This window comes from Eubalaena glacialis, chromosome X, assembly GCF_028564815.1.
Source record: "Eubalaena glacialis isolate mEubGla1 chromosome X, mEubGla1.1.hap2.+ XY, whole genome shotgun sequence".
NCBI classification, from domain to species: Eukaryota; Metazoa; Chordata; class Mammalia; order Artiodactyla; family Balaenidae; genus Eubalaena; species Eubalaena glacialis.
In genome coordinates, this window is record NC_083736.1 from 65,701,760 (window position 1) to 65,773,848 (window position 72,089).

At 44.4% G+C, this 72,089-nt stretch overlaps 2 protein-coding genes and 1 pseudogene across 2 annotated transcripts; 1 reads left to right on the forward strand and 2 right to left on the reverse strand.

Moving 5' to 3' along the window:
* Positions 1 to 1,353: 1,353 nt before the first annotated feature.
* Positions 1,354 to 4,938, reverse strand: LOC133082591 (uncharacterized protein CXorf49 homolog; annotated as a pseudogene).
* Positions 4,939 to 17,229: 12,291 nt separating this feature from the next.
* Positions 17,230 to 20,830, forward strand: LOC133081809 (uncharacterized protein CXorf49 homolog). The gene is made up of 5 exons (XM_061178161.1): positions 17,230 to 18,477; positions 19,131 to 19,287; positions 19,817 to 19,888; positions 20,155 to 20,205; positions 20,790 to 20,830. The coding sequence occupies exons 1-5, from the start codon at positions 17,230 to 17,232 to the stop codon at positions 20,828 to 20,830; spliced, it is 1,569 nt and encodes a 522-aa protein (XP_061034144.1).
* Positions 20,831 to 66,722: 45,892 nt separating this feature from the next.
* LOC133082553 (uncharacterized protein CXorf49 homolog) lies at positions 66,723 to 70,310 on the reverse strand. The gene is made up of 5 exons (XM_061179170.1): positions 69,069 to 70,310; positions 68,264 to 68,420; positions 67,658 to 67,734; positions 67,347 to 67,392; positions 66,723 to 66,763 (listed from the first exon to the last, which is right to left on the reverse strand). Exons 1-5 carry the CDS (start codon positions 70,308 to 70,310, stop codon positions 66,723 to 66,725), a joined length of 1,563 nt encoding a protein of 520 aa, XP_061035153.1.
* Positions 70,311 to 72,089: the final 1,779 nt, after the last annotated feature.

Sequence of the window (72,089 nt, forward strand, 5' to 3'; positions counted from 1 at the left end):
GTAGGATCGAGAGCCTCCTCCAGTGAATCCAACATTTTGAGCATCCCGACACCCTGTCGTGGGGTTTGGTGACTTCTGCATCATCCCCCTCCTATGTTTTGGGAATTTAACGACAACCCTTGAACAAAACAGATCCGACCCTTGATTTTGCTCATTCAATGCCTTACAGAACCTGGACCAGCCTCTACTCCCTTTACTCCCTGAATCACATCTTTCTCCCTCAAAGGAGATTATCCCTGATTACTTTTATTCACACACAGGGACACACAGTCACCAACCTGGAATGTCCTATCTACCATCATACCCCCTTTTGTGTAGTAAAACACTGGTCTTTCGGGAAGGCTGTCAGGCAGAACCACCCTCGCCTCACTCAAACACAAATCTGTCCCTCTGAGTCTCAGGCTGGTACAGCCCTGGGTCCTGGCTGAGGGAAGGAAGTGCTCCCCAACCTCCAGGGAGGGGGAAATCGAACATGGAGTTCGGACTCAATCTCGTGTGCCCTAAAGAGGCAGTCTGGGAGATTGAGCTGGGACACGGAAATATCATTTCCAGGAAAATCTGTGTCATGGGGCTGGTGGAAGAGTATTTGACGGGGACCATGCAAGAACACAGACCTACTAACCACACTTGCCATAGAACCTGACGGACCAATTTCCACTCAAGGGTATAGAGACGACCAGGCTGGAGGAGGGTGGTCAGCTGGCTAGGGCAGGGAGGATGTGAAAGCTTCCAGATTGGAGCTCTGGAAGGGGGTCATGAGTTCCTGCTGATGGGGAGGGGGAATGGCAGAGATGAATGGGAACCGCCAGACCCCAAAGGAGGAGGGGGGTTTGGAGAGAACTAGAAGAGGGCCTTCGGGGGAAAGGGAGGACGTGCCAATGTGGCCAGGCAGAGCCCACACAGGACCCAGACCTGGGGCACTCCGCTGGCTTGACTGCAGGGATGGTAGCAGAGGCTGGCCCAGAGTCCCCACCACAGGATGCCAGAGATACTGTTCTGGAAAAGGCTCTGACGTGGAGCAGCGCCCTGCCCCGGCCCCCTACCCCTACCCCTCCAGAGAGAAGGCAGAACACAGAATATGAGAGGCACTTTAATTGGAAACTGCTGTGAAACTGGGGTGGGGCGGGGGCAAAACAAGGGGGAGAGGAAGCCCTAGCTGAGGCAGAACAGGAGGGAACGAGCTTGGCCACAGCTCCCGGGCCCCAAAGGTACCAGCTGCTCCTCTTGCAGGAAGACGCTGGGCTCAACCTGTGAAACAGTGGAGTCAGGGAAGAGCCTCAAGCCAGGGCCAGCCCCCAGCCCTGCTCAACAGCCAGGACTGTGGGAAGGGGTACGGTGTGTGTAACACTCACTTCAAAGGGTCTGGAACTTGTCAGCCAGGTACTGCATGGCGGCTGCAACAGGGACAGGCATTAGCAGGCGCTCCAGACAGAGGGATATAGAAGCCCGTCCCCCTATCCCCGAGAGGAACCGCCTAGCCCTGCAACCTGAAACCCTCTCCAGACCCGATGCAAAGAGCTCTGGGCCTGACCACTCCCCACCACCCGAACTGAATATGGAATCGGTTCCTAAAGGGAAACAAAATGTGCCAGCAGCTCTCATGCTGTGGGCCGTGCCACAACCAGTCAGAACTCGTCACACAAACAAACAAACAATCCAACAAGAACCTTAGAAGCCACACCAAGCAGCAGTTCAAGGGAAAAATCAACGAGGCATCTCTAAAAGTCCTATCAGAAGGAGATTCCCTAGGACTGGTCTGGTTGGCAAAGTGTGCATGCAGTCCAGACAGTACTTTGCTACTTGTACACACGCCCAGCTGTACATGCACAGCCGGCTCCAGGGCCAGGCCTGCTAGGTTCTCCTCCCCACAGGGATGTTGGTCCCTGCGAGCCGACTGCACCTGCAGCCCACCCCCACCCCAGGTGCCCACCCGGGTTCTGCACTAACACACCGCTCTCCGTCCCTGGTTCCTCATACCAAGTTTCTCCTTAAGGTCGTCTATTTCTCTCTGTAGCACGAGACACTAGGCCAGCAGACACAGGAGGAAGAGAAATGATTAGTATACTCTGGCCTCCTCTCTCTTCCACCTTCTCCTCTCCCCCAGGTCCTCCATCCCAGAGCCGGGTGGCTAGACTGGCAAGGGCTCCTCAGTGGAAAGGAGGTGGGTTCCCTCCGTGGGGTATGTGATGGGGGCAGGGGAGGGGGGCCCCACACATGTCAGTTGAACTTGGACCCAGATCCCACCCTCGAGTTTGGGCCTGCATTTCCAGGAGCCAGAGGAAGCATTACCCAAGGACAGCCCGGTGTTCCCAGTGGCTGCTGCTGTCTTTCTGGTCTTGGGGGATGGTCAAGTGGCTCCCGGTCACCTGAGAGGGAAAGGACACACAATCCAGCTTCCCAGGCTCCCAGTGAGGTGGAAAGGGCCAAGCGGGGTCTAACGTGAGGTGAGTCAGCACCACCCTCCGCTGGCAACAAGCCGCCCCTGCTCTGCCCAGCAGCCCGAACCTTCTCCCTGGGCCTGCCTCCCCTGTTCCCCAGGGGCATCCATTTCACCACTGTGGTCCTCAAAGACTGTGGCTCTGCATTCGACCCTCCCAGAGCTGCAGCCACAGCCAGCACGTGGGAGAGCAATGTGGGCAAACAGGACTTAACAGAAAAGGCTGTTCCCCTGCAAGTCTACACCCGGAGGAGCTGTTTGGGGCACTGCCACCGATCGCCCCGGGCGCACAAACCCCACACAGAGGATGATGTGGCTCAAGGCCAGCCCTGCCAGCACCCCGTCTCCTGTGGGAGAAGCTGCCTGGGAGCAAGGCTGTGCCCCCAGCAGAGACAGAGCCAGAGGTTTCTGTCCTCAACCCCTCTCCCCTCCCCTCATATCAAACCCACGACACTCACCTGAGGGGACAGGCACCCTGGGCACGACTTCTCCCTGGTTCAGGGCCAAGGGATCTGAGTTTCCTGGATCCTGCAGGCCTCTGGTGTTCAGGTCTTCACTGCAGGCTTTTCCAAAATGCATGCGTGGAAAAGATGTGCCTGGCCTGTGAGTTGGCAGCTGAAACAAGAATCTCTCACCAATTTGGACTAAGGATATGTGTGTGTGTGTGTGTGTGTGTGTGTGTGTGAGAGAGAGAGAGAGAGAGAGAGTTGTGTGATTCGGGGCCGGGGTGAGGCAGGGAATTGGGAAGGGAATTGAAAGGCTGATCTCATTAGCACTTTCTCCCTCAGTCAGCCCCAGGACAGCAGGCAGAACTGATCTAGGGACAACACTGGGGCACTGAGAAAGCCCAGGCCCCCTGCAAGGAAGGTCTGGGGAACAGCTAGGAAGTAGGATTCAGGAAGCTGGTGAGTGTAAATACTGAGGCTTTTCGGGGAAACTTTTAAGGGATCCCCCGACCCAATTCAGCTACAAGCCCTCCCTTCCATCCCAGCCCCCGTCTCGCAGAGGAGGTTGGAAACAGGCCAAGGGTGGAGAACCGGGCCCAGCACACCCGAAGTGCTACCTTAATGTTTGTCCCTAGTAAAAGGAGCCCGATCTGGCATCCTAATGACCCAGTGACCGAGGGGCACCCAATGACGACCCCTGAGGGATGGACAGAGACAGCATGGGTGAAGACGTGTGTCCTGGGGGCGGTTGGAGCTGGTGGGGGGGAAGAGTGGGCAGAGAGGAGGAGCATGGCCTACTCACTTGGCCCTTTGCGGCTGGGTCTCTATTTGGGTCCTTATCTTCTCCCGCCACCGCCTCAGACTCCCTTGCCCGCCTGGCCACGGATTTCTTCCCAGCGCCGGTGTGCTTGGACTGTTCGGTTCCCGAAGGGACCAAGGTATACCTCTTGGATCTCCCAAGCAGCGGAATACCAGAGATTGGGGGCAAGGTGGCCGGTTCCAGGGGAGTTGCCGAGATTCGTTCTCCCCCGGAAGGGAAGGTTGTCCCCAGGGCAAGTTTGGAGGCTCCCCCGAGGGATTTCTTCTCCTGGGCCCCCTTCTTCCTAGGAGTGACCCGCGGCAGGCCACCTGCAGCACAGCAGCAGCAGCAGCAGGTCCCGGGTAGCTGGGCCTGCTGCCCCCCTTCCCCCAGAGCACGCTCCGCATTTTCCTAGGGGAAGAGATGTCCTGCTCTCCCACGCCCTGCGTTTCCACAACCGAAGTGAGTCCTCGCGGAGCCGAGGACAGGGAAGAGCCTGGCACGTGAAGGAAATTCTCCCTGACTTGGAAATTCGAGTGTCTGGGAGTGTCCCCGGGATCCTCGGGTCTGCTGGGCTCGGCCTGGCCTCCTCCTCTGGGGTAAGTGCTCACCGTCATCAGCTGTGTCTCACTGAGCTCATCTGAGGACTCGGGGTCGGACAGCAGCCAGGCCAGGCCTTCCTCGGGGAGCCGCTGGCGATCCGCAGCCACGTTCAACCTACGCTTAGGGCCTCTCTTAGGGTTCCCCCAGGCCCGGCCCGCTTCGGGCCCACCGAGGTGGAGAGGGCCGGCTGGAGCCGGCGGCGCTTCCCCACAGCTCTGGGCGGGCGCTCCTCGACCGCCGGGACCCGCCTCGAGGCCGGCCCACACGGCGGACACTTCGAAGGCGGCGCAGCTCTCCGGGGACGGGTGTCTGCGGACGGCCAGCACGTCCCGGGCGGCCAGCTGCCGCAGGATGGCCGCCGCAGACTCCTCGGCCAGGTCCAGGAGGTCCCTCGTGTCGTCAGCCGGGGAGCCAGGTCGGCCTTCGCGGCCCCACAGCACCGGCCCTCCCGCTTCCAGCATCTCCCGCTCCGACTGGAAGCCCTCGGGGTCCGGGAAGCCGCCCCCGCCCTCGCCGCTCCGCGGCTCCCCGGGCTCGGGGCCTGGGTTGGGTCCCCGCGGGACTGCGGGGCCGGCCGGGCAGACGCCGGCCCGCTCCCCGCCCTCTGGGCCGAAACCTGTTCCCCACACAGACACCTCATCTGGGGAGCTCATGTCGCGACCCTGGCAGCGCCGGAACCGGGGCGACGGTCGATGGCCCGAGTCGCGGTCGCGGTCGCGGTCACGGCGGGCGAGGCGGGCGGCGCTCAGAGGGCAGCGGCAGCCACCTCAGGCGCCGCACGAGCTCGCCTCAAACGAAACGACGCGCGGTTTGCAGCGCGCCTCCCACGCCCGCGCCGCGGCCTCCTCATTGGTCCGGGCCCCGCCAACCAGCGGGCGCCTTGTTCGCCGGCCCCCTCGAGGCCTAACCAATGGGGTCGAGGGCCTCTGGTTTGCCCCCAAACCTGTGGACGATCCGGGCAGTGGGCTGGCGAAGGGGATGGTGGGAGTGCCTCCCTCTGTCAATCCTCTGGGCCCGCCTCCTCCTGTCCCACCTCCCCTTTCCGGTTACAGTCACAGCACTGAGCCTCCGTTTCCCATCTACACAGGGGGTCGGGGAGTGAGGGCGCCGGGCTCCAGGGGTGGTGAGGATGAAACGTCAAGATGGAGGCGCTGGACGCCTAGCACGCGCCGAAAGCATTTGCAAGCCTCCCTTCCACCGCAAGCCTTACGACCCAACAGGAGAATGGGCACAGGAGTCCCGCAGTCAGTGATCAGGGGTCAGCCAGAGAGCAAAGGGATCGTATTTTCGTTCTGTAAGGTCTCTGTGTCGACTGCTCCATCAAATGTGGCTCAGCAAACGTTATTGGCAGGCGGGTTTGGTGGACAGACTGGGGTTGGCGGACAGACTGTGGTTGGCAGACAGACTGGGGTTGGCCTCGTTCCATCAGCCCTTCGCCCGCTCTGAGGCAAATTCAAAGAAGAGGAAATCACAGTCGCCAGTTACACCCCAAAAGATGCTCCCCACCGCTGATCCTAGAGATGTGAACTAAAACCACGAATCGGGTTTCACACACTAGGTTGACAACCTTCAAAGAGCTTAACCATTCCGAGGGTGGGAGAGGTCAGGAGCAAACTCCTGTGGCGGTGGTGCAAGAGATCCATTTGGGAGGTAATCTGGCAGAATCCATTGAAAGCAATTTAGCGCCAGCAAGGACTGTGTGCCTGGTACTCTTCTAAGCGCTGGGCATAAATAGTAATGCATCCACGTGACACACCTAGAACTATAGTACCAACTATTACTGGCCTCTTACCGGTGAGGAAACAGGCACTGAGAGGTTCAGCCACTGACCCAAGGTCATTCAGCTCGTGGGGATCAGCGGTAGGATTGAATCCAATCAATCTGCCTCCAGTGTCCTTGTTTGAGCCCAAGATCTTAAAAGTGGAAGGAAAAATAAGAGCTATTTCCTCTATGTTCCAGCAAGTCCGCTGCCTGGTACTTCTTCCGGAGACATGCTGGTACCTGTATTGTACAAGAACACATGCACAAGGGTGTTGGTGATGGGAAAAACTGGGAACACTCCAAATTCCCATCAGTAAGGAAATGGATGAATGCAACGTGGCTTAGCATCCAGTAGCATAAAGCGTGGCAGTCCAAAGGAATGCATCAGGCCATTCTCACAGCTTTCGAAAGCATCCTCCTGACTTCAAACTGCAAGTTGCACAACGATGGCTTCGGATTCACATTTGTAAATTAAAGCACTTGCGTGCGTGAGCACACACACACACCAGTCAATCCTATGTAATATATGAGAATTCATTTAAGTATATGTACAAGTATGTTTTAAAGTTTTGAAGGACGCACAACCAAGGCCTACCAGTTGTGATGGCGGTGGGTGTGGATAGCCAGGTGTCTCTCAATTTTTCTTGGAGCTGTCAGTCCTCAGCTTCCCTGAGCTGAGCAGTACTGATGTCTGGGGAGTGGTCCCTCTCTTGGTTTCTATACGGCCCATGGGTGTTAGAATTTCCCTTGTCTGCCACCCAACTCCTACTCTGACACCCCTCCATTCCTCCCTCCCATACCTTCCTTCTGCTCTTTCCCGTTCATACTCCTCTGTCTTCAGTCACCTCTCTCTCCTGCATCCTGCTCTGGCTGACCTCCTGGAGAGTCCTGGGGTGTCTGAGCCCCTCCTGCCTGTGGAATTCAAAGGCCCAGTTTTCTGGGTCTGCACCTGAGAAGCTGGCCATGCTGGAGAAGTTACAGAGCAGGGGAGATTGGGTGCACTGTAAATCTGCAATCCTCCTCCTCGAGCCTGCCCCCGATGGTGCCTGCCTGTTTGTGGATACCGCCCCCTTCCACTTCTCCCAGTGACTTTTTAAGTCATGGTGTGCTATTTCAAATATGTTAAAATGGATAAGGAAGGATATAGCAAAATCTCCTGCATCCACCAGCATCCTGTGAAACATTACCAGTGGATCCAGTGGAAGCCTCCGTCTTCCCTCTCACCATTTCCACTCCCTTCCTCCCTCCCCCATAGAGAGACTCCCAGAACTTCTCACCTTCTCCACTCTCTTCGTCCCTGTGGCTCTCCTACCTGCTCTTCCCCTGCATCCCATACGTCTCCAATGTTGTCACTAATCTCTGCTTTAACCCCCTACGCTCACCAGGATCCAATACTGGTTTGTTTGTTTGTTTGTTTTTTAATTTTTTTTTTATTTTTTTAATGCTATTCTTGTCTGCTTACATTCTTTTTATGTATGTATGTATGTATGGCTGTGTTGGGCCTTCGTTTCTGTGTGAGGGCTTTCTCTAGTTGTGGCAAGCGGGGTCACTCTTCATCGCGGTGCGGGGGCCACTCTTCATCGCGGTGTGCGGGACTCTCACTATCGCGGCCTCTCTTTGCCGAGCACAGGCTCCAGACGCGCAGGCTCAGTAGTTGTGGCTCACGGGCCCAGTTGCTCCGCGGCATGTGGGATCTTCCCAGACCAGGGCTCGAATCCGCGTCCCCTGCATTGGCAGGCAGATTCTCAACCACTGCGCCACCAGGGAAGCCCCCAAAACTGGTTTTGACTTACTCTCTTGGCCTGGGGTGGGAGCCAGTGTCAGAGGTTCCTCTTGGCCTTCCCAAGGTGATAGCTCTTACTCCACAGACCAATGACCCAATGTGCAGGTCATTGCTCCAACTGCCAAGTGTATCACTTAGAATTATCAGCTTGGGGACTGGAGAAATGACCACTATGTTGGTCCAGGGACCCAGTCAGCTCACCGTGGACTGATATCTATCCCCAACTCCTTTTACTGCCAGAACCTCATAAGCCCCACTCTAACAGGGCCCCAACATGACACTTTGGGCTTCCGGGATCAATGTCAGCTCAGAACCTGTGTCCAGTAGTCGCAGACATGTCTGTGTCCAGTGCCAGTCTGCAGTCACTCAAGCATCTAAGAAAACTGCTATGAACATCTGCATACAGATTTTTTGCGAATGTAAGTTTTTATTTCTCTTGGGTAAATATCTAGGAGTTAACTTGCTGGATTGAATCGTTAGTGTATTTTTAACTGTTTCCAGAGCATCTATACCATTTTTTGCATTCTCACCAACAATGCAGGAGAGTTCCATCTGTTCCTCAGTCTCTCTAGCCCTTGGTATTGTCTGTATTTTGTTTTTATTTCAGCCATGCTTATAGCTATGTTGTGGTATTTCATTGTGGCTTTAGTTATTTCCCTAATGACTAATGAGGTCAAACATCTTCTCAATAGCTTACTGGCCATCTAGTAAGCACAATGTCAGTTCGGTTTTTTTTTTTTTGCTCATTATTTATTGCGTTGTTTGATTTCTCATTACTGAATATTGAATGTTCTTTATCATGTGTGCTTTGCAAATACTGTTGCCCAGTCTGTGGCTTATGCTTTCAAAAACAAAGAAACAGACAAAACCCAAATAACACAATTTAAAAATGGGCAAAGGAATTGATTAGATATTTCTCCAAAGAAGACACAGAAATGGCCTACAGGTATATGAAAAATGCTCAACATCACTAGTCATCAGGGAAATGCAATTCAAAACCACAATGAGTTATCACCTCACAACTGTTAAGATGGCCAGTATTAAAAAAAAAACAAACTTAAAATAGCAAGTGTTGGCAAGGAAGTGAAGAAAATTAATCCCTTGTGCATTGCTGGTGGGAGTGTAAAATGGTGCACCCACCATGGAAAACAGTATGGAAGTTCCTAAAAAAATAAAAATAGAACTCCCATATGATCCAGCATTCCCACTTCTGTATATTTACATTTACATTACAAAATTGAAATCAGGATCTTGCATAGATTATTGCACTTCCATGCTCATTGCACCATTATTCACAATAGCCAAGAGATGAAATCAACCTAAATATCTATCAACAGGTGAATGGATAAAAGGTAGTATATATAATGTATACATATAACAGAATATTATTCAGCCTTTAAAAAGAAGAAAATCTTGCTATATGCTGTAGCATGGATGAACTTTGCAGATATTATACTAAGTGAAGTAAGCCACACACAAAGGACAAATACTGCATGTTTCCACTTACATGGGTTATCTAAAGTAGTCAAACTCTTAGAAGCAGAAAGTAGAATCCTGGTTGCCAAGGGCTTGGAGGAGGGGGAAATGGGGAGTTGTTGTTCAATGAGTATAGATTTGCAGTCATGCAAGATGAAGAATTCCGGAGGTCGGATTACAACAATGTTCATATAGTTAACAACACTGTACACTAGACAATTTGTTAATAAGGTAGGTTTCATATTATGTGTTTTTGCAATAAAAATAAATTAAAAAATAAAATGCCTTATTCAATGGCTTTTCATATATTCACAGTTGTGCATCTATCACAATCAATTTTAGGATATTTTTGTTAGCCCAAGATGATGCCCTGTATCCCTTAGCCATCACCCCCAACCCCCCAACCCACCCCCAGCCCTATAGGCAAGTAATAAACTACTTTCTGTCTCTATGGTTTGCCTACTTAGGAAATTTTGTATAAATGGAATCACACAATATATAGTACTTTTTGTCTGGCTTCTTTCACTTAATATAATGTTTTCGAGGTTCACCCATGTTGTAGCATGTATCAGTACTTCAGTTATTTTTATTGCCAAATAATATTCCATGGTATGGATATACCACATTTTATTTATACATTCATCAGTTTATGGGCATTTGGGTTATGTTTAGTTTGGGAATATTATGGATAATATTCCCAAACTAAATGCTGTTGAGAATATTCATATACATTTTGAGTTCATGAGTTTTTGTGTGAACATATGTTTTCAGTTCTCTTAGGTAGATCCCTAGGAATGGACATTCTGGATCATATGGTAACTCTATGTTTAACTTTTTAAGAAAATACCAGAATATTTTCCAAAGAGATTCAACTATTTTACATTATCACCAGAAGTGTATGAAGATTCAAATTTCTCCAAATCCAAATATTTGTTATTATCTGTATTTTGGATTATAGCCATCCTATTGTTTTTGCAACATGGTATCTCATTATGGTTTTGATTTATATTTCCCTACTGACTAGTGGTTCTCAACGTCCTTTCATATGCTCATTAACCATTTCTATACCTTCTTTGGTGAAATGTCTATACAAATCTTTTACCCATTTTTTTAATGGGGTCATTTTCTTATTTATTTATTATTCTTATTCTTTAATCTGGATACAAGTTCTTTGTTAGATCTGTGACTTTCAAATATTTTCTCCCAGTCTGTACCTTGTCTTTTCATTTTCTGAATAGTGCCTTCTGAAGCATAAATGTTTTAAATTTTGATTAAGTCCAATTTATCAAGTTTTTCTTTTATGGATCATGCTTTTGGTGTTGTACCTAAGAAATCATTGCCTAACTCATGTTTACAAAGATTTTTCTCCTCGGGTTTCTTTTAACAGATTTATAGTTGTAGGTTTTACTTTTAAGTCTCTGATCCATTTTGCATTAAGTTTTGTGTGTGCTGTGAAGTAAGGTTCTAAGTTTGTATTTTTGCATGATATCCAGTTGTACCAGCACCACGTGTTGAAAAGACTACCCTTTCCCCATTGAATTGAAAATCATTGACCATAAATATAAGGAGAGTTCGTTATTTCTGAACTCTCAATTCTGTTCCATTGATCTATCTCTATGTCAGTACTACACTAACTTGATTATCTGTATTTTTATAGTAAGTTTTGAAATCAGAAAGTGGAAGTCTTCCAGGTTTGTTCTTTTTCAAAGTAGTTTTGGATATTCTGTTTTGTTTTGTTTTGTTTTGTTTTTCATTTCAATACGAATTTTTGGATCAGCCTGTGAATTTTTACAAAGAAAGCCTGCTGAAATTTCGATAGAGATTGAATTGAATCTATATATCAATTTGGGGAGAATTACCATATAAATATTGAGTCTTACAACCATGAACATGCAATGCCTTTCCATTTATTTAGATCATCTTTAATTTCTCTCAACAAACATCAATTTGTGTTTCTCAGTGCATAAGTATTACATTTGGTTTGTTAAATATATGCCTAAGCACTTTATTCTTTTTGATGCTATTGTAACTAGAATTAAGTGTTCCTTAGTTTCATTTTTGGATTATTTGCTACATGTATATAGCAATAAAATTTGTTTTATGTATTAATCTTGTATTCTGTGATATGTTGAACTTCTTTATTAGTTCTACCATTAGATCCATTTTTGTGGATTCCTTAGGATTTTCTGCATATGAAATCATGTCATCTGAGAATTAAAAAATTTCCTTTTTTATTTCCTATCTGGATGACTTTTAGTTCTTCTTCTTCCCTGTTTGAACTGGCTCAAACTTCCAGTGCAATAATGAATAAAAGTAGTGAGCATGTCTTTGTTGCTGACTTTAGGGGAAAAGTATGCAGTCTTTCACTACTAAATATGATGTTAGCTGTAGGTTTTTCATAGATATCCTTTATCATGCTGAAGAAATTTCTTTCTATTGCTAGTTTTTTATTGTTTTTATCATGAAAGGTGGTCGAATTTTGTCACATGCTCTTTCTGTGTCAGTTAATATGATAATGTTTCAGTGCTTTCTTCTTTTAAAATAGTGTATTACATACATTGATTTTTAGATGTTAAACCAACCTTGTATTTCTAGAATAAATCCCACTTGGTTATGGTATATAATCCTTTTTATATGTTTCTGAATTCAGTTTGTTAATATTTTCTTGAGGGTTATTTCATCTATATTCATGAGAAAGATTGGTATGCAATTTTCTTTATTTTGGATGTCTTTGTGTGTTTTGGGCATCAGGGTAATTGTGCTGGTCTCAGCCAATCGATAGTGATACTGTCAGCTAGAAATACCTGGAGGCACTCACCTGGACTCCAAGGCGAGCCCCCACAGATATTTCCCCTTTCAGAACCAATGTTGTGGTTGAACTAGCCCTTGTGGTTCTTATTATAATTGCAAGATGCACCTCAGCAATAACCTTTACGAAACTTTGAAAGGACGAAGTTTATTACTCACAAGTCCTGGAGGGTACATGGCATGCCTTGGACCACACAGAAAGGTTGTGGGTGGAGAAAGACAGCTGGGACCTGGGGTTATGTTTTTATCCGGGTCAAGAGTGAGGGGCCTAGGGTTTCTCAGATTCACTCTTTATTGATGAATTTAAAACAGAATGGGAATTAAAGCACAAGAAGGGAAAAACAAGCAGCCAAAGGGTCAGTTATCTAAGTCAATCAGAGATCTCCAAAACAAAGGAAACTTCAGGGGTGTGGTGGCCTGGCTCTTTACCTAGTCGTGTAGCTGGCAATTTGTTCTTTTTGATATAGCTGTCTTTGAAGTGGTGCCTCAGCAATCAGAAGCTTAATGTCAGGCACTTGCATTACAATTTAAAAAAAAACTGTCAGAGGCTCACACTACAGTAATATTGGCCTACTAGAGCTATTTTGAAAGTGTTCATTCCTCTTCTATTTTCTGGAAGAATTTCTGGAGTGTTGCTATTATTTCCATCTGAAATGTTTGATAGCATTCAGCAGTGATGCCATCTGGACAGGAGCATCATTGTGGGAGGATTTTTAATTATTAATTTAATTGACTGTCTATTATTGAGTCTGTTTTGAAGTTTGTGTCTCTCTACAAATTTTTTCATTGCATATATGTGTCTAATTTGTTGGTATAAATCTTTTCATACTATTTTCTTATAATTTTTAAAATTCAATAGGCTCAATGGTGATGTCTCCCTTTTCAGTCCTAATTTTAGTGATTCCTTAGGAATCTCTTTTTTTTTTCTTGGTCAGTCTGCCTAAGGTTTGTGATTTGTTATCTTTTTAAAAAACCATCTTTTGGTTTCATTGTGTTGTCCAAAAAAATTAATCAATAGTCAATCTAAGAAAAATGGAAATTTTTATTTGTGCCAAACTGAGGACTATAATATGGGAGACAATCTTCAGAAAACTCTGAGGACTGTTCCACCCATTGGAGGTAAAACCGTTATATAAGTTTTTTTTTTTTTCACACACACACTGTATTTTATTTTTACAAGAGATAAATAGACTGACACCAAGCCTTGTACATGGATGACCACAACAAAAGCAACAATGATTGCAATTACCAAATTACCTAGAAAAATGGTACAGATGAGCCGGTTTGCAGGGCAGAAGTTGAGACACAGATGTAGAGAACAGACATATGGACACCAAGGGGGGAAAACTGCGGTGGGGTGGGGATGGTGGTGTGCTGAATTGGGCGATTGGGATTGACATGTATACACTGATGTGTATAAAATTGATGACTAATAAGTACCTGCAGTATAAACAAACAAACAAAACAACTAATACTAAACTTTCATTGGGTTATTTGTATGGAAATATGTTAACATAAATGTTTCAGACATTACATGAAATTTCTAAAAATCTTATATGTTCTGGTATAATGTTGTAAGTCATAATCCTAGTTATTACTTTAAAATGTATATCTCAGAAATAACTAATTTTCTTGTCAACTGCATTATTATGAACTTTCATCAAATCTTTAACCGTGGTCATTTTTAAGTCTTTTGTCATTTACAGACAGTTCTGGGTGTACTCTGATGCTTTTGTAAATATGTTCCTATAAAAGGGTTTCATCTTCAGGAAATTCATGGAAAAGACTCTGACAAGTACAGGTTTCTGGCACCTGACTGTACTGCTGAACTGAATGAATAAGCATTTTCAGAACTCTAATGAAAAACTGATGAGCTCATAAAAGTGCTAACAAAAGATCAAGATGAAAAAAAAAATTAATTACATGGGACTGAGTGAACTGATGAGGATGAGTATAATTTTTGTGACTTTCTGTTTGAATTTAAAAAAAGAAAAAATCCCACAAGGACTCAGAGGCAAAGAATATACAAATCAATTTTCACTGCAAAGTAAAGGAGCTGTTACAGTGGAGGATTACTGGACTGAATGTCAATATTATGACATAGTATGAGTGTGTTTCATGTTTCGTTATATAAGTTTTTGAGACAAAGTAGCATATTAATAGTTTACATAGTCCAACAAGGCGAGTAGTGGGTATTAATGACCCATTACAGGATTGAGAAAGGAAAGTTATCTCTTAAGGAGTTACCTTGCTGGTTCCAGAAGGAAATTCCTTTTCTTTCTTTCTTTCTTCTTTTTTCTTTTTTTTTTTTTTTGGCATGTGGGCATTCCTGTATCTTTTAAGGGGATCTAGTTAATGTATAATGTGATAAAGAAATCACACTAAAGGGGAGGGGCTAGTGGCTCAAATGGGCAGAGAGAGAATTTTATGTTTACAATTTTTCTTGTCCTGCCTGAAAATAGTTTTATTTCATTAATTCCACTTTTGATCATTAATCTTTCAATAGAAAGCATTAGGTGATCAAGTATTTGGTCCCTAAATGCTAGAGTGGTTCTTTACCTGCCTTGGGTCCATCATGTCCCTCGATGCTGGGTCCTAATAGCCCGGTTCTTTCTTTCCTTTTAGGGGGTGGTACTAGTAAGATGTCTGGCAAGGAATAACGGTCAATTCCAAGTTGTCCAATAGGACTTGCACCAATTTTACCTTGCATGTGCATTGTGCATGTCCATTATTTTATAGAGAACTATAGATGTGATCAGTAGTTTCCAGTTGTTTAGATATCATTATCTTAGTAGGAGCAGGTGATACACAGTGCAAAAAACAAGAAACTAAAACTTTATAAGTTACACAAACTGTAATCAAAGTTGGCAATAGGAAGAACAATATCATTAGTAAAGATTTAAGCCAATATCCTCTTGAACCAAACCATTTTCCTAGCATTTCCCTTAAACTGGGAAGAGGATCATTCAGAGTGGAAATCTGATTTTTCAGACGCACCATAAGGGAGGGGGTTGCATTAGAAGACTCATCAGGTATAAAAACACAACATTCACTATGTATTATAGCATAAGCTCCCCCTTGGGAAGCTTTTAGAATATTGAGGGCTATGCAATTCTGTAGGACTGCTTTTCTCATCATGGAAATTTCTGAACTGAGCAAACAAATGGCTTGGTTACTATCATTTAAGGCTTGCTGGGTGAATTTTGTTAAAGCCTCTATATGAGTAATGATATCTTCTATTCCAAGTGAAGGAATAAATATTGCAGCCAAATAATCATACCATTGGAAAACTGATTGAACCCAACATGCCCACATTGAAAGCAGAATGACAGCAGCTGTTTTCAAGGCTACCTGTAGGTGACATTGAGCCTAAAGGAAACCAATTGTACACCTTCCTAACCAATCTGGGGAGATCCAAGGCCATAAATTTGTTCCATAAACCTATTGGGTCCTGTTAGGAGCTATCCCACCATTTTAACATCTAGTGAAAACCGTCTTTCAGACCTTGAAACATACACCCAAAGGTTATCAAACATTAGATAGGATTCATTTGGGATTTAAAAACATTGACTAATGTGGATCTGATGCCATCGTTCTGCAACTTGCAGTTTGAAGTCAGGAGGATGCTTTCGAAAGCTGTGAGAATGGCCTGATGCATTCCTTTGGACTGCCACGCTTTATGCTACTGGATGCTAAGCCACGTTGCATTCATCCATTTCCTTACTGACGGGAATTTGGAGTGTTCCCAGTTTTCCCCATCACCAACACCCTTATGCATGTGTTCTTGTACAATACAGGTACCAGCGTGTCTCCGGAAGAAGTACCAGGCAGAGGACTTGCCGGAACGTAGAGGAAATAGCTCTTATTTTTCCTTCCACTTTTAAGATCTTGGGCTCAAAGCAAGGACTCTGGAGTCATATTGATTGGTTTCAATCCTGCCGCTGATCCCCACGAGCCGAATGACCTTGGGCCAGTGGCTGAACCTCTCAGTGCCTGTTTCCTCACCGGTAAGAGGCCAGTAATAGTTGGTACTATAGTTCGAGGCGTGTCACGCGGATGCATTACTATTTATGCCCAGCGCTTAGAAGAGTGCCAGGCACAGAGTCCGTGCTGGCGCTAAGTTGCTTGCAATGGATTCTGCGAGATTACCTCACAAATGGGTCTCTTGCACCACCGCCACAGGGGTTTGCTCCTGACCTCTCCCACCCTCGGAATGGTTAAGATCTTTGAAGGTTGTCAACCTAGTGTGTGAAACCCGATTCGTGCTTTTAGTTCACATCTCCAGGATCAGCGGTGGAGAGCATCTTTTGGGGTGTAACTGCCCACTGCGATTTCCTCTTCTTTGAATTTGCCTCAGAGCGGACGAAGGGCTGATGGAGCGAGGCCAACCCCAGTCTGTCCGCCAACCCCAGTCTGTCCGCCAAACCCGCCTGCCAATAACGTTTGCTGAGCCACATTTGATGGAGCAGTTGAGACAGAGACCTTACAGAACGAAAATACGATCCCTTTGCTCCCTGGCTGACCCCTGATCACTGACGGCGGGACCCCTGTGCCCATTCTCCTGTTGGGTCGTAAGGCTTGCGGTGGAAGGGAGGCTGGCAAATGCTTTCAGCGCGTCCTACGCGTCCAGCGCCTCCATCTTGACGTTTCATCCTCACCACCCCTGGAGCCCGGCGCCCTCACTCCCCGACCCCCTGTGTAGATGGGAAACGGAGGCTCAGAGCTGTGACTCTAACCGGAAAGGGGAGGCGGGACAGGAGGAGGCGGGCCAAGAGGCTTGACAGAGGGAGGCACTCGCACCATCCCCTTCGCCAGCCCACTGCCCGGACCGCCCACAGGCTTGGCGGCAAATGAGAGGCCCTCGACCCCATTGGTTAGGCCTCGAGGGGGCCGGCGAACAAGGCGCCCGCTGGTTGGCGGGGCCCGGACCAATGAGGAGGCCGCGGTGAGGGTGTGGGAGGTGCGCTGAAAGCCGCGCGTCGTTTCGTTTGAGGCGAGCTCGTGCGGCGCCTGAGGTGGCTGCCGCTGCCCTCTGAGCGCCGCCCGCCTCGCCCGCCGTGACCGCGACTCGGGCCATCGACCATCGCCCCGGTTCTGGCGCCGCCAGGGTCGCGACATGAGCTCCCCCGATGAGGTGTCTGTGTGGGGAACGGGTTTAGGCCCAGAGGGCGGGGAGCGGGCCGGCGTCTGCCCGGCCGGCCCCGAAGTCCCGCGGGGACCCGACCCAGGCCCCGAGCCCGGGGAGCCGCGGAGCGCCGAGGTTGGGGGGGGCTTCCCGTACCCCGAGGGCTTCCAGTCGGAGCGGGAGATGCTGGAAGCGGGAGGGCCGGTGCTGTGGGGCAGCGAAGGCCGACCTGGCTCCCCGGCTGACGACACGAGGGACCTCCTGGACCTGGCCGAGGAGTCCGCGGCGGCCATCCTGCAGCAGCTGGCCGCCTGGGACGTGCTGGGCGTCCGCAGACACCCGTCCCCGGAGAGCTGCGCCGCCTTCGAAGTGTATGCCATGTGGGCCGGCCTCGAGGCGGGTCCCGGCGGTCGAGGAGCGCCCGCCCAGAGCTGTGGGGAAGCGCCGCCGGCTCCAGCCGGCCCTCTCCACCTCGGTGGGCCCGAAGCGGGCCGGGCCTGGGGGAACCCTAAGAGAGGCCCTAAGCGTAGGTTGAACGTGGCTGCGGATCGCCAGCGGCTCCCCGAGGAAGGCCTGGCCTGGCTGCTGTCCGACCCCGAGTCCTCAGATGAGCTCAGTGAGACACAGCTGATGACGGTGAGCACTTACCCCAGAGGAGGAGGCCAGGCCGAGCCCAGCAGACCCGAGGATCCCGGGGACACTCCCAGACACTCGAATTTCCAAGTCAGGGAGAATTTCCTTCACGTGCCAGGCTCTTCCCTGTCCTCGGCTCCGCGAGGACTCACTTCGGTTGTGGAAACGCAGGGCGTTGGAGAGCAGGGCATCTCTTCCCCTAAGAAAATGCAGAGCGTGCTCTGGGGGAAGGGGGGCAGCAGGCCCAGCTACCCGGGAGCTGCTGCTGCTGCTGCTGCAGGTGGCCTGCCGCGGGTCACTCCTAGGAAGAAGGGGGCCCAGGAGAAGAAATCCCTCGGGGGAGCCTCCAAACTTGCCCTGGGGACAACCTTCCCTTCCGGGGGAGAGCGAATCAAGGCAACTCCCCTGGAACCGGCCACCTTGCCCCCAATCTCTGGTATTCCGCTGCTTGGGAGATCCAAGAGGTATATCTTGGTCCCTGCGGGAACCGAACAGTCCAAGCACACCGGCGCTGGGAAGAAATCCGTGGCCAGGCGGGCAAGGGAGTCTGAGGCGGTGGCGGGAGAAGATAAGGACCCAAATAGAGACCCAGCCACAAAGGGCCAAGTGAGTAGGCCATGCTCCTCCTCTCTGCCCACTCTTCCCCCCCACCAGCTCCAACCGCCCCCAGGACACACGTCTTCACCCATGCTGCCTCTGTCCATCCCTCAGGGGTCGTCATTGGGTGCCCCTCGGTCACTGGGTCATTAGGATGCCAGATCGGGCTCCTTTTACTAGGGACAAACATTAAGGTAGCACTTCGGGTGTGCTGGGCCCAGTTCTCCACCCTTAGCCTGTTTCCAGCCTCCTCTGCGAGACTGGTGCTGGGATGGAAGGGAGGGCTGGTAGCTGAATTGGGTTGGGGGATCCCTTAAAAGTTTCCCCGAAAAGCCTCAGTATTTAGACTCACCAGCTTCCTGAATCCTACTTCCTAGCTGTTCCCCAGACCTTCCTTGCAGGGGGCCTGGGCTTTCTCTGTGCTCCAGTGTTGTCCCTAGATCAGCTCTGCCTGCTGGCCTGGGGCTGACTGAGGGAGAAAGTGCTAATGAGATCAGCCTTTCAATTCCCTTCCCAATTCCCTGCCTCACCCCGGCCCCACATCACACAACTCTCTCTCTCTCTCTCTCTCTCTCTCACACACACACACTCACACACACACACACACACACACACACACACACACATCCTTAGTCCAAATCGGTGAGAAATTCTTGTTTCAGCTGCCAACTCACAGGCCAGGCACATCTTTTCCACGCATGCATCGTGGAAAAGCCTGCAGTGAAGACCTCAACACCAGAGGCCCCCAAGATCCAGGAAACTCAGAGCCCTTGGCCCTGAACCAGGGAGAAGTCGTGCGCAGGGTGCCTGTCCCCTCAGGTGAGTGTCGTGGGTTTGATATGAGGGGAGGGGAGAGGGGTTGAGGACAGAAACCTCTGGCTCTGTCTCTGCTGGGGGCACAGCCTTGCTCCCAGGCAGCTTCTCCCACAGGAGACGGGGTGCTGGCAGGGCTGGCCTTGAGCCACATCATCCTCTGTGTGGGGTTTGTGCGCCCGGGGCGATCGGTGGCAGTGCCCCAAACAGCTCCTCCGGGTGTAGACTTGCAGGGGAACAGCCTTTTCTGTTAAGTCCTGTTTGCCCACATTGCTCTCCCACGTGCTGGCTGTGGCTGCAGCTCTGGGATGGTCGAATCCAGAGCCACAGTCTTTGGGGACCACAGTGGCGAAATGGCTGCCCCTGGGGAACAGGGGAGGCAGGCCCAGAGAGAAGGTTCGGGCTGCTGGGCAGAGCAAGGGTGGCTTGTTGCCAGCGGAGGTTGGTGCTGGCTCACCTCACGTTAGACCCCGCTTGGCCCTTTCCACCTCACTGGGAGCCTGAGAAGCTGGATTGTGTGTCCTTTCCCTCTCAGGTGACCGGGAGCCACTTGACCATCCCCCAAGTCCAGAAAGACATCAGCAGCCACTGGGAACACCGGGCTGTCCTTGGGTAATGCTTCCTCTGGCCCCTGGAAATGCAGGCCCAAACTCGAGGGTGCGATCTGGGTCCAAGTTCAACTGACATGTGTGGGTCCCCCCTCCCCTGCCCCCATCACGTACCCCACGGAGGGAACCCACCTCCTTTCCACTGAGGAGCCCTTGCCAGTCTAGCCACCCGGCTCTGGGATGGAGGACCCTGGGGAGAGGAGAAGGTGGAGGAGAGAGGAGGCCAGAGTATACTAATCATTTCTCTTCCTCCTGTGTTTGCTGGCCTATTGTCTCATGCTACAGAGAGAAAGAGACGACTTTAAGGAGCAACTTGGTATGAGGAACCAGGGAGGGAGAGCGGTGTCTTAGTGCAGAAACCGAGTGGGCACCTGGGGTGGGGGTGGGCTGCACTTGCAGTCGGCCTCGCAGGGATCAACATCCCTGTGGGGAGGAGAACCTAGCAGGCCTGGCCCTGGAGCCGGCTGTGCATGTACAGCTGGGCGTGTGTACAAGTAGCAAAGTACTGTCTGGACTGCATGCACACTTTGCCAACCAGACCAGTCCTAGGGAATCTCCTTCTGATAGGACTTTTAGAGATGCCTCGTTGATTTTCCCCTTGAACTGCTGCTTGGTGTGGCTTCTAAGGTTCTTGTTGGATTGTTTGTTTGTTTGTGTGACGAGTTCTGACTGGTTGTGGCACGGCCCACAGCATGAGAGCTGCTGGCACATTTTGTTTCCCTTTAGGAACCGGTTCCACATTCAATTCGGGTGGTGGGGAGTGATCAGGCCCAGAGCTCTTTGCATCGGGTCTGGAGGGGGTTTGAGGTTGCAGGGCTAGGCGGTTCCTCACGGGGATAGGGGGACGGGCTTCTATATCCCTCTGTCTGGAGCGCCTGCTAATGCCTGTCCCTGTTGCAGCCGCCATGCAGTACCTGGCTGACAAGTTCCAGACCCTTTGAAGTGAGTGTTACACACATCGTACCCCTTCCCACAGTCCTGGCTGTTGAGCAGGGCTGGGGGCTGGCCCTGGCTTGAGGCTCTTCCCTGACTCCGCTGTTTCACAGGTTGAGCACAGTGTCTTCCTGCAAGAGGAGCAGCTGGTACCTTTGGGGCCCGGGAGCTGTGGCCAAGCTCGTTCCCTCCTGTTCTGCCTCAGCTAGGGCTTCCTCTCCCCCTTGTTTTGCCCCCGCCCCACCCCAGTTTCACAGCAGTTTCCAATTAAAGTGCCTCTCATATTCTGTGTTCTGCCTTCTCTCTGGAGGGGTAGGGGTAGGGGGCCGGGGCAGGGCGCTGCTGCACGTCAGAGCCTTTTCCAGAATAGTATCTCTGGCATCCTGTGGTGGGGACTCTGGGCCAGCCTCTGCTACCATCCCTGCAGTCAAGCCAGCGGAGTGCCCCAGGTCTGGGTCCTGTGTGGGCTCTGCCTGGCCACATTGGCACGTCCTCCCTTTCCCCCGAAGGCCCTCTTCTAGTTCTCTCCAAACCCCCCTCCTCCTTTGGGGTCTGGCGGTTCCCATTCATCTCTGCCATTCCCCCTCCCCATCAGCAGGAACTCATGACCCCCTTCCAGAGCTCCAATCTGGAAGCTTTCACATCCTCCCTGCCCTAGCCAGCTGACCACCCTCCTCCAGCCTGGTCGTCTCTATACCCTTGAGTGGAAATTGGTCCGTCAGGTTCTATGGCAAGTGTGGTTAGTAGGTCTGTGTTCTTGCATGGTCCCTGTCAAATACTGTTCCACCAGCCCCATGACACAGATTTTCCTGGAAATGATATTTCTGTGTCCCAGCTCAATCTCCCAGACTGCCTCTTTAGGACACACAAGATTGAGTCCGAACTCCATGTTCGATTTCCCCCTCCCTGGAGGTTGGGGAGCACTTCCTTCCCTCAGCCAGGACCCAGGGCTGTACCAGCCTGAGACTCAGAGGGACAGATTTGTGTTTGAGTGAGGCGAGGGTGGTTCTGCCTGACAGCCTTCCCGAAAGACCAGTGTTTTACTACACAAAAGGGGATATGATGGTAGATAGGACATTCCAGGTTGGTGACTGTGTGTCCCTGTGTGTGAATAAAAGTAATCAGGGATAATCTCCTTTGAGGGAGAAAGATGTGATTCAGGGAGTAAAGGGAGTAGAGGCTGGTCCAGGTTCTGTAAGGCATTGAATGAGCAAAATCAAGGGTCGGATCTGTTTTGTTCAAGGGTTGTCGTTAAATTCCCAAAACATAGGAGGGGGATGATGCAGAAGTCACCAAACCCCACGACAGGGTGTCGGGATGCTCAAAATGTTGGATTCACTGGAGGAGGCTCTCGATCCTACTCTGTGATCCTATGATGTCTGACAAGTACTGTGGGTGTGGATGGAATGAGATTGGGAAGGGTGGCTCCTCAGAGTAGCTCATCTTAGAATCAGGGGACCCATATATGAGACCACCCAACATGAGCTACCCGGGACAGGGGAGGGATGGGCGCAGTGAGGATGGGAAGTAAGGAGTGACTGTACCTGGACAATGGGGAGCACTTGGGTCCACCCTTCCCCCATATTCTCACCCTGACTCGCTTCCAGAGTTCATGGCATCAGCTCAGGTGGACAGACCACATGTGGGATGGGACAGTCACAGACCTCAGTGTCAGAAAAGAATGCACGCGGGACTGAATCCTTCCACTCAAACCCCTCCCTGGAAAAGGTGGGCTTGATTGCTGCCCAGGCCTCTGGCTGGATTCCTAGGATGTACCCAGTGCCCCCCACCCCAGCCTGTACCAGGCTTATGTTCTAGGCCCTCTTGCTCTGGCACTGCTCCCCACTGAGCTGAGGCCATTACCAATGAGTGTGTGTGCACTTCGAGGAAACAGAGGTAGCTCAGACCTTGGACCTGCCTCTGACCAGTAGAGACAATCATTCCAGGTCATGTGTCCCTGCAGACACTCTGGAGAGATTGAAGAGACCGCCATCACAGGAACTCGCTTCCCAGTGCACAGTATGGAGGGTGTGGGACCAGCTCAGTGGTATGGCACCAACCCCTCCGGCCTGAACCCCTCTGGCTCAGAGCCCATTCCCTCCAGCCTCTAACCACAGTGTGCACACTGGGGAAAAAGTGAAACCAGCACAGAAATACTGCCCCAAGCCCTCAGGACCCGGCTATATCCCAGGCCAATGTGGAGACTGCCATCACACCCGGGAGAAACCCAACTTCCTCAGGGCTCTTACTCTAGCCCCTCAGGACCCAACCCCACACCTGAAAGGGCAGTGATGGCCATTGAGCATAGAAGAAGGCCAAGCTCACACATTGTTCTGGCTCTAGCCCCTTCAACTCCAGACCTGTTTCCCACCCGGGCAGTGAATGCCACCACACCCTAGGGGAAGATGCAGCCCATGCTCACTTCATATCTAGCTCTCCCTCCAGAGCCACTGGGCACATGCAGACTGAACAGGGATGGTCCCACACAAGAACACACCCTCAAGACTGGGATAGATAACTGTCTCACCTAATTTCATAGAGACAGAGAAAGTTTTTAAAAAATGAGTAGACAGGGGAACATGTTTCAAATTAAAGACAAGAAAAAATGCTGGAAAAAACCCTAAGGAAACTGATAAATAATTTAACTGATGAAGACTTCAAAGCAGTAGTAATATGAATGCTAACTGAACTGGGGAAAAGAATAGATGAACACAGTGAGAATTTTTAACAAAGAACTAGAAAATATAAAAAGGACCAGTCAGAGCCGAATATAATAACTGAAATTACAAATACACTAGAGGGAATTAACAGCAGATTAGGTGCCAGAGAAGGACACATAAGCAGTCTGGAAAGTAGAATAATGGAAATCACTCAATCATAAGAGCAAAAAAAAATTTTTTTTAATGAGAATAGTTTAAGGGACCTGTGGGACAACATCAAGCATACTCACATTTGCATTATAGGGGTCCCAGAGGAGAAGAGAGAGAGAAAGGGGTTGAAAATGTATTTGATGAAATTATGGCTGTAAACGTCCCTAATCTGAAGAAAGAAACACAGAGGAAGCACAGAGAGTCCCGAACAAAATGAACCCATACACACCCACATCAAGACGTATAATTAAAAGGGCAAAAGTTAAAGAGAGAATTCTAAAGGTAGCAAGAGAAAAACAAGAGTCACATACAAGGGAACTCCCATAAGCCTATCAGCTAATTTTTCTGCATAAGCTTTGCAGGTCAGAAGGGAGTGGCATGATAAGATTTAAAGTGCTGAGAGGGAAACCCCTACAACCTAGGATACTTTACCCAGCAAGGTTATCATTCAGAATTGAAGGAGAGATAAAGGCTTCTCAGACAAGCAAAAATTAAAAGAGTTCATCAATACTAGACCAACCTTACAAGAAGTGTTAAAAGGTCTTCTTGAAGTAAAAAAAAAAAAAAAAACACAATGCTACAACAGGAAATAAGAAATTAAAGGACGGGGAAAATATACTGGTGAAGCAATTATATCATAAAGGCTGGGTATTTACCAGTTAAATAAGCTAGTACAAAGGTTAAAACAGAAAAATTGTAAAATCTACTCTAACTACAACAAACAGTTAAATGATGGACATGAAGATGTGAAATATGACATCAGAAACACAAAATGTTGGGAGGTGAGTAAAAAATGTAGAGCTTTCAGAATGTGTTTGAACTTAAATGACTATCGGTTTAAATCAAATAGATATAGGTCAACATAAATGAACTCCATGGTAACCACAAATCAAAGACCTACTATAGATATACCAAAACTAGGGAGAAAGGAACACAAACATAACACTGAAGAAAATCATCAAACCACAAGAGAGACACTAAAAGAAGAAAGTAATGGAGAAGAACTACAAAAACAACCAGAAGACAAATAACAAAATAGCAATAAGTACATACCTACAAAAAAACACTTTAAATGTCAATGGAGGAGATTGGTTCAAGATGGCAGAGTAGAAGGACGTGTGCTCCTCCCTCCTGTGAGAACACTGGAATCACAACTAACTGCTGAACAATCATCGACAAAAAGACACTGGAACTCACCAAAAAAGATATCCCACATCCAAAGGAGGAGTCGCAATGAGACAGTGGGAGGGGCACAATCACGATAAAATCAAATCACATAACTGCTGGGTGGGCGACTCACAAACTGGAGAACAATTATACCACAGAAGTCTGCCCACTGCAGGGCTTCCCTGGTGGCGCAGTGGTTAAGAATCTGCCTGCCAATGCAGGGGACACAGGTTCGAGCCCTGGTCCGGGAAGATCCCACATGCTGTAGAGCAGCTGAGCCTGTGCACCACAACTACTGAGCCTGCACTCTAAGGCCTGCAAGCCACAACTACTGAAGCCCGTGCACCTAGAGCCCGTGCTCCGCAACAAGAGAAACTACCACAATGAGAAACCCGCGCACCGCAACGAAGAGTAGCCCCTGCTCACTGCAACTAGAGAAAGCCCGTGCGCAGCAACAAAGACCCAACACAGCCAAAAATAAATAAATAAATAAAATTATTTTTTAAAAAAGAAGTCTGCCCACTGTAGTGAAGGTTCTGAGCCCCACATCAGGCTTCCCAACCTGGGGGTCCAGCAACGGGAGGAGGAATCCCCAGAGAACCGGACTTTGAAGGCCAGCGGGAATTGATTGCAGGACTTCAACAGGACTGGGGGAAACAGAGACTCCACGCTTGGAGGGCACACACAAAGTAGTGTGTGCATCAGGACCCGGGGGGAAGGAGCAGTGACCCCATAGGAGACTGAACCAGTCCTACCTGCTAGTGTCCGAGGGTCTCCTGCAGAGCTGGGGGTGGCTGTGGCTCACAGTGGGGATAAGGACACTAGCAGCAGAAGTTCTGGGAAGTACTCATTGGCATAAGCCCTCCCAGAGTCCACCATTAGCCCCACCAAAGAGCCTGTACGCTCCAGTGCTGGGTCGCCTCAGGCCACACAACCAACAAGGAGGGAACACAGCACCACCCATCAGCAGACAACTGGATTAAAGTTTTACTGAGCTCTACCCACCAGAGAAACATGCAGCTCTACCCACCACCACTCCGTCCCATCAGGAAGCTTGCACAAGCCTCTTAGATAGCCTCATCCACCAGAGGGCAGACAGCAGAAGCGAGAACTACAATCCTGCAGCCCATGGAATAAAAACCACAATCACAGAAAGACAGACAAAATGAAAAGGCAGAGGACTATGTCCCAGATGAAGGAACAAAAGAAAACCCCAGAAAAACAACTAAATGAAGTGGAGATAGGCAACTTTCAGAAAAAGAATTCAGAAAAATGAGAGTGAAGATGATCCAGGACCTCGGAAAAAGGATGGAGTCAAGGACCGAGAAAATGCAAGAAATGTTTAACAAAGACCTAGAAGAATTAAAGAAGAAACAAACAGAGATGAACAATACAATAACTGAAATGAAAACTACACTAGAAGGAATCAATAGCAGAATAACTGAGGCAGAGGAACGAGTATATGACCTGGAAGACAGAATAGTGGAAATCACTGCTGCAGAACAGAATAAAGAAAAAAGAATGTAAAGAAATGAAGACAGCTTAAGAGACCTTGGGGACAATATTAAATGCACAACCATTCGCATTCTAAGGATCCCAGAAGGAAAAGAGAGAAAGGACCGAAGAAAATATTTGCAGAGATTATAGTCGAAAAATTCCCTAACGTGGGAAAGGAAATAGCCACCCAAGTCCAGGAAGCACACAGAGTCCCAGGCAGGATAAACCCAAGGAGAAACACGCCGAGACACATAGTAATCAAATTGACAAAAATTAAAGACAAAGAAAAATTATTAAAAGCAGCAAGGGAAAAACGACAAATAACATACAAGAGAACTCCCATAAGGTTTACAGCTGATTTCTCAGCAGAAAATCTGCAAGCCAGAAGAGAATGGTACAATGTATTTAAAGTGATGAAAAGGAAGAGCCTACAACAAAGAATACTCTACCCAGCAAGGATCTCATTCAGATTTGATGGAGAAATCAAAAGCTTTACAAACAAGCAAAAGCTAAGAGAACTCAGCACCACCAAACCAGTTCTACAACAAATGCTAAAGGAAATTCTCTAAGCGGGAAACACAAGAAAAAAAAAGACACACAAAAACAAACTCAGAACAATTAAGAAAATGGTAATAGGAACATACATATTGATAATTACCTTAACTGTGAATGGATTAAATGCTGCCGACAAAAGACACAGGCTCACTGAATGGATAAAAAAACAAGACTCATCTATATGCTGTCTATAAGAGACCCACTTCAGACACAGGGACACATACAGACTGAAAGTGAGGGGATGGAAAAAAGAATCCATGCAAATGAAAATCAAAAGAAAGCTGGAGTAGCAATACTCATATCAGATAAAATAGACTTTAAAATAAAGAATGTTAAAAGAGACGAAGAAGGGCAGTACATAATGATCAAGGGATCAATCCAAGAAGAAGATATGGCAATTATAAATATGGGGAAGGCACATATGCTAACCTGATAGTCGAGTCGTGGAATTGCCTCGGTCCACCTCTCCGTTCAACCAGCCATTATGTCCTCTCCATGACCTCCTCCAGCTGGATTTTAGCATGGACAAACCACTCTCCCTGCCCCACTGTTGGCCCACCACAGGAAAGAGTAATTACCGTGTGGCTGACAGGGTCTTGGTGCTCCGGCCGGGTATCAGGCCTGTGCCGCTGAGGTGGGAGAGCCGAGTTCAGGACATTGGTCCACCAGAGACTTCCCAGCTCCACGTACTATCAAATGGGGACACTCTCCCAGAGATCTCCATCTCAATGCTAAGACCCAGCTCCACTCAACAACGAGCAAGCTACAGTTCTGGACACCATATGCCAAACAACTAGTAAGACAGGAACACAACCCCACCCATTAGCAGAGCAGCTACCTAAAATCATAACAAGGTCACAGACACTGCCAAAACATACCACTGGACGCAGTCCTGCCCACCAGAAAGATAAGATCCAGCCTCATTCACCAGAACACAGGCACTAGTCCCCTCCACCAGGAAGCCTACACAACCCACTGAACCAAACTTAGCCACTGGGGACAGACACCAAAAACAATGGGAACTACGAACGTGCAGCCGGCGAAAAGGAGACCCCAAACACAGTAAGATAAGCAAAATGAGAAGACAGAGAAACAGACAACAGACGAAGGTGAAAGGAAAAACACAACAGACCAAACAAATGAAGGGTAAATAGGCAACGTACCTGAAAAAGAATTCAGAGTAATGATAGTAAAGATGATCAAAAATCTTGGAAATAGAATGGAGAAAACGCAGAAATGTTTAACACGGACCTAGAAGAACTAAAGATCAAACAAACGATGAACAAAAAAAAATGAAATTTAAAATACTCTAGAAGTAATTAATAGCAGAATAACTGAGGCAGAGGAACAGATAAGTGATCTGGAAGATAAAATAGTGGAAATAGCTACAGCAGAGCACAATAAAGGAAAAAGAATGAAAAGAACTGAGGACAGTCCTAGAGACCTCTGGGACAACATTAAACGCATCAACATTCGAATTACAGGGGTCCCAGAAGAAGAAGAGAAAAAGAAAGGGACTGAGATAATATTTGAAGAGATTATAGTTGAAAATTTCCCTAATATGGAAAAGGAAATAGTCAATCAAGTCCAGGAAGCGCAGAGAGTCCCATATAGGATAAATCCAAGGAGAAACACATCAAGACACATATTAATCAAACTATCAAAAATTGAAAACAAAGACAAAATATTAAAAGCAGCAAGGGAAAAACAACAAATAACATACAAGCAAATCCCCATAAGGTTAAGAGCTGATCTTTCAGCAGAAACTCTGCAAGCCAGAAGGGAGTGGCAAGACATATTTAAAGTGATGAAAGGGAAAAAACTACAACCAAAATTACTCTACCCAGCAAGGATCTCATTCAGATTCAACGGAGAAATTAAAACATTTACAGACAAGCAAAAGCTAAGAGAATTCAGCACCACCAAACCGGCTTTACAAGAAATGCTAAAGGAACTTCCCTAGGCAGGAAACACAAGAGAAGGAAAAGACCTACAATAACAAACCCAAAACAATTAAGAAAATGGTAATAGGAACACACATATCGATAATTACCTTAAATGTAAATGGATTAAATGCTCCAACCAAAAGACATAGACTGGCTGAATGGATACAAAAACAAGACCCGTATATATGCTGTCTACAAGAGACCACTTCAGACCTAGGAACACATACGGACTGAAAGTGAGGGGATGGAAAAAGATATTCCATGCAAATGGTAATCAAAAGAAAGCTGGAGTAGCAATTCTCATGTCAGACAAAATAAACCTTAAAATAAAAACTATTACAAGAGACAAAGACGGACACTACATAATGATCAAGGGATCAATCCAAGAAGAAGATATCACAATTGTAATTATTTATGCACCCAACATAGGAGCACCTCAATACATAAGGCAAATGCCAACGGCCATAAAAGGGGAAATCGACAGTAACATAATCATAGTAGGGGACTTGAGCACCCCACTTTCACCAATGTACAGATCATCCAAAATGAAAATAAATAAGGAAACACACGCTTTAAATGATACATTAAACAAGATGGATTTAATTGATATTTATAGGACATTCCATCCCAAAACAACAGAATACATTTTCTTCTCAAGTGCTCACAAAACATTCTCCAGGATAGATCATATCTTGCATCACAAATCAAGCCTTGGTAAATTTAAGAAAATTGCAATCGTATCAAGTGTCTTTTCAAAACACCACACTATGAGACTAGATATCAATTACAGGAAAATATCTGTAAAAACTACAAACACATGGAGGCTAAACAATACACTACTAAATAACCAGAGATCACTGAAGAGATCAAAGAGGAAATTAAAAAATACCTGTAACAACTGACAATGAGAACACGATGACCAAAACCTATGCGATACAGCAAAGGCAGTTCTAAGAGGGAAGTTTATAGCAATACAATCCTACCTGAAGACACAAGAAACATCTCAAATAAACAACCTAACCTTACTCCTAAAGCAATTAGAGAAAGAAGAACACAAAAACACCAAAGTTAGCAGAAGGAAAGAAATCATACACATCAGATCAGAAATAAATGAAAAAGAAATGAAGGAAACGATAGCAAAGATCAATAAAACTAAAAGCTGGTTCTTTGAGAAGATAAACAAAATTGATATACCATTAGCCAGACTCAACAAGCAGAAAAGGGAGAAGACCCAAATCAATAGGATTAGAAACGAAAAAGGGGAAGTAACAACTGACACTGCAGAAATACAAAGGATCATGAGAGATTACTACAAGCAACCCTATGCCAATAAAATGGACAACCTGGAAGAAATGGACAAATTCTTAGAAATCACAATGTTCTGAGACGGAACCAGGAAGAAATAGAAAATATGAACAGACCAATCACAAGCACTGAAATTGAAACTGTGATTAAAAATCTTCCAACAAACAAAAGCCCAGGACCAGAGGGCTTCACAGGCAAATTCTATCAAACATTTAGAGAAGAGCTAACACCTATTCTTCTCAAACTCTTCCAAAATATAGCAGAGGGAGGAACACTCCTAAACTCATTCTACGAGGCCAGCATCACCCTGATACCAAAACCAGACAAAGATGTCACAAAGAAAGAAAACTACAAGCCAATATCACTGATGAACATAGATGCAAAAATCCTCAACAAAATACTAATAAACAGAAAGCAGCAACACATTAAAAGGATCATACACCATGAACAAGTGGGGTTTATCCCAGGAATGCAAGGATTTTCAATATACACAAATCAGTCAATGTGGTACACCATAGTAACAAATTGAAGGAGAAAAACCATATGATTATCTCAATAGAGGCAGAAAAAGCTTCAAACAAAATTCAACACCCATTTATGACCAAAACTCTCCAGAGAGTAGGCATAGAGGGAACTTACCTCAATATAATAAAAGCCATATATGACAAACCCACAACCAACATTGTTCTCAATGGTGAAGAACTGAAACCATTTCCTCTAAGATCAAGGAAAAAAACAAGGTTGTCCACTCTCACCACTATTATTCAACATAGTTTTGGAAGTTATAGCCACAGCACTCAGAGAAGAAAAAGAATTAAAATGAATCTATACCAGAAAAGAAGAAGTAACGCTGTCATTGTTTGCAGATGACATGATACTATATATAGAGAATCCTAAAGATGCTACCAGAAAACTACTAGAGCTAATCAATGAATCTGGTAAAGCAGCAGGAATCAAAATTAATGCACAGAAATCTCTTGCATTCCTACACACTAAGGATGAAAAACCTGAAAGTGAAATTGAGGAAACACTCGCGTTTACCATTGCAACAAAAAGAATAAAATAAGTAGGACTAAACCTACCTGAGGAGACAAAAGACCTGTAAGCAGAAAAGTACAAGACACTGATGAAAGAAATTAAAGATGATACAAACAGATGGAGACATACACCATGTTCTTGGATTGGAGGAATCAACATTGTGAAAATGACTATGCTACCCAAAGCAATCTTCAGATTCAATGTAATCCCCATCAAACAACCAATGGCATTTTTCACAGAAGTAGAACAAAACATTTCACAATTTGTGTGGAAACACAAAAGACCCTGAATAGCCAAAGCAATCTTGAGAAAGAAAAACGCAGTTGGAGGAATCAGGCTCCCTGACTTCAGACTGTACTACAAAGCTACAGTAATCAAGACAGTATGGTACTGGAACAAAAACAGAAATATAGATCAACAGAACGGGATAGAAAGCCCAGAGATAAACCCACGCATATATGGTCACCTTATTTTTGATAAAGGAGGCAAGAATATACAATGGAGAAAAGACAGTCTCTTCAATAAGTGGTGCTGGGAAAACTGGACAGCTACATGTAAAAGAATGAAATTAGAACACTCCCTAACACCATACACAAAAAGAAGCTCAAAATGGATTAAAGACCTAAATGTAGGACTGGACACTATAAAACTCTTAGAGGAAAACATAGGCAGAACACTCTATGGCATAAATCACAGCAAGATCCTTTTTGAACCACCTCCTAGAGAAATGGAAATAAAAACAAAAGTAAACAAATGGGACCCAATGAAACTTAAAAGGTTTTGCACAGCAAAGGAAACCATAAACAAGACAAAAAGACAACCCTCAGAATGGGAGAAAATATTTGCAAATGAAGCAACTGACAAGGGATTAATCTCCAAAATGTACAAGCAGCTCATGCAGCTCAATATCAAGAAAACAAACAACCCAATCCAAAAATGGGCAGAAGACCTAAATACACATTTCTCCAAAGAAGATATACAGATTGCCAACAAACACGTGAAAGGATGCTCAACGTTACTAATCATTAGAGAAATGCAAATCAAAACTACAATGAGGGGGCTTCCCTGGTGGTGCAGTGGTTGAGAACCTGCCTGCCAATGCAGGGGACACGGGTTCAGGCCCTGGTCCAGGAAGATCCCACATGCCGTGGAGCAACTAGGCCCGTGAGCCACAACTACTGAGCCTGTGCGTCTGGAGGCTGTGCTCCGAAACAAGAGAGGCCGCGATAGTGAGAGGCTCGCACACCGCGATGAAGAGTGGCCCCCGCTTGCCGCAACTAGACAAAGCCCTCGCACAGGAACGAAGACCCAACACAGCCAAAAATAAACATAAAATAACAAAAAAACAAAAAAACAAAAAACTACAGTGAGGTATCACCTCACAGTAGTCAGATTGGCCACCATCAAAAAATCTACAAACAGTAAATGCTGGAGAGGCTGTGCAGAAAAGGGAACCCTCTTGCAGTGTTGGTGGGAATGTAAATTGATATAGCCACTATGGAGAACAGTAAGGAGGTTTCTTAAAAATCTAAAAATAGGAGACGCGGAGATCACCTTCCTCCCCACAGATACATCAGAAATACATCTACACGTGGAAGTGCTCCTATAGAACACCCACTGAACGCTGGCCAAAGACGTCAGACCTCCCAAAAGGCAAGAAACTCCCCCACGTACCTGGGTAGGGCAAAAGAAAAAAGAAAAAACAGAGACAAAAGAATAGGGATGGGACCTGCACCAGTGGGAGGGAGCTGTGAAGGAGGAAAAGTTTCCACACACTAGGAAGCCCCTTCGTGGGCAGACACTGCGGGTGGCGGAGCGGGGAAGCTCCGGAGCCACGGAGGAGAGTGCAACAACAGGGGTGTGGAGGGCAAAGCGGAGAGATTCCCGCACAGAGGATCGGTGCCGACCAGCACGCACCAGCCCGAGAGGCTTGTCTGCTCACCCGCTGGGGCGGGTGGGGGCTGGGAGCTGAGGCTCGGGCTTCGGTCGGAATGCAGGGAGAGGACTGGGGTTGGCGGCGTGAACACAGCCTGAAGGGGCTAGTGCACCACAGCTAGCCGGGAGGGAGTCCGGGAAAAGGTCTGGAGCTGCCGAACAGGCAAGAGACTTTTTCTTGCCTCTTTGTTTCCTGGTGCGCGAGGAGAGGGGATTCAGAGCGCCGCCTAAACGAGCTCCAGAGATGGGCGCGAGCTGTGGCTATCAGCGTGGACCACAGAGACGGGCATGAAACGCTAAGTCTGCTGCTGCCACCACCAAGAAGCCTGTGTGCAAGCACAGGTCACTATCCACACCGCCCCTCCCGGGAGCCTGTGCAGCCCGCCACTGCGAGGGTCCCGTGATCCAGGGACAACTTCCCCGGGAGAACGCACGGCGCTCCCCAGGCTGCTGCAACGTCACGCTGGCCTCTGCCGCCGCAGGCTCTCCCCACATCCGTACCCTTCCCTCCCCCTGGCCTGAGTGAGCCAGAGCCCCCGAAGCAGCTGCTCTTTAACCCCGTCCTGTGTGAGCGAAGAACAGATGCCCTCAGGTGACCCACACGCAGACGCGGGTAAAATCCAAAGCTGAACCCCGGGAGCTGTGCGAACAAAGAAGAGAAAGGGAAATTTCTCCCAGCAGCCTCAGAAGCAGCGGATTAAAGCTCCACAAACAACTTGATGTACCTGCATCTGTGGAATACCTGAATAGACAACGAATCATCCCAAATTGAGGAGGTGGATTTTGGGAGCAAGATATATTCGTTTTTCCCCTCCTCCTCTTTTTGTGAGTGTGTATGTGTATGCTTCTGTGTTAGATTTTATCTGTATAGCTTTGCTTTCACCATTTGCCCTAGGGTTCTGTCCGTCCTTTTGTTTGTTTGTTTGTTTTACTTAAAAAATATTTTTTCCTTAATAATTTTTTTATTTTTTATTTTAATAACTTTATTTTATTTTATTTTATTTTAACCTCTTTCTTTCTTTCTTTCTATTGTTTCTCCCTTTTATTCTGAGCCGTGTGGATGAAAGGCTCTTGGTGCTCCAGCCAGTCATCAGGGCTGTGCCTCTGAGGTGGGAAAACCAACTTCAGGCACTGGTCCACAAGAGACCTCCCAGCTCCACGTAATACCAAATGGCGAAAATCTCCCAGAGATCTCCATCTCAATACTAAGACCCAGCTTCACTCAACGACCAGCAAGCTACAGTGCTAGACACCCTATGCCAAACAACTAGCAAGAGAGGAACACAGCCCCATCCATTAGCAGAGAGGCTGCCTAAAATCATAATAAGGCCACAGACACCCCAAAACACACCACCAGACGTGGGCCTGCCCACCAGAAAGACAAGATCCAGCCTCATCCACCACAACACAGGCACTACTCCCCTCCACCAGGAAGCCTACACAACCCACTGAACCAACCTTAGCCACTGGGGACAGATACCAAAAACAACAGGTACTACGAACCTGCAGCCTGCGAAAAGGAGACCCCAAACACAGTAAGATAAGCAAAATGAGAAGACAGAAAAACACACAGCAGATGAAGGAGCAAGGTAAAAGCACACCAGACTTAACAGATAAAGAGGAAATAGGCAGTCTACCTGAAAAAGAATTCAGAAGAATGATAGTAACGATGATCCAAAATCTTGGAAATAGAATAGAAAAAATGCAAGAACCATTTAACGAGGACCTAGAAGAACTAAAGAGGAACCAAGCAACGATGAAAAACACAATAAATGAAATTAAAAATACTCTAGAAAGGATCAATAACAGAATAACTGAGGCAGAAGAACGGAGAAGTGACCTGGAAGATAAAATAGTGGAAATAACTACTGCAGAGCAGAATAAAGAAAAAAGAATGAAAAGAACTGAGGACAGTCTCAGAGACCTCTGGGACAACATTAAACACACCAACATTCGAATTATAGGGGTCCAAGAAGAAGAAGAAATAAAGAAAGGGACTGAGAAAATATTTGAAGAGATTATAGTTGAAAACTTCCCTAATATGGGAAAGGAAATAATTAATCAACTCCTGGAAGCACAGAGAGTCCCATACAGGATAAATCCAAGGAGAAACACACCAAGACACATATTAATCAAACTATCAAAAATTAAATAAAAAGAAAACATATTAAAAGCAGCAAGGGAAAAACAACAAATAACACACAAGGGAATCCCCATAAGGTTAACAGCCGATCTTTCAGCACAAACTCTGCAAGCCAGAAGGGAGTGGCAGGACATATTTAAAGTGATGAAGGAGAAAAACCTACAACCAAGATTACTCTACCCAGCAAGGATCTCATCCAGATTTGATGGAGAAATTAAAACCTTTACAGACAAGCAAAAGCTGAGAGAGTTCAGCACCACCAAACCAGCTTTACAACAAGTGCTAAAGGAATTTCTCTAGGCAAGAAACACAAATGAAGGAAAACACCTATAATAACAAACCCAAAACATTTAAGAAAATGGGAATAGGAACATACATATCAATAATTACCTTAAATGTAAATGGATTAAATGCTACCACCAAAAGACACAGACTGGCTGAACGGATACAAAAACAAGACCCGTATATATGCTGTCTACAAGAGACCCACTTCAGACCTAGGGACACATACAGACTAAAAGTGAGGGGATGGAAAAAGATATTCCATGCAAATGGAAATGAAAAGAAAGCTGGAGTAGCAATTCTCATATCAGACAAATAGATTTTAAAATAAAGACTATTACATGAGACAAAGAAGGACACTATATAATGATCAAGGGATCGATCCAAGAAGAAGATATCACAATTGTAAATATTTATGCACCCAACATAGAAGCACCTCAATACATAAGGCAAATGCTAACAGCCTTAAAAGGGGAAATCGACAGTAACACAATCATAGTAGGGGACGTTAGCACCCCACTTTCACCAATGGACAGATCATCCAAAATGAAAATAAATAAGGAAACACAAGCCTTAAATGGTACCTTAAACAAGATGGATTTAATTGATATTTATAGGACATTCCACCCAAAAACAACAGAATACACATTTTTCTCAAGTGCTCATGGAACATTCTCCAGGATAGATCATATCTTGGGTCACAAATCAAGCCTTGGTAAATTTAAGAAAATTGAAATTGTATCAAGTATCTTTTCTGACCACAACACTATGAGACTAGATATCAATTACAGGAAAAGATCTGTAAAAAATACAAACACATGGAGGCTAAACAATACACTACTTAATAACGAAGAGATCACTGGAGAAATCAAAGGGGAAATCAAAAAATACCTAGAAACAAATGACAATGGAGACACGACGCCCCAAAACCTATGAGATGCAGTAAAAGCAGTTCTAAGAGGGAAGTTTATAGCAATACAAGCCTACCTCAAGAAACAGGAAACATCTCAAATAAACAACCTAACCTTGCACCTAAAACAATTAGAGAAAGAAGAACAAAAACACCCCCAAAGTTAGCAGAAGGAAAGAAGTCATAAAGATCAGATCAGAAATAAATGAAAAAGAAATGAAGGAAACAATAGCAAAGATCAATAAAACTAAAAGCTGGTTCTTTGAGAAGATAAACAAAATTGATAAACCATTAGCCAGACTCATCAAGAAAAAAAGGGAGAAGACCCAAATCAATAGAATTAGAAATGAAAAAGGAGAAGTAACAACTGACACTGCAGAAATACAAACGATCATGAGAGATTACTACAAGCAACTCTATGCCAATAAAATGGACAACCTGGAAGAAATGGACAAATTCTTAGAAATGCACAACCTGCCGAGACTGAACCAGGAAGAAATAGAAAATATGAACAGACCAATCACAAGCACTGAAATTGAAACTGTGATTAAAAATCTTCCAACAAACAAAAGACGAGGACCAGATGGCTTCACAGGCGAATTCTATCAAACTTTTAGGGAAGAGCTAACACCTATCCTTCTCAAACTCTTCCAAAATATTGCAGAGGGAGGAACACTCCTCAACTCATTCTACGAGGCCACCATCACCCTGATACCAAAACCAGACAAAGATGTCACAAAGAAAGAAAACTACAGGCCAATATCACTGATGAACATAGATGCAAAAATCCTCAACAAAATACTAGCAAACAGAATCCAACAGCACATTAAAAGGATCATACACCATGATCAAGTGGGGTTTATTCCAGGAATGCAAGGATTCTTCAATATACGCAAATCAATCAACGTGATACACCATATTAACAAATTGACGGAGAAAAACCATATGATCATCTCAATAGATGCAGAGAAAGCTTTCGATAAAATTCAACACCCATTTACGATAAAAGCCCTGCAGGAAGTAGGCAAAGAGGGAACATTCCTGAACATAATAAAGGTCATACATGACAAACACACAGCCAACCTTGTCCTCAATGGTCAAAAACTTAAACCATTTCCACTAAGATCAGGAACAAGACAAGGTTGCCCACTCTCACCACTATTATTCAACGTAGTTTCAGAAGTTTTAGCCAGAACAAACAGAGAAGAAAAAGAAATTAAAGGAATCCAAATCGGAAAAGAAGTAAAGCTGTCACTGTTTGCAGATGACATGATACTATACATAGAGAATCCTAAAGATGCTACTGGAAAACTACTAGAGCTAATCAATGAATTTGGTAAAGTAGCAGGATACAAACTTAATGCACAGAAATCTCTTGCATTCCTATACACTAATGATGAAAAATCTGAAAGTGAAATTAAGAAAACACTCCCATTTACCATTGCAACAAAAAGAATAAAATATCTAGGAAGAAACCTACCTAAGGAGACAAAAGACCTGTATGCAGAAAATTATAAGACACTGATGAAAGAAATTAAAGATGCTACAAATAGATGGAGAGATATACCATGTTCTTGGATTGGAAGAATCAACATTGTGAAAATGACTCTACTACCCAAAGCAATCGACAGTTTCAATGCAATCCCTATCAAACTACCACTGGCATTTTTCACAGAACTAGAACAAAAAATTTCACAATTTGTATGAAAACACAAAAGACCCCGAATAGCCAAAGCAATCTTGAGAACGAAAAATGGAGCTGGAGGAATCAGACTCCCTGACTTCAGACTATACTACAAAGCTACAGTAATCAAGACAGTATGGTACTGGCACAAAAACAGAAACATAGATCAATGGAACAGGATAGAAAACCCAGAGATAATCCCATGCACATATGGTCACCTTAACTTTGATAAAGGAGGCAAGCATACAGTGGAGAAAAGACAGCCTCTTCAATAAGTGGTGCTGGGAAAACTGGACAGGTACATGTAAAAGTATGAAATTACAACACTCCCTAACACCATACACAAAAATAAACTCAAAATGGATTAAAGACCTAAATGTAAGGCCAGACACTATCAAACTCTTAGAGGAAAACATAGGCAGAACACTCTATGACATAAATCACAGCAAGATCCTTTTTGACCCAGCTCCTAGAGAAATGGAAATAAAAACACAAATAAACAAATGGGACCTAATGAAACTTAAAAGCTTTTGCACAGCAAAAGAAACCATAAACAAGACAAAAAGACAGCCCTCAGAATGGGAGAAAATATTTGCAAATGAAGCAACTGACAAAGGATTAATCTCCAAAATTTACAAGCAGCTCATGCAGCTCAATAACACAAAAACAAACAACCCAATCCAAACATGGGCGGAAGACCTAAATAGACATTTCTCCAAAGAACATATACAGATTGCCAACAAACATATGAAAGAATGCTCAACATCATTAATCATTAGAGAAATGCAAATCAAAACTACAATGAGATATCATCTCACACTGGTCAGAATGGCCATCATCAAAAAATCTAGAAACAATAAATGCTGGAGAGGGTGTGGAGAAAAGGGAACACTCTTGCACTGTTGCTGGGAATGTATATTGATACAGACACTATGGAGAACAGTATGGAGGTTCCTTAAAAAACTAAAAATAGAACTACCATACGACCCAGCAACCCCACTACTGGGCATAGACCCTGAGAAAACCATAATTCAAAAAGAGTCATGTACCGAAATGTTCATTGCAGCTCTATTTACAATAGCCAGGACATGGAAGCAACTGAAGTGTCCATCAACGGATGAAGGGATAAAGAAGATGTGGCACATATATACAATGGAATATTACTCAGCCATAAAAAGAAACGAAATTGAGTTATTTGTAGTGAGGTGGATGGACCTAGAGTCTGTCATAGAGAGTGAAGTAAGTCAGAAAGAGAAAAACAAATGCCATATGCTAACACATATATATGGAATCTAAAAAAAAAAAACAAAAACAATGGTCATGAAGAACCTGGGGACAAGACGGGAATAAAGACACAGACCTACTAGAGAATGGACTTGAGGATACGGGGAGGGGGAAGGGTAAGCTGGGACAAAGTGAGAGAGTGGCATGGACATATATACACTACCAAACGTAAAATAGATAGCCAGCGGGAAGCAACCGCATAGCACAGGGAGATCAGCTCTGTGCTTTGTGACCACCTAGGGTGGGGGATAGGGAGGGTGGGAGGGAGGGAGATGCAAGAGGGAAGAGCTATGGGAACATATGTATATGTATAACTGATTCACTTTGTTATAAAGCAGAAACTAACACACCATTGTAAAGCAATTATACTCCAATAAAGATGTTAAAAAAAAAACAACTAAAAATAGAACTACCACACGACCCAGCAATCCCACTACTAGGCATATACCCTGAGAAAACCATAATTCAAAAAGAGTCATGTGCCAAAATGTTCATTGCAGCTCTATTTACAATAGCCAGGACATGGAAGCAACCGAAGTGTCCATCATCGGATGAATGGATAAAGAAGATGTGGCACATATATACAATGGAATATTACCATAAAGAGAAACAAAATTGAGTTGTTTGTAGTGAGGTGGATGGACCTAGAGACTGTCATACATAGTGAAGTTTGTCAGAAAGAGATAAATACCGTGTGCTAAAACATGTATATGGAATCTAAAAAAAAAAAGGTTCTGAAGAACCTAGGGGCAGGAGAGGAATAAAGACGCAGATGTAGAGAATGGACTTGAGGACACGGGGAAGGAGAAGGGTAAGATGGGACGAAGTGAGAGAGTGGCATGGACTTATATATACTACGAAATGTAAAATAGACAGCTAGTGGGAAGCAGCTGCATAGCACAGGGACATCAGCTTAGTGCTTTGTGACCACCTAGAGGGGTGGGATAGGGAGGGTGGTTGGGAGACGCAAGAGGGAGGAGATATGGGGATACATGTATATGTATAGCTGATTCACTTTCTTATAAAGCAGAATCTAACACACCATTGTAAAGCAATTATACTCCAATAAAGATGTTAGGAAAAAATATATATATATATATATGCACTCCACATAGGAGAACCTCAATACATAAGGCAAATGCTAACAGCTATAAAAGAGGAAATCGACAGTAACACAATAATAGTGGGGGACTTTAACAACTCGCTTATACCAATGGACAGATCATCCAGACAGAAAATTAATAAGGAAACACAAGCTTTAAATGACACACTAGACCAGATTGATTTAATTGGTATTTCTAGGACATTCTATGTGAAAACAGCACAATACACGTTCTTCTCAAGTGCACACGGAATATTCTCTAGGATAGATCACATCTTGTGTCACAAATCAAGCCTTGGTAAATTTAGGAAAATTGAAATCATATCAATCATCTCTCTGACCAAAACGCTATGAGATTAGAAATAAATTACAGGGAATAAAACATAAAAAACACAAACACATGGAGGCTAAACAATACGTTACTAAATAGCCAAGAGATCACTGAAGAAATCAAAGAGGAAATCAAAAAATACCTAGAGACAAATGTCAATGAAAACACGATGACCCAAAACCTATGGGATGCAGCAAAAGCAGTTCTAAGGGGGAAGTTTATAGCAATACAATCCTACCTCAAGAAGCAAGAAAAATTTCAAACAAACAATCTAACCTTACACCTAAAGGAACTAGAGAAAGAAGAAGAACAACAAAAAAAACCCCAAAGTGAGTAGAAGGAAAAAAATCATAAAGATCAGAGCAGAAATAAATGAAATAGAAACAAAGAAAACAATAGCAAGGATCAATAAAACTAAAAGTGGTTCTTTGAGAAGATAAACAAAATTGATAAACCTTTAGCCAGACTCATCAAGAAAAATAGGGAGAGCAATCACATAAATAAAATCAGAAATGAAAAAGAAGTTACACCAGACACTGCAGAAATACAAGGGATCATAAGAGAGTACTACAAGCAACTGTATGCCAATAAAATGGACAACCTGGAAGAAATGGACAAATTCTTAGAAAGGTATAACCCTCCAAGACTGAATCAGGAAGAAATAGAAAATATGAACAGACCAATCACAAGTAATGAAATGGAAACAGTGTTTAAAAATCTTCCAGCAAACAAAAGTCCAGGACCAGATGGCTTCACAGGTGAATTCTATCACACATTTAGAGATGAGCTAACATCCAGCCTTCTCAAACTCTTCCAAAAAATTGCAGAGGAAGGAACACTCCCAAACTCATTCTACGAGGCCACCATCACCCTGATACCAAAAGCAGACAAAGATACTACAAAAAAAGAAAATTACAGACCAATATCACTGATGAATATAGATGCAAAACTCCTCAACAAAACACTAGCAAACAGAATCCAACAACACATTAAAAGGATCATACACCATGATCAAGTGGGATTTATCCCAGGGTTGCAAGGCTTCTTCAAAATACACAAATCAATGTGATACACCATATTAACAAATTGAAGAATAAAAGCCATATGATCATCTCAATAGATGCAGAAAAAGCTTTGAACAATTTCAACACCCATTTATGGTAAAAAAACTCTCCAGAAAGTGGGCATTGAGGGAACCTACCTCAACATAATAAAGGCCATATATGACAAACCCACAACAAACATCAATCTAAGTGGTGGGAAATAAAAGTGAAAGCATTTCCTCTAGGATCAGGGTGAAGACAAGGATGTCCACTCTCACCACTGTTATTCAACATAGTTTTGCAAGTCTTAGCCACAGGAATCAGAGAAGAAAAAGAAATAAAAGGAATCCAAATTGGAAACGAAGAGGTAAAAGTGTCACTGATTGCAGATGACATAATACTATACATAGGAAATCCTAAAGATGCCACCAGAAAACTGCTAGAGCTAATCAATGAATCTGGTAAAGTTGCAGGATATAAAGTTAATGCACAGAAATCTTTTGCATTCCTATACACTAACAATGATAGGTCAGAAAGAGAAATTAAGGAAACAATCCCATTCACCACTGCAACAAAAAGAATAAAATACCGAGGAATAAACCTACCTTAGGAAGTATAAGACATATACTCAGGGCATCCCTGGTGGCGCAGTGGTTAAGAATCCGCCCACTAATGCAGGGGACATGGGTTCGAGCCCTGGTCCGGGAAGATCCCACATGCCGCAGAGCAACTAAGCCCGTGCACCACAACTACTGAGCCTGCACTCTTGAGCCTACGTGCCACACTCCTGAAGCCCGCGCGCTAGAGCCCATGCTCTGCAACAAGAGAAGCCCTGCTCTCAGCAACTAGAGAAAACCCACGTGCAGCACCGAAGACCCAATGCAGCCAAAAATTAAATAAATGAATAAATAAATAAATTTATCCAAAAAAAACAAGACCTATACTCAGAAAACTATAAGAGACTGATGAAAGAAATCAAAGATGACACAAACAGATGGATAGATCTACCATGTTCTTGGATTGGAAGAATCAATATTGTGAAAATGACTATTCTACCCAAAGCAATCTACAAATTCAATGCAATCCGTGTCAAATTAGTAGTGACAATTTTTTACAGAACTAGAAGCAAAAATATTAAAATTTGTATGGAAACAAAAAAGACCCCAAATAGCCAAATCAATCTTGAGGGGGGGAAAAAAAAGGAGCCGGAGGAATCGGACTCCCTGACTTCAGGCTATACTGCAAAGCTACAGTAATCAAGACAATATGGTAGTGACACATAAAAAGAAATATAGATGAATGGAACAGGATAGAAAGCCCAGAGATAAACCCACACACCTATCGTCAACTAATCTATGACAAAGGAGGCAAGGAAATACAATGGAGAAAAGACATTCTCTTCAATAAGTGGTGCTGGGAAAACTGGACAGCCACATGTAAGAGAATGAAATTAGAATACTCCTTAACACCATACACAGAAATAAACTCAAAATGGATTAAAGACCTAAATGTAAGACCGGACACTATAAAACTCTTAGAGGAAAACATAGGAAGAACACTCTTTGACATAAATCACAGCAAGATCTTTTTTGACCCACTTCCTAGAGTAATGGAAATAAAAACAAAAATAAACAAATGGGACCTAATGAAACGTAAAGGCCTTTGTACAGCAAAGGAAACTATAAACAAGACCAAAAGACAACCCTCAGAATGGGAGAAAATATTTGCAAACGAATCAACAGACAAATGATTAATCTCCAAAATATATAAACAGCTCATGCAGCTGAATATCAAAAAAAAACCCCAACAAAATCCAGTCAAAAAATGGGCAGAAGACCTAGACATTTCAGCAAAGAAGACATACAGATGGCCAAGAAGCACATGAAAAGCTGCTCAACATCACTAATTATTAGAGAAATGCAAATCAAAACTACAATGAGGGGGCTTCCCTGGTGGCGCAGTGGTTGAGAGTCTGCCTGCCAATGCAGGGGACACGGGTTCGAGCCCTGGTCTGGGAAGATCCCACATGCCACGGAGCAGCTGGGCCCGTGAGCCGCAATTACTGAGCTTGCGCGTCTGGAGCCTGTGCTCCGCAACGAGAGAGGCCGCGATAGTGAGAGGCCTGCGCACCCGATGAAGAGTGGCCCCCGCTTGCCACAACTAGAGAAAGCCCTCGCACAGAAATGAAGACCTAACACAGCCATAAATAAATTAATTAATTAATTTTAAAAAAACGTAGATGAATATGTTTAAAGGGGAAAGTCCTTCTCAGAAACTATGCATGAAGAAATTGACAGCTTTCACATCCACAAAACTTTAAAAAAACAAAAACAAAAAAAAAACTACATTGAGGTATCACCTCACCGTGGTTAGAATGGGCATCATCAGAAAATCTAAAAACAATAAATTCTGGAGAGGGTGTGGGAAAAGAGAACCCTCTTGCACTGTTGGTGGGAATATAAATGATACAACCACTATGGAGAACAGTATGGAGGGTTCCTTAAAAAACGAAAAATAGAATTACCATATGACCCAGCAATCCCACTATGGGGCATATACCCAAAGAAAACCATAATTCCAAAAGACACATGCACCCCAATGTTCATTGCAGCACTATTTACAATAGCCAGGTCATGGAAGCAACCTAAATGTCCATCGACAGATGAATGGATAAATAAGTTGTGGTACATATATACAATGGAATATTACTCAACCAAAGAAAGGAATGAATTGGGTCATTTGTAGAGAGTTAGGTGGCCCTAGAGACTGTCATACAGAGTGGAGTAAGTCACAAAGAGAAAAAAAATATCGTATATTAACGCATATATGTGGAATCTAAAAAAATGGTATAGATGAACCAGTTTGCAAGGCAGAAATAGAGACAGAGATGTAGAGAACAAATGTATGGACAACAAGGGGGGAAAGCGGGGGTGGGGGGTGGGGGGTGGGATTAAGTGGGAGATTGGGATTGACATATATACACTAACATGTGTAAAATAGATACCTAACAAGAACTTGCTGTATAGCACAGGGAACTCCACTTCACTGTACAGTAGAAACTAACACAACATTGTAAAACAACTATACCCCAATAAAAAAAAATAAGAAAGAAAAAATAATGAAGCAGTGAAAACCACAAAGCAATGTCAGTGGACAAAATCCTCCAATCAAAAGACATCAGGTTGGATTGGATTTTAAAAATAAGTAAATAGAAACAAGACCCATCTTTATGCTGCCTATAAGAGACTCACTTCAGAGCGAGAGACACACACAGACTGAATGTGAGGGGATCAAAAAAAATTTTCCATGCAAATGGCAACAACAAGAAAGCTGGGGTAGCAATACACATATCAAAGTAGACTTTAAAACAATGTCTATAATAAAAGACAAAGAAAGGCATCATATAATGATAAAGGTGTCAATAGAAGAAGAGGATACAACGTTCATAAACACATATGCACCTAATATAGGAGCACATAAATATATAAAGCAAATATTAACAGAAATAAAGGGAGAAATTGACAATAATACAAGAACAACAGCGGACTTAAACAACACACTTACATCAATGGACAGATCGTCCACGCAGAAAATCATTAAGGAAACAGTGGCCTTAAATGACACATTTGATCAGTGAACTTAATAAATATCTATAGGACATCCCATCCAAAAGCAGCAGAATACACATTCCTTTCAAGTGCACATGGATTATTCTCCAGGATAGATCACATACTAGGCCACAAAACAAGTCTCAACAAATTTAAGAGGATAGAAATTATATCAAGCACTTTTTTCTGATCACGATGGTATAAAACTAGAAATCAATTACAGGAAGAAAAATGGGTAAAGCACAAACACATAGAGACTAAACAACATACTAATAGAAGACCAATGGGTCAATGAAAAAATCAAAGAGGAAATCAGAAAATACCTTGAGAAAAATGAAAATAAAAAAAACCTTTCCAAAATCCATGGGATGCAGCAAAAACAGTTCTAAGAGGAAAGTTTATAGAGATACATACATGCCTCAAGAAACAAGAAAAATCTCAAATAAACAAGCTAACTTCCAGCTAAAGGAATTAGAAAAAGAACAAACAAAGCCGAACATCAGCAGAAGGAAGGAAATAATAAATTTCAGAGCAGAAAAAAATAATATAGAAACCAAAAAAACCAAAAAAACAAAAAAAGAAAGAAACGATCAATGAAACCAGGAGCTTGGGTCTTTTTTTTTTTTTTTTTAGAGACGGGTCTCGCTATGTTGCCCAGGCTGGAGTGCAGTGGCTATTCACAGGCGCGATCCCACTACTGATCAGCACGGGAGTTTTGACCTGCTCCGTTTCCGACCTGGGCCGGTTCACCCCTCCTTAGGCAACCTGGTGGTCCCCCGCTCCCGGGAGATGACCATATTGATGCCGAACTTAGTGCGGACACCCGATCGGCATAGCGCACTACAGCCCAGAACTCCTGGGCTCAAGCGATCCTCCTGCCCCAGCCTCCCGAGTAGCTGGGACTACAGGAGCATGCCACCGCACCCGGCTGGGGTCTTTTTTTAAGATAAACAAATTGATAAACCTTTAGCCAGGCTCCTTAAGAAAAAAAAGAGAGAGGACCCAAATAGACAAAATAAGAAATGAAATAGGAGATATTACAACCAATATCACAGAAATACAAATGATCATAAGAGAACAGTATGAAAATTTATATGCCACAAAATTGGACAACCTAGAAGAAATGGATAAATTCCTAGAAACATACAATCTTCCAAGAATTAATCAGGAAAAAATAGATAATCTGAACAGACTGATTACTACTATTAAAATTGAATCAGTAATCAAAAAACACCCAACAAACAAAAATTTGAGGACCAGACAGCTGCACAGGGAAATTTTACCAAGCATACAAAAAGGGAACCCTCCTGCACTATTGGTGGGAATGTAAATTGATACAGCCACTATGGAGAACAGTATGGAGGTTCCTTAAGAAACTAAAAATAGAACTATCATATGACCCAGCAATCCCACTACTGGGCATATACCCTGAGAAAACCATAATTCAAAAAGAGACACATACCACAATGTTCATTGCAGCATTATTTACAATAGCCAGGACATAGAAGCAACCTAAATGTCCATTGACAGATGAATGGATAAAGAAGAAGTGGTACATATATACAATGGAATATTACTCAGCCATAAAAGGCAACGAAATTGAGTTATTGGTAGTGAGGTGGATAGACCTAGAGTCTGTCACACAGAGTGAAGTAAGTCAGAAAGAGAAACACAAATACCATATGCTAACACACGTATATGAAATCTAAAAAGAATATATATATATGTATGGTACTGATGAACCTAGTGGCAGGGCAGGAATAAAGACGTAGACATAGAGAATGGACTTGAGGACACAGGGGGAGGGGGAAGCTGGGGCAAAGTGAGAGTAGTATCAACATATATACACTACCAAATGTAAGATAGTTAGCTAGTGGGAAGCAGTAGCATAGCACAGGGAGATCAGCTCGGTGGTTTCTGACCACCTAGAGGGGTGGGGTAAGGAGGGTGGGAGGGATGCTTAAAAGGGAGGGGATATGGGGATGTATGTGCGCATGTGGCTGATTCACTTTGTTGTGTGACAGAGGCTACTGCAGTATTGTGAACTAGTTATACTCCAATAAAAATCTATTTAAAAAAAGTTAATAACTATCCTTCTCCAACTACTCCAAATAATTGAAGAGGAGGGAACACTCCCAAATTCATTCTACGAGGCCAAGATTACCCTGACACCAAAACTAGACAAAGACTCTGCAAGAAAAGAAAATTGTAGGCCAATCTGACGAAGACAGATGCCAAAATCCTCAACAAAATATTAGCAAACCGAATTCACAATATAGAAAAAGGATCATACACTATATCATACATGGAACATATCTCAGCACAATAAAGGTCATTTATGACAAGCCCACAGCTGACATTGTATACAAAGGAGAAAAACTGAAAGCTTTTCCTCTAAAGTCAGGAACAAGACAATGATGCCCACTCTCAAATTTCAATTTAACATAGTATTGTCCTAGACACAGCAATCAGACAAGAAAAAAAATTAATGGCATCAAATTTTGAAGGGAAGAAGTAAAACTGTCACTATTTGCAAGTGACATAATACTATATATGGAATATCCTAAAGTCTCCACCAAAGGAAAAAAAAAAACTATTAGAAGTAATAAACGAATTCAGTAAAGTTACAGGATACAAGATTAATGTACAGAAATCTGTTGCTTTTCTATACATAATAATGAACTATCAGAGAGAGAAAGCAAGAGAACAATCCCATTTACAATCACATAGAAAGCATATAATACCTGGAAATAAACTTAACCGTGCAAAAATAAACAAATGGAACCTAATTAAACTTAAAAGCATTTGCACAGAGAAGGAAACCGTCAACACAGTGAAAAGACAACCTACTGAATGGGAGAAGATATTTGCAAATGATATGTCTGATAAGGGGTTAATATCCAAAATAGATAAAAAACTCATACAACTGAACATCAAAAAATCAAACAGCCTGATTAAAAAATGGGCAGAAGACCTGAATAAACATGTTTCCAAGGAAGACATATGGGTGGCCAACAGGCACATGAAAAGATGTTCAAATTCACTAATCATCAGGGAAATGCAAATCAAAACTACAATGAGATATGACTTCACACTCTTGAATGGTAGAATGGCTATCACCACAAAGACAACAAATAATAAATGTTGGCGAAGATATGGAGAAAATGGAGCCCTATTTCGCTATTGGCGGGAATGTAAATTGGTACAGCTGCTATGGGAAACGACATGGAGGTTCCTCAAAAAACTAAAAATAGAACTACCATATGATCCAGCAATTCCCCTCCTGGGTATATATGCCAAAAAAAAAAAGAAGAAGAAGACATATTCACCCCCATGTTCATACCAGTATTATTTACAATAGGCACGATAGGGAAGCAAACTAAGTGTCCATCAACAGGTGAATGGATAAAGATGTAATACATATATATTCATATATATATATGAATATTACTCAGCCATAAAAAAGAAAACATTTGCTATTTGCAACAACTTGGAGAGGCCTGGAGGGTAATATCCTTAATGAAATAAGTCAGACGGAGAAAGACAAACAGTGTATGTTTTCACTCATAAGTGGAATATAAAAAAACAAACAAATGAATATAAGAAAACAGAAACAGACTCATAGGTACAGAGAATAAACTAGTGATTACCAGTAGGGAGAGCCTTGGGGAGAGGGACAAGGTAGGGGAAATGGATTAAGAGATACATACCACTAGGTATAAAATAAATAAGATACAGGATATAATGGACATCACAGAGAATGTAACAAATATTTTATAATAACTTTAATTGAAGCATAATCTATAAAATATAGAATCACTGTGTTGTACACCTGAAACTAATATAACATTGTAAAGCAACCATACTTCAATAAGAAAAAAAGAAATGAAGGCAAGATAAAGACTATCTCTAATAAACAAAAGCTGAGGGAATTCATCACCACAAAATGTGCCATACAAGACTGCTGAAAGGAGTTCTTGTGAAGCTGAAACAAATGGACACTAGTTAATATTATGAAAACATGCGAATATACACGGTAAAGGAAGGCACACACTCAGATCCAGAATAATCTAATAGTGTAATATGTTGGTGTGCCTACTTAACTCTAGTATAACGATTAAAGGATAAAAGTATTAAAAATTGCTATAGCATCAACAATTTGCTAATGGGTACACAATTAAAAATATGTAAATGGTGACATCAAAAACATAACATATATGATGTTTTATGCAAGCCACATGGTAACCACAAAGCAAAAGCATACATTAGATTCACAAAAGATGAAGAGAAGGGAATCAAAACTTACTACAATGAAAATCATCAATTTACAAAGGAAAGCAGCAAGAGTGGAAGAAAGGAACTAGGGAACTAAAAATCAGCCAGAAAGCAATTAATATGATGGCATTATTAAATCCTTACCTATTAATAATTACTCTAAATGTAATTGGATTTACTTCTCCAGTCAAAATGCATAGAGTGGATGGATGGATAAAAAAACAATACCAACTGTATTGCTGCCTACAAGAGACTCACTTCAGTTTTAAGGTCACACGTACGCTCAAAGTGAAGGGATGGTGAAAGATATTCCATGAAAGTGGAAAACAAAAGAGAGCAGGGGTAGCTATACTGATATCAGACAAAATAGACTTTCAGCCAAAAATGGTAATTTGAGACAAAGAAGGTCATTATATAATGATAAAAGGGGTCAATTCATCAAGATGATATAACAACTGTAAATATATACACACCCACCATTGGAACACCTAAACATATATAAATATATATATATAAATATAAATATAAATATATATATATATATTTAGAAATTATCACTGATATTTATTTATCTATTTTTAAACTTTTTATTTTATTTTGGAGTCTAGCCAATTAACAATGTTGTGATAGTTTCAGGTGCACAGCAAAGGGACTCAGCCTTATATATACATGTATCCATTCTCTCCCAAACTCCCCTCTCATCCAGTGGAACACTTAAATATATTGAGGAAATACTAACAGATCTGAAGGGGTAAATAGGTAACAATACAATAATAGTAGGGGACTTCAATACTCCACTTTCACAATGGATAGTTTATCCACACAAAATCAACAAAAGGAAATGGACTTGAACCATACTGTAGACCAAAGGACTTAACAGACTTCTATACAACATTCCATCTAACAGCAGCAGAACACATTCTTCTCAAGTGCAAATGGAACATCTTCCAGGATAAATCATATGATAGCTCATGAAACAACCCTAAGCAAATTTAAGAAGATTGAAACCATACCAAGTATCTTTTGCAACCACAATGGTATGAAACTAGAAATCAATAACAGGAACAAAGCTGGAAAACTCACAAACATATGGATATTAAACAATACACTCCTGAACAACCAACGGGTTAAAGAAGAAGTCAAAGGTATATTTTAAAATATCTTAAAACAAATGAAAATGGAACCACAAGGTACCAAAACTATTGGGATGCTGCAAAAGCAGTTCTAAGAGGGAAGTTTAGAGCGATAAATGAATACATTAAGAAACAAGAAAGATATCAAATAAACAACCTTATGGATTAAGAAAAAGAAGAAAAACCTAAGTGCAAAGTTAGCAGATGGAGGGAAATAACAAATATCAGGGAAGAAAAAATGAAATAGAGATCAGAAAGTCAATAGAAAAGATCAATGAAAATAAGAGCTGGCTTTTTGAAATGATAAACAAAATTGACAAACCTTCAGCTAGACTAACTCAGAAAAAAGAGAGAGTTCAAACTAAATCATAAATGAAAGAGGAGACATTACAGTGACACCACAGAAACACAAAGGATTGTGAGAGACAATTATGAACAACCATACACCATCAAATTGGAAATGGATAAATTCCTAGAAATATACAACTTACCAAGACTGAATCATGAAGAAATAGAAAATATGAACAGACCAATTATGAATACGGAGATTAAATCAGTGAAGAAGAAGAAGAAAAAAATCCCAGCAAAGAAAAGCCCAAGACCAGATGGTTTCAATGGTGAATTCTACCAATCATTTAAAGAAGAATTAATGCCAGTCCTTCTTAAACTCTTCCAAAAAATTTAAAAGGATGGAATACTTCCAACCTCATTTCACAAGGACAGCATTATCTGACACCAAGGTCAGATAAAGACACTATAAGAAAACTATAGACCAATGTCACTGATGATTATAGATGCAAAAATTCTCAACTAAATAGCAAGCCAAACTCAACAGGACATTAAAAGAATTATATATCACGACCAAGTGGGAATTATCCCTGGGATGCAAGGATGGTTCAACATATTTAAATCAATAAATGTAATATACCACATTAATAAATGAAAGATGAAAATCATATGATCATCTCAATATATGCAGAAAAGCATTTGACAAAATTCAACATCATTTTAGGATAAAAACACTCAGCAAATTGGGTATAGAAAAAACATACTTCAACATAATAAAGGTCATATATGTCAAGCCCACCATCATCATCATACTCAACGGTGAATGGTTGAAAGCTTTTTCTCTAACATCAGGAAGAAAACAAGGATGCCCAATCTCACCAGTCATCTTCCACATAGTACTGGAAGTCCTAGCCAGAGCAATCATCAATACAAAAAAAAAAAAAAAGGCATCCAAATAGGAAAGAAAGAAGTAAAATTGTCTTTATTTGCAGCTGATATGATCTTATATGTAGAAAATCCTAAAGACACCAACACCAATAGTACCAATCAACAAATAGAGTAGAGAGGAACCAAGATGGCGGAGTAGAAGGACGTGCTCTCACTCCCTCTTGCGAGAACACCAGAATCACAACTCGCTGCTGGACAATCACCGACAGGAAGACACTGGAACTCACCAGAAAAGATACCCCACATCCAAAGACAAAAGAGAAGCCACAATGAGACGGTAGGAGGGGCACAATCACAGTAAAATCAAATCCCATAACTGCTGGGTGGGTGACTGAGAGACTGGATAACACTTATACCACAGAAGTCCACCCACTGGAGTGAAGGTCCTGAGTCCCACGTCATGCTTCCCAACCTGGGGGTCCGGCAACGGGAGGAGGAATTCCTAGAGAATCAGACTTTGAAGCCTAGTGGGAATTGATTGCAGGACGTCGACAGGACTGGGGGAAACAGAGATTCCACTCTTGGAGGGCACACACAAAGTAGTGTGTGCACCGGGACCCAGGGGAAGGAGCAGTGACCCCAGGGGAGACTGAACCAGACCTACCTGCTAGTGTTAGAGGGTCTCCTGCAGAGGCGGAGGGGGTGCTGTGGCTCACGGTGGGGACAATGACACTGGCAGCAGAAGTTCTGGGAAGTACTCCTTGGCATGAACCCTCCCGGAGTCTGTCATTAGCCCCACCAAAGAGCCCAGGTAGGCTCCAGTGTTGGGTTGCCTCAAGCCAAACAACCAACAGGGAGGGAACCCAGCCCCACCCATCAACAGTCAAGTGGATTAAAGTTTTACAGAGCTCAGTTTACTGAGCTCTGCAGCAACAGTCAGCTCTACCCACCACCAGTCCCTCCTATCAAGCCTCTTAGATAGCCTCATCCACCAGAGGGCAGACAGCAGAAGCAAGAAGAACTACAATCCTGCAGCCTGTGGAACAAAAACCACATTCACAGAAAGATAGACAAAATGAAAAGGCAGAGGGCTATGTACCAGATGAAGGAACAAGATAAAACCCCAGAAAAACAACTAAATGAAGTGAAGATAGGCAACCTTCCAGAAAAAGAATTCAGAATAATGATAGTGAAGATGATCCAGGACCTCGGAAAAAGAATGGAGGCAAAGATCGAGAAGACACAAGAAATGTTTAATAAAGACCTAGAAGAACTAAAGAACAAACAAACAGAGATGAACAATACAATAACTGAAATGAAAACTACACTAGAAGGAATCAATAGCAGAATAACTGAGGCAGAAGAACGGATAAGTGACCTGGAAGACAGAATGGTGGAATTCAATGCTGCAGAATAGACTAAAGAAAAAAGAATGAAAAGAAACGAAGACAGCCTAAGAGACCTCTGGGACAAAATTAAACACAACAACATTCGCATTATAGGGGTCCCAGAAGGAGAAGAGAGAGACAAAGGACCAGAGAAAATATTTGAAGAGATTATAGTCGAAAACTTCCCTAACATGGAAAAAAATAGCCTACCCAAGTCCAGGAAGTGCAGCGAGTCCCATACAGGATAAACCCAAGGAGAAACTCGCCGAGACACATAGTAACCAAATTGACAAAAATTAAAGACAAAGAAAAATTATTGAAAGCAGCAAGGGAAAAATGATAAATAACATAGAAGGGAACTCCCATAAGGTTAACAGCTGATTTCTCAGCAGAAACTCTACAAGCCAGGAGGGAGTGGCATGATATGCTTTAAGTGATGAAAGGGAAGAACCTATAACCAAGATTACTCTACCCAGCAAGGATCTCATTCAGATTCGATGGAGAAATCAAAAGCTTTACAGACAAGCAAAAGCTAAGAGAATTCAGCACCACCAAACCAGCTCTACAACAAATGCTAAAGGAACTTCTCTAAGTGGGAAACACAAGAGAAGAAAAGGACCTACAAAAACAAACCCAAACAATGGTCACAGGAACATACATATCGATAATTGCCTTAAACGTGAATGGATTAAATGCTCCAACCAAAAGACACAGGTTTGCTGAATGGATACAAAACCAACACCCATATATATGCTGTCTACAAGAGACCCACTTCAGACCTAGGGACACATACAGACTGCAAGTGAGGGGATGGAAAAAGATATTCCATGCAAATGGAAATCAAAAGAAAGCTGGAGTAGCTATACTCATATCAGATAAAATAGACTTTAAAATAAAGAATGTTAAAAAAGACAATGAAGGACACTACATAATGATCAAGGGATCAATCCAAGAAGAAGATATAACACTTATAAATATATATGCACCCAACATAGGAGCACCTCAATACATAAGGCAACTGCTAACAGCTATACAAGAGGAAATCGACAGTAACACAATCATAGTAGGGGACTTTAACACCTCACTTACACCAATGGACAGATCATCCAAAATGAAAATAAATAAGGAAAGAGAAGCTTTAAATGACACAATAGACCAGATAGATTTAATTGATATTTATAGGACATTCCCTCCAAAAACAGCAGATTACACTTTCTTCTCAACTGCGCATGGAACATTCTCCAGGATAGATCACATCTTGGGTCACCAATCAAGCCTCAATAAATTTAAGAAAATTGGAATCATATCAAGCATCTTTTCTGACCACAACGCTATGAGATTAGAAATGAATTACAGGAAAGAAAACATAAAAAACACAAACACATGGAGGCTAAACAATACGTTACTAAATAACCAAGAGATCACTGAAGAAATCAAAGAGGAAATCAAAAAATACCTAGAGACAAATGACAATGAAAACACAATGATCCAAAACCTATGGGATGCAGCAAAAGCAGTTCTAAGAGGGAAGTTTATAGCTATACAAGCCTACCTCAGGAAACAAGAAAAATCTCAAGTAAACAATCTAACCTTACACCAAAAGGAACTAGAGAAAGAAGAACAAACAAAACCAAAGTTAGCAGAAGGAAAGAAATCATAAAGACCAGAGCAGAAATAAATGAAATAGAAACAAAGAAAACAATAGGAAAGATCAATAACACTAAAAGCTGGTTCCTTCAGAAGATAAACAAAATTGATAAACCATTAGCCAGACTCATCAAGAAAAAGAGGGAGAGGACTCAAATCAATAAACTTAGAAATGAAAAAGGAGAAGTTACAACAGACACTGCAGAAATACAAAGCATCCTAAGAGACTACTACAAGCAACTCTATGCCAATAAAATGGACAACCTGGAAGAAATGGGCAAATTCTTAGAAAGGTGGAACTTTCCAAGACTGAACCAGGAAGAAACAGAAAATATGAACAGACCAATCACAAGTAATGAAATTGAAACTGTGATTAAAAATCTTGCAACAAACAAAAGCCCAGGACCAGATGGCTTCACAGGTGAATTCTATCGAACATTTAGAGAAGAGCTAACACCCATCCTTCTCAAATTCTTCCAAAAAATTGCAGAGGAAGGAAATCTCCCAAACACATTCTATGAGGCCACCATCACCCTGATACCAAAACCAGACAATGATACTACAGAAAAAGAAAATTACAGGCCAATATCACTGATGAATATAGATGCAAAAATCCTCAACAAAATACTAGCAAACAGAATCCAACAACACATTAAAAGGATCATACACCATGATCAAGCGGGATATATCCCAGGGATGCAAGGATTCTTCAATATACGCAAATCAATCAATGTGATACACCATATTAACAAATTGAAGAATAAAAACCATATGATCATCTCAATAGATGCAGAAAAAGCTTTTGACAAAATCAACATCCATTTATGATAAAAACTCTCCAGAAAGTGGGCATAGAGGGAACCTACCTCAACATAATAAAGGCCATATACGACAAACCCACAGCAAACATCATTCTCAATGGTGAAAAACTGAAAGTATTTCTTCTAAGATTAGGAACGAGACAAGGATGTCCATTCTCACCACTATTATTCAACATAGTTTTGGAAGTACTAGCCATGGCAATCAGAGAAGAAAAAGAAATAAAAGGAATACACATTGGAAAAGAAGAAGTAAAACTGTCACTGTTTGCAGATGACATGATACTATACACAGAGAATCCTAAAGATGCCACCAGAAAACTCCTGGAGCTAATCAATGAATTTGGTAAAGTTGCAGGATATAAAATTAATGCACAGAAATCTCTTGCATTCCTATACACTAATGATGAAAAAAATCTGAAAGAGAAATTATAGAAACACTCCCATTTACCATTGCAACAGAAAGAATAAAATACCTAGGAATAAACCTACCTAGGGAGACAAAAGACCTGTATGCAGAAAACTATAAGACACTGATGAAAAAAATTAAAGGTGATACCAACAGATGGAGAGGTATACCATGTTCTTGGATTGGAAGAATCAATATTGTGAAAATGACTATACTACCCAAAGCAATTTACAGTTTCAATACAATCCCTATCAAATTACCAATGGCATTTTTTGCAGAACTAGAAAAAATCATCTTAAAATTTGTATGGATACACAAAAGACACCGAATAGCCAAAGCAGTCTTGAAGGAAAAAAGAAAAGCTAGAGGAATCAGACTCCCTGTCTTCAGACTATACTACAAAGCTACAGTAATCAAGAAAATATGGTACTGGCACAAAAACAGAAACATAGATCAATGGAACAAGATAGAAACCTCAGAGATAAACCCACGCACCTATGGCCAACTAATCTATGACAAAGGAGGCAAAGATATACAATGGAGAAAAGACAGTCTCTTCAATAAGTGGTGCTGGGAAAACTGGACAGCTACATGTAAAAGAATGAAATTAGAACACTCCCTAACACCATACACAAAAATAAACTCAAAATGGATTTGAGACCTAAATGTAATGCGGGACACTATAAAACTCTTTGAGGAAAACATAGGAAGAACACTCTGACATAAATCACAGCAAGACCTTTTTTGATCCACCTCCTAGAGGAATGGAAATAAAAACAAAAAATAAACAAATGGGACCTAATGAAACTTCAAAGCTTTTGCACAGCAAAGGAAACCATAAACAAGGCGAAAAGACAACCCTCAGAATGGGAGAAAATATTTGCAAATGAATCAACGGACTAAGGATTAATCTCCAAAATATATAAACAGCTCATGCAGCTCAATATTAAAGAAACAAACAACCCAATCCCAAAATGGGCAGAAGACCTAAATAGACATTTCTCCAAAGAAGACATACAGATGTCCAAGAAGCACATGAAAAACTCCTCAACATCACTAATTATTAGAGAAATGCAAATCAAAACTACAATGAGGTATCACCTCACACCAGTTAGAATGGGCATCATCAGAAAATCTACAAACAACAAATGCTGGAGAGGGTGTGGAGAAAAGGGAACCCTCTTGCACTGTTGGTGGGAGTGTAAATTGATACAGCCACAATGGAGAACAGTATGGAGGTTCCTTAAAGAAACGAAAAATAGAATTACCATATGATCCAGCAATCCCACTACTGGGCATATACCCAGACAAAACCATAATACAAAAAGACACATGCACCCCAATGTTCATTGCAGCACTATTTACAATAGCCAGGTCATGGAAACAACCTAAATGCCCATCGACAGACGAATGGATAAAGAAGTTGTGGTACATATATACAATGGAATATTACTCAGTCATAAGATGGAACGAAATTGAGTCATTTGTTGAGACGTGGATGGAGCTAAAGACTGTCATACAGAGTGAAGTAAGTCAGAAAGAGAAAAACAAATATCGTATATCAATGCATATATGTGGAACCTAGAAAAATGGTACAGATGAACCGGTTTTCAGGGCAGAAGTTGATACACAGATGTAGAGAACAAACCTATGGACACCAAGGGGGGAAAACTGCGGTGGGGAGGGGATGGCGGTGTGCTGAATTGGGTGATTGGGATTGACATGTATACACTCATGTGTATAAAATTGATGACTAATAAGAACCTGCAGTATAAATAAATAAATAAATAAATAAAATAAAATAAAATAAAATTCATATGGAAAAAAACCCAAATACAGTAAAGTTGCAGGATACAAAATCAATATACAAGAATCACTTACGTTTCTATACATTTACAGCAAAATATCTGAAAAAGAAATAAAGGAAACAGTCCTATTCACAATACATCAAAACCAATAAGATACTTAGGAATAACTTTTATCAGGGAGGTGAAAGATCTATACACAGAAAACTACAAGACTTTGACGAGACAAACAAATGAAAGACACCCAGCGTTCATGGATCGGAAGAATTAATGTGGTTAAAATGGTCATAGTATCCAAGCCATGTATAGATTCAATGTAATCTCTATCAAACTTCAATGGTATTTTTCTCAGAAATAGAAAACGACAACCCTAAAGTTTGTTTGGAGCCACAAAAGATCCCAAATTGCCAAAACAATACCGAGAAGGAAGAATAAAGCTGGAGGCATCACAGTTTCTATTTTCAAACTATATTACAAAGCTAAAATAATCAAAACAGTATGGTACTGTCATAAAAATAGACACATAGACCAATGGAACAGAATTGAGAGCCTAGAAATAAACCCTCGCATATAGAGTCCAAAAGAAAAAACAACAAAACATGTGACAAGGAAGTCAAGAATAATTGAGGAAAGAATGTTCTCTTTAATAAATATGGTTGGGAAAACTGGATTATCACATGCAGAGAAGTATTTCCCTTAACTTTTAATCTTCCAGTTGCAGAAATTGGACACATACTACAGCACTTACAAAAATTAACTTGAAATGGATTAAAGACTTAAACATAAGAACTGAAAACGTAAATCTTCTAGAAGAAAACGTAGGGGAAAAGAAGGAGGAAGCAATCAGAAAATCCAAACCAATCAAAACTTTCTAAAGGAGAGCGTGGCATGGACATATATACACTACCAAATGTAAAATAGATAGATAGTGGGAAGCAGCCACATAGCACAGGGAGATCAGCGTGGTGCTTTGTGACCACCTAGAGGGGTGGGATAGGGAGGGAGGGAGGGAGATGCAAGAGGGAGGAGATATGGGGATATATGTATATATACAGCTGATTCACTTTGTTATAAAGCAGAAACTAACACACTATTGTAAAGCAATTATACTCCAATAAAGATGTTTAAAAAAATAAAGTAAAATGAAAGCCCCCCCCCCAAAATGGATTAAAACTTCAAAAATGTCAATGTCACGAATGACCCAAAAACAATCTGGAAAATTGTTCTAGTTTAAAGGACAGTAAAGAGACATGACAACTGAATGCAATGCATGTTCTTTGATTGGAAGCAGGATTTTTTTTAAGAAATATGTACAAATAACAATTCTGAGACACATGAATTTTGAATGAGTGCATATGGTAGGTAATTGTATTGTCTCAAAGTTAAATTTCTGAGTGTGATAATTGCATTAAGATGTTGTAGCAAACTGGGACTTCCTTGGTGAAGCAGTGGTTAAGAATCCGCTTGCCAATGCAGGGGACACGGGGTCGAGCCCTGGTCCAGGAAGATCTCACATGCTGTGGAGCAACTAAGTCCATGTGCCACAACTACTGAGCCTGTGCTCTAGAGCCCATGAGCCACAACTACTGAGCCCTCGTGCCACAACTACTGAAGCCCACATGCCTAGAGCCCATGCTCCGCAACAAGAGAAGCCACCACTGTGAGAAGCACGCACACTGCAACGAAGAGTACCCCCTGCTTGCCACAACTAGAGAAAGCCCGTGTGCAGCAACAAAGACCCAATGCAGCCAAAAATAAATTAAAAAAAAAAAGATGTTGTAGCAAACAATTATTTTTCCCAAGTGAAACATGTCAAGGTATTTAGGGACAATGTACTATAATCTCTTCAAATAACTCAAATGATTCAACAAAACAATTTAAAACACACACACATACAGTTAGACAGAGGGAAAGGAAATATGACAAAAGCTACAAAATATTTACAATGGGTGAGTCCAGTTGAAGGATGAATGGGTGTTGCTTGCAATTTTCTTGCATAAGTATCTGTAGGACAGATTTTTTTGTAAATAGGGGGAAAAGAGGATATTATGGACCATTTTATTCCAATTAATTTGAAAACTTAAATAAAGGTCACCAATTTCTACAAAAACATAACTTGCCAAAAATGACTCAGAAAGGAAGAGCCAACCGGAATCGTTCCATACTAATTGTAAAGAAATACACTAATAGTCAAAATGCTTTTCCAAAAAAAATCCTCTAGGCTTCACCACTGAATTTTGAAAAGCATCTTAGGCATAAATATTTTCAATTTGACACAAAATCTTAGAAAAAATTGAAAAGGCAGGACACTCCTCAGCTCATTTTCTGAGGATGGAATAACCTTGACACTAAATCCTGTTGACAGTTTGAGAAAGGAAAATCACAGGTCAACCGCAGGCTCATGGCATAGAAGCAAGAATCAGAAACAGAATATTAGCAAACTGAATCCTACAGGATATAAAAAGGAAAATACAAAACATACCATGACTGGATTCATCCCAGGAATACAAATTTGATTTAGTTTCAGAAAATAAGGTGATATAGCATTCCATGTTAACAGATTACAAGAGAAAATTATGATCCTCGTGTTTAAAAATAAATACTAAGTAACAATATCCATTTGTAATGTATTTTTTTTGGCCGATCAATTTGTAATTATTTTTCTCTGCCGCACCACGTGGCACGCAGTATCCTATTTCCCCAAGGAGGGATCAAACCCGTGCCCCCTGCAGTGGAAGCACAGAATCTTAACCACTGGACCACCAGGGAATTTCCCTGTAATGTAACGTACTTCTTAAAATTGAAGTAGAGATGACTTAGAATGTTGTGTTAGTTTCAGGTGTACAGCAAAGTGATTCAGATATATGTATATGTATTTTATATAAATAAATATATGAATATATATGTATTTTATATACATATATTCTTTTCAGATTCGTTTCCATTATAGATTATTACAAGATATTGAATATAGTTCTCTGTGCTATAAGTAGGTCCTTGATATTTATTTATTTTACATATAGTAGTGTGTATCTGTTAATCCCAAACTCCTAATTTACCCCTCCCCCCCTTTGCCCTTTGGCAACCATAAGTTTGTTTTTGATATCTGTAAGTCTGTTTGTTTTATAAATAAGTTCATTCGTGTCATTTTTAATAAGTTCATTCGTGTCTGTTTGTTTTATAAATAAGTTCATTCGTGTCATTCCATGTATGAGTGATATCATATGATATTTGTCTTTCTCTGCCTGACTTACCTCACTTAGTATGATCACCCCAAGTCCATCCATGTTGATGCAAATGGCATTATTTCATTCTTTTTTTATGGCTGAGTAATATTCCAGTGTATATATATATACCACATCTTTTTTAACCATTCCATTCCATGTGTGTATGTATATGTATGTATGTGTATATATACATATATATACACATATATCTGTGTGTGTGTGTGTATATATATATATATACATACACATATATGTGTGTATATGTATATCACATCTTCTTTATCCATTCCTCTGTTGATGGACATTTAGGTTGCTTCCATGTCTTGGCTATGGTAAATAGAGCTGCTATGAATATAGGGGTGCATGTATCTTTTCGAATTATGGTTTTCTCTGGATATATGCCCAGGAGTGTGATTGCTGGATCATATGGTAATTCTATTTTTCGTTTTTTAAGGAACATCCATACTGTTCTCCATAGAGGCTGCACCAATCTACATTCCCACCAACACTGTACAAGGGTTCCCTTTTCTCCACACCTTCTCCAGCATTTATTATTTGTAGACTTTTTAATGATGGCCATTTTGACTGGTGTGAGGTGATACCTCATTGTAGTTTTGATTTGCATTTCTCTAATAATTAGCAATGTACAGCATCTTTTCATGTGCCTATTGGCCATCTGTATGTCTTCATTGGAGAAGTGTCTATTTAGGTCTTCTGCCCGCTGTTTGATTGGGTTGTTTCTTTGTTTGTTTGTTTTTGATATTGAGCCTTATGAGCTGTTTGTATGTTTTGGAAATTAATCCCTTGTCGGTCACATTGTTTACAAATGCTTTCTCCCAGTCCATAGGTTGTCTTCGTTTTCTTTATGGTTGCCTTTGCTGTGCAAAAGCTTTTAAGTTTCATTGGGTCCCTTTCGTTTATTTTTGCTTTTGTTTCCATTACTCTAGGAGATGGATCCAAAAACATATTGCTGCGATTTATGTCAAAGAGTGTTCTGCCTGTGTTTTCCTCTAGGACTTTTATACCATCTGATCTTACATTTAGGTCTTTAATCCATTTTGAGTTTATTTTTGTAGGCGGTGTTAGAGAATGTTCTAATTTTATTCTTTTCAATGTAGCTGTCCAGTTTTCCCAGCACCACTTGCTGAAGAGACTGTCTTTTCTCCATTGTATATTCTTGCCTCCTTTGTCATAGAGTAATTGACCATAAGTGTGTGGGTTTATTTCTGGGCTTTCTATCTTGTAGCATTGATCTATGAGCCTGTTTTTGTGCTGGTACCATACTGTTTTGATCACTGTATCTTTGTAGTATAGTCTAAGGTCAGGGAGCATAATTCCTACAACTACATTCTTCTTTCTCCAGATCGTTTCGGCAATTCGGGGTTGTTTGTGTTTCCATACAAATTTTAAAATTATTTGTTCCAGTCGTGTGAAAAATGCCATTGGTAATTTGACAGGAATCACATTGAATTTGTAGATTGCCTTTTGTAGCATGGTCATTTTAACAATATTGATTCTTACAGTCCAAGAACATGGTATATCTTTGATCTGTTTGTATCATCTTCAACATCTTTCCACAGTGTCTTATAGCTTTCAGAGTACAGGTCTTTTGCCTCCTTAGGTAGATTTATTCCTAGCGATTTTATTTTTTTTTGATGTGATACTAAATGAGATTGTTTCCCTAATTTCTCTTTCTGATATTTCATTGTTAGTGTATAGAAATGTAACAGACTTCTGTATATTAATTTTGTATACTGCAACTTCACTGAAATATTTTATGAACTCCAGTAGTTTTCTGGTGGCATCTTTAGGATTTCCTATGTATATTATCATGTCACTTGCAAACAGTGATAGTTTTACTTTTTCCTTTCCAATTTGGATTCTATTTATTTTTCTTCCCTAATTGCTGTGTCATAATGCACTTTTTACATTTTTTTAATAATATGGGTTTATTAAAATTAATTTACATACAAGGTCTAAGCTAAGAGTCTCTATGAACACATTCTGTTATGGGACCACCAATACAATCAAAATTAAAAACATTTTCATCAGCCTCAGAATTGCTTCATGCTCTTTGGTAGTTTAACCTCTTGTCTCAACCCCCAGACCCAGGCAACCACCAATCTGTTTTCTATCCCTACAGTTTGGCCTTCTCAAGAATGTGAAGTAAATGGGATCAGGCAGTATGTAGACTTATCCATTTGGATTCCTACACAGAAAAGGACATATAGGGGACTTCTGGATGTGCAATGTACTTTTCTGTCACCTGGGTATAATTACATGGGTTGTTCCGTTCATAATTATTTGTTAAATTGAGAGCTTATGCTCTCTACGATGTGTATATGTATAGTGTCTTTTATCTTTGGAAGGGTTATTTTATTAAATAACAATTGTAAATCCTTTAAAAGAAAGTGAATGATCGTTGTAAAAGTCAGGCTGGCAGATACCTCAAGAGGACTAGGGGTGGGGAAGTGATTGGCTTGGAACAAAAGGGAGGTCCAAAACTACTGGTCTGTCCTCCATCTGCATCTGAGCGGTACTTACCAGGACTTCAACAGTGCACAAGCACAGGGGGCACCAAGCACACTGCAGTCATTTGAATGCTGTGCCCTGGAATCATGCAGGGACGGTCCCCATGGCAACCCTGGCAGCCCCAATGTGCCTGGCCAAACCTGGCCAATGCAGGTGAGAGTTTCCCCACCTTCATTCAGCTGAGTAGCAGCGTTTATTGCACCTGCAAGCTTAACCCCCTGTTGCCATGCAAGGTAACATATAAGCCAACAGCAGGAATTAGGATTTGGACACCTTGGGGCATGATTACTCTGCCCACCACACCCAGCTCCCTCTCCAGGGCTCACCTACACCTACTTTCTTTGTTTGTGTCAGTTCCCCCCAAGAGTCCAGAGAGAGCAGTTGGCCTGTGGTTGGGCTGGTGCTGGTGCAGAGTGGGTTGGGTGGGGAGGGTGCATCTTCCCAGTAATTGGGCAGGGAGCAGAAGCAGGCAGGATGGGGCCTAGGGCTCTCCAGGCCAGCCGCCACTGTCTCCCAGGCTGGAGAAGGGGCTTGAGGGGAAAGGCAAATGGGGTGAGCTGAATGAGTGCAGGGTCATGAACTCCTCCTACCCCATGGGGGCCCAGATGTATGACCTGCCACTATTTCCCTCTGGAACTGGAAAGCTCAGGGCCAAGCCACAGCCTGTGATATACATGTTTCCAGCAACATTTTTCTGCGGTAGTTGGTCAGAACACGGAACAGAGAGATGGTGTGCTCAGTGGAGGGAAGGGAGGCAGGGAAAATGCATCACCAAGGGTTGAGGTCACGCCCTCCCATGTCACCTCCCTTTCAACAAGCTTCTCTATTTCCTCACCCTGGTGACCACAGCCCCGTGACCCCCTCTGCCGACAGGCGGTGCTGGTGCTGGTGCTGGACTTCTCCCCAGGCACAAGTTGCCTGCACGTCTCGGTGAGCAGAAACCTCAGCTGGAAGGTCTCTGCCAAACTTAGTCACTCAGACAGCAGCGAGATGTGCTACATCGCCAAGCAATAACCACTGGATCAGGTTCAGGGTCAAAGCTGTAAACTAAGCAGTCAAGCCCACGTTCTCCAGGGAGGGGTTTGAGTGGAAGGATTAGGTCCCACGAACGTTCTTTTCTGACCCTGAGGTCTGTGACTGTCCCATCCCACATGTGGTCTGTCCACCTGAGCTCATGCCATGAACTCCGGAAGCGAGTCAGGGTGAGAATATGGGGGAAGGGTGGACCCAAGTGCTCCCCATTGTCCAGGTACAGTCACTCCTTACTTCCCATCCTCACTGCGCCCATCCCGCCCCTGTCCCGGGTAGCTCATGTTGGGTGGTCTCATATATGGGTCCCCTGATTCTAAGATGAGCTACTCTGAGGAGCCACCCTTCCCAATCTCATTCCATCCACACCCACAGTACTTGTCAGACATCATAGGATCACAGAGTAGGATCGAGAGCCTCCTCCAGCAAATCCAACATTTTGAGCATCCCGACACCCTGTCGTGGGGTTTGGTGACTTCTGCATCATCCCCCTCCTATGTTTTGGGAATTTAACGACAACCCTTGAACAAAACAGATCCGACCCTTGATTTTGCTCATTCAATGCCTTACAGAACCTGGACCAGCCTCTACTCCCTTTACTCCCTGAATCACATCTTTCTCCCTCAAGGGGATTATCCCTGATTACTTTTATTCATACACAGGGACACACAGTCACCAACCTGGAATGTCCTATCTACCATCGTACCCCCTTTTGGGTAGTAAAACACCGGTCTTTCGGGAAGGCTGTCAGGCAGAACCACCCTCGCCTCACTCAAACACAAATCTGTCCCTGTGAGTCTCAGGCTGGTACAGCCTTGGGTCCTGGCTGAGGGAAGGAAGTGCTCCCCAACCTCCAGGGAGGGGGAAATCGAACATGGAGTTCGGACTCAATCTCGTGTGTCCTAAAGAGGCAGTCTGGGAGATTGAGCTGGGACACGGAAATATCATTTCCAGGAAAATCTGTGTCATGGGGCTGGTGGAAGAGTATTTGACGGGGACCATGCAAGAACACAGACCTACTAACCACACTTGCCATAGAACCTGACGGGCCAATTTCCACTCAAGGGTATAGAGACGACCAGGCTGGAGGAGGGTGGTCAGCTGGCTAGGGCAGGGAGGATGTGAAAGCTTCCAGATTGGAGCTCTGGAAGGGGGTCATGAGTTCCTGCTGATGGGGAGGGGGAATGGCAGAGATGAATGGGAACCGCCAGACCCCAAAGGAGGAGGGGGGTTTGGAGAGAACTAGAAGAGGGCCTTCGGGGGAAAGGGAGGACGTGCCAATGTGGCCAGGCAGAGCCCACACAGGACCCAGACCTGGGGCACTCCGCTGGCTTGACTGCAGGGATGGTAGCAGAGGCTGGCCCAGAGTCCCCAACACAGGATGCTAGAGATACGGTTCTGGAAAAGGCTCTGACGTGGAGCAGCGCCCTGCCTCGGCCCCCTACCCCTACCCCTCCAGAGAGAAGGCAGAACACAGAATATGAGAGGCACTTTAATTGGAAACTGCTGTGAAACTGGGGTGGGGCGGGGGCAAAACAAGGGGGAGAGGAAGCCCTAGCTGAGGCAGAACAGGAGGGAACGAGCTTGGCCACAGCTCCCGGGCCCCAAAGGTACCAGCTGCTCCTCTTGCAGGAAGACGCTGGGCTCAACCTGTGAAACAGCGGAGTCAGGGAAGAGCCTCAAGCCAGGGCCAGCCCCCGCCCCCAGCCCTGCTCAACAGCCAGGACTGTGGGAAGGGGTACGGTATGTGTAACACTCACTTCAAAGGGTCTGGAACTTGTCAGCCAGGTACTGCATGGCGGCTGCAACAGGGACAGGCATTAGCAGGCGCTCCAGACAGAGGGATATAGAAGCCCGTCCCCCTATCCCCGTGAGGAACCGCCTAGCCCTGCAACCTGAAACCCTCTCCAGACCCGATGCAAAGAGCTCTGGGCCTGACCACTCCCCACCACCCGAACTGAATGTGGAACCGGTTTCTAAAGGGAAACAAAATGTGCCAGCAGCTCTTATGCTGTGGGCTGTGCCACAACCAGTCAGGACTCATCACACAAACAAACAAACAATCCAACAAGAACCTTAGAAGCCACACCAAGCAGCAGTTCAAGGGGAAAATCAACAAGGCATCTCTAAAAGTACTATCAGAAGGAGGTTCCCTAGGACTGGTCTGGTTGGCAAAGTGTGCATGCAGTCCAGACAGTACTTTGCTACTTGTACACACGCCCAGCTGTACATGCACAGCCGGCTCCAGGGCCAGGCCTGCTAGGTTCTCCTCCCCACAGGGATGTTGGTCCCTGCGAGCCGACTGCACCTGCGGCCCACCCCCACCACAGGTGCCCACGCCGGTTCTGCACTAACACACCGCTCTCCGTCCCTGGTTCTTCATACCAAGTTTCTCCTTAAGGTCGTCTATTTCTCTCTGTAGTACGAGACACTACGCCAGCAGACACAGGAGGAAGAGAAATGATTAGTATACTCTGGCCTCCTCTCTCCTCCACCTTCTCCTCTCCCCGGGCCCTCCATCCCAGAGCCGGGTGGCTAGACTGGCAAGGGCTCCTCAGTGGAAAGGAGGTGGGTTCCCTCCATGGGGTACGCGATGGGGGCAGGGGAGGGGGGCCCCACACATGTCAGTTGAACTTGGACCTAGATCCCACCCTCGAGTTTGGGCCTGCATTTCCAGGAGCCAGAGGAAGCATTACCCGAGGACAGCCCTGTGTTCCCAGTGGCTGCTGCTGCCTTTCCAGTCTTGAGGGATGGTCAAGTGGCTCCCGGTCACCTGAGAGGGAAAGGACACACAATCCAGCTTCCCAGGCTCCCAGTGACGTGGAAAGGGCCAAGCGGGGTCTAACGTGAGGTGAGGCAGCACCACCCTCCGCTGGCAACAAGCCGCCCCTACTCTGCCCAACAGCCCGAACCTTCTCTCTAGGCCTGCCTCCCCTGTTCCCCAGGGGCAGCCATTTCACCACTGTGGTCCCCAAAGACTGTGGCTCTGCATTCGACCCTCCCAGAGCTGCAGCCACAGCCAGCACGTGGGAGAGCAATGTGGGCAAACAGGACTTAACAGAAAAGGCTGTTCCCCTGCAAGTCTACACCCGGAGGAGCTGTTTGGGGCACTGCCACCGATCACCCCGGCCGCACAAACCCCACACAGAGGATGATGTGGCTCAAGGCCAGCCCTGCCAGCACCCCGTCTCCTGTGGGAGAAGCTGCCTGGGAGCAAGGCTGTGCCCCCAGCAGAGACAGAGCCAGAGGTTTCTGTCCTCAACCCCTCTTCCCTCCCCTCATATCAAACCCACGACACTCACCTGAGGGGACAGGCCCCCTGGGCATGACTTCTCCCTGGTTCAGGGCCAAGGGCTCTGAGTTTCCTGGATCTTGGGGGCCTCTGGTGTTGAGGTCGCCACTGCTGGCTTTTCCACGATGCATGCGTGGAAAAGATGTTCCTGGCCTGTGAGTTGGCAGCTGAAACAAAAATTTCTCACCGATTTGGACTAAGGATGTGTGTGTGTGTGTGTGTGTGTGTGTGAGTGTGTGTGTGTGTGAGAGAGAGAGAGAGAGAGAGAGAGAGTTGTGTGATGTGGGGCCGGGGTGAGGCAGGGAATTGGGAAGGGAATTGAAAGGCTGATCTCATTAGCACTTTCTCCCTCAGTCAGCCCCAGGCCAGCAGGCAGAGCTGATCTAGGGACAACACTGGGGCACTGAGAAAGCCCAGGCCCCCTGCAGGGAAGGTGTGGGGAACAGCTGGGAAGTAGGATTCAGGAAGTTGGTGAGTCTAAATACTGAAGCTTTTCGGGGAAACTTTTAAGGGATCCCCTGACCCAATTCAGCTACCAGCCCTCCCTTCCATTCCAGCCCCCGTCTCGCAGAGGAGGCTGGAAACAGGCCAAGGGTGGAGAACCGGGCCCAGCACACCCGAAGTGCTACCTTAATGTTTGTCCCTAGTAAAAGGAGCCCAATCTGGCATCCTAATGACCCAGTGACCGAGGGGCACCCAATGACGACCCCTGAGGGATGGACAGAGGCAGCATGGGTGAAGACGTGTGTCCTGGGGGTGGTTGGAGCGGGCGGGGGGGGAAGAGTGGGGAGAGAGGAGGAGCATGGCCTACTCACTTGGCCCTTTGCGGCTGGGTCTCTATTTGGGTCCTTATCTTCTCCCGCCACCGCCTCAGACTCCCTTGCCCGCCTGGCCACGGATTTCTTCCCAGCGCCGGTGTGCTTGGACTGTTCGGTTCCCGAAGGGACCAAGGTATACCTCTTGGATCTCCCAAGCAGCGGAATACCAGAGATTGGGGGCAAGGTGGCCGGTTCCAGGGGAGTTGCCGAGATTCGATCTCCCCCGGAAGGGAAGGTTCTCCCCAGGGCAAGTTTGGAGGCTCCCCCGAGGGATTTCTTCTCCTGGGCCCCCTTCTTCCTAGGAGTGACCCGCGGCAGGCCACCTGCAGCATCAGCAGCTCCCGGGTAGCTGGGCCTGCTGCCCCCCTTCCCCCAGAGCACGTTCTGCATTTTCTTAGGGGAAGAGATGCCCTGCTCTCCCACGCCCTGCGTTTCCACAACCGAGGTGAGTCCTCGCGGAGCCGAGGACAGGGAAGAGCCTGGCACGTGAAGGAAATTCTCCCTGACTTGGAAATTCGAGTGTCTGGGAGTGTCCCCGGGATCCTCGGGTCTGCTGGGCTCGGCCTGGCCTCCTCCTCTGGGGTAAGTGCTCAACGTCATCAGCTGTGTCTCACTGAACTCATCTGAGGACTCGGGGTCGGACAGCAGCCAGGCCAGGCCTTCCTCGGGGAGCCGCTGGCGATCCGCAGCCACGTTCAACCTACGCTTAGGGCCTCTCTTAGGGTTCCCCCAGGCCCGGCCCGCTTCGGGCCTACCGAGGTGGAGACAGCCGACTGGAGCCGGCGGCGCTTCCCCACAGCTCTGGGCGGGCGCTCCTCGACCGCCGGAACCCGCCTCGAGGCCGGCCCACACGGCGGACACTTCGAAGGCGGCGCAGCTCTCCGGGGACGGGTGTCTGCGGACGCCCAGCACGTCCCAGTCGGCCAGCTGCTGCAGGATGGCCGCCGCAGACTCCTCGGTGAGGTCCAGGAGGTCCCTCGTGTCGTCAGCCGGGGTGCCAGGTCGGCCTTCGCGGCCCCACAGCACCGGCCCTCCCGCTTCCAGCATCTCCCGCTCCGACTGGAAGCCCTCGGGGTCCGAGAAGCCGCCCCCGCCCTCGCCGCTCCGCGGCTCCCCGGGCTCAGGGCCTGGGTCGGGTTCCCGCGGGACTGCGGGGTCGGCTGGGCCGACGCCGGCCCGCTCCCCGCCCTCTGGGCCTAAACCCGTTCCCCACACAGACACCTCATCGGGGGAGCTCATGTCGCTACCCTGGCGGCGCCGGAACCGGGGCGACGGTTGATGGCCCGAGTCGCGGTCGGGGTCACGGCGGGCGAGGCGGGCGGCGCTCAGAGGGCAGCGGCAGCCACCTCAGGCGCCGCACGAGCTCGCCTCAAACGAAACGACGCGCGGCTTTCAGCGCACCTCCCACACCCTCACCGCGGCCTCCTCATTGGTCCGGGCCCCGCCAACCAGCGGGCGCCTTGTTCGCCGGCCCCCTCGAGGCCTAACCAATGGGGTCGAGGGCCTCTCATTTGCCCCCAAGCCTGTGGGCGGTCCGGGCAGTGGGCTGGCGAAGGGGATGGTGCGAGTGCCTCCCTCTGTCAAGCCCCTCGGCCCGCCTCCTCCTGTCCCGCCTCCCCTTTCCGGTTAGAGTCACACATCTGAGCCTCCGTTTCCCATCTACACAGGGGGTCAGGGAGTGAGGGCGCCGGGCTCCAGGGGTGGTGAGGATGAAACGTCAAGATGGAGGCGCTGGACGCCTAGCACGCGCTGAAAGCATTTGCCAGCCTCCCTTCCACCGCAAGCCTTACGACCCAACAGGAGAATGGGCACAGGAGTCCCGCAGTCAGTGATCAGGGGTCGGCCAGAGAGCAAAGGGATCGTATTTTCGTTCTGTAAGGTCTCTGTCTCAACTGCTCCATCAAATGTGGCTCAGCAAACGTTATTGGCAGGCGGGTTTGGTGGACAGACTGGGGTTGGCGGACAGAATGGGGTTGGCCTCGCTCCATCAGCCCTTTGCCTGCTCTGAGGCAAATTCAAAGAAGAGGAAATCGCAGTGGCCAGTTACACCCCAAAAGATGCTCCCCACCGCTGATCCTGGAGATGTGAACTAAAAGCACGAATCGGGTTTCACACACTAGGTTGACAACCTTCAAAGATCTTAACCATTCCGAGGGTGGGAGAGGTCAGGAGCAAACCCCTGTGGCGGTGGTGCAAGAGATCCATTTGGGAGGTAATCTGGCAGAATCCATTGAAAGCAGCTTAGTGCCAGCACGGACTCTGTGCCTGGCACTCTTCTAAGCGCTGGGCATAAATAGTAATGCATCCGCGTGACACGCCTCGAGCTATAGTACCAACTATTACTGGCCTCTTACCGGTGAGGAAACAGGCACTGAGAGGTTCAGCCACTGGCCCAAGGTCATTCGGCTCTTGGGGATCAGCGGCAGGATTGAAACCAATCAATCTGACTCCAGAGTCCTTGCTTTGAGCCCAAGATTTTAAAACTGGAAGGAAAAATAAGAGCTATTTCCTCTATGTTCCTGCAGGTTCCCTGCCTGGTACTTCTTCCGGAGACACGCTGGTACCTGTAGTGTACAAGAACACATGCACAAGGGTGTTGGTGATGGGAAAAACTGGGAACACTCCAAATTCCCGTCAGTAAGGAAATGGATGAATGCAACGTGGCTTAGCATCCAGTAGCATAAAGCGTGGCAGTCCAAAGGAATGCATCAGGCCATTCTCACAGCTTTCGAAAGCATCCGCCTGACTTCAAACTGCAAGTTGCACAACGATGGCTTTGGATTCACATTTGTAAATTAAAGCACTTGCGTGCGTGAGCACACACACACACCAGTCAATCCTATGTAATATATGAGAATTCATTTAAGTATATGTACAAATATGTTTTAAAGTTTTGAAGGACGCACAACCAAGGCCTACCAGTTGTGATGGTGGTGGGTGTGGATAGCCAGGTGTCTCTCAATTTTTCTCGGAACTCTCAGTTCGCAGCTTCCCTGAGCTGAGCAGTACTGATGTCTG

Excerpts from the sequence above, each read along its gene's own strand:
- LOC133081809 (XM_061178161.1), top strand. The coding sequence starts at position 17,230 with ATGAGCTCCCCCGATGAGGTGTCTGTGTGGGGAACGGGTTTAGGCCCA. Across the intron at positions 19,889-20,154 it reads ACTGGGAACACCGGGCTGTC|CCTATTGTCTCATGCTACAG; the intron begins CTTGGGTAATGC and ends TGTGTTTGCTGG. Across the intron at positions 20,206-20,789 it reads CGACTTTAAGGAGCAACTTG|CCGCCATGCAGTACCTGGCT; the intron begins GTATGAGGAACC and ends TCCCTGTTGCAG.
- LOC133082553 (XM_061179170.1), bottom strand. The coding sequence starts at position 70,310 with ATGAGCTCCCCCGATGAGGTGTCTGTGTGGGGAACGGGTTTAGGCCCA. Across the intron at positions 68,421-69,068 it reads ACCCAGCCGCAAAGGGCCAA|CTGCCAACTCACAGGCCAGG; the intron begins GTGAGTAGGCCA and ends TTTTTGTTTCAG. Across the intron at positions 67,393-67,657 it reads GAACACAGGGCTGTCCTCGG|TGTCTCGTACTACAGAGAGA; the intron begins GTAATGCTTCCT and ends CTGCTGGCGTAG.